At 41.0% G+C, this 70,115-nt stretch overlaps 6 protein-coding genes across 6 annotated transcripts in view; 3 read left to right on the forward strand and 3 right to left on the reverse strand.

The window, feature by feature from the left end:
• Window positions 1-6,411: 6,411 nt before the first annotated feature.
• sema7a (semaphorin 7A (JohnMiltonHagen blood group)) lies at window positions 6,412-20,035 on the reverse strand. The gene is made up of 14 exons (XM_084555482.1): window positions 19,893-20,035; window positions 19,418-19,557; window positions 18,777-18,818; window positions 18,597-18,692; window positions 17,244-17,346; window positions 16,995-17,105; window positions 16,425-16,567; window positions 14,884-15,062; window positions 14,639-14,747; window positions 13,899-14,094; window positions 13,599-13,711; window positions 12,447-12,589; window positions 8,398-8,456; window positions 6,412-8,287 (listed from the first exon to the last, which is right to left on the reverse strand). Exons 1-14 carry the CDS (start codon window positions 20,014-20,016, stop codon window positions 7,827-7,829), a joined length of 2,019 nt encoding a protein of 672 aa, XP_084411608.1. The 5' UTR covers window positions 20,017-20,035; the 3' UTR covers window positions 6,412-7,826.
• Window positions 20,036-26,956: 6,921 nt separating this feature from the next.
• commd4 (COMM domain containing 4) lies at window positions 26,957-30,399 on the forward strand. The gene is made up of 8 exons (XM_084554762.1): window positions 26,957-27,033; window positions 27,285-27,356; window positions 27,455-27,520; window positions 27,625-27,664; window positions 28,411-28,530; window positions 29,497-29,577; window positions 29,714-29,890; window positions 30,009-30,399. Exons 1-8 carry the CDS (start codon window positions 27,031-27,033, stop codon window positions 30,044-30,046), a joined length of 597 nt encoding a protein of 198 aa, XP_084410888.1. The 5' UTR covers window positions 26,957-27,030; the 3' UTR covers window positions 30,047-30,399.
• Window positions 30,400-30,561: 162 nt separating this feature from the next.
• Window positions 30,562-35,545, forward strand: neil1 (nei-like DNA glycosylase 1). Its single transcript, XM_084554395.1, has 10 exons — window positions 30,562-30,771; window positions 32,751-33,236; window positions 33,320-33,439; window positions 34,262-34,370; window positions 34,453-34,543; window positions 34,615-34,736; window positions 34,820-34,847; window positions 34,933-35,003; window positions 35,081-35,291; window positions 35,408-35,545. Exons 2-10 carry the CDS (start codon window positions 32,782-32,784, stop codon window positions 35,452-35,454), a joined length of 1,254 nt encoding a protein of 417 aa, XP_084410521.1. The 5' UTR covers window positions 30,562-30,771; window positions 32,751-32,781; the 3' UTR covers window positions 35,455-35,545.
• A 189-nt stretch (window positions 35,546-35,734) lies between these two features.
• Window positions 35,735-43,283, reverse strand: man2c1 (mannosidase, alpha, class 2C, member 1). Its single transcript, XM_084554394.1, has 26 exons — window positions 42,573-43,283; window positions 42,050-42,175; window positions 41,845-41,968; window positions 41,653-41,723; window positions 41,390-41,567; window positions 41,118-41,307; window positions 40,278-40,384; window positions 40,073-40,183; window positions 39,876-39,968; window positions 39,650-39,766; window positions 39,474-39,569; window positions 39,248-39,393; window positions 38,847-38,970; window positions 38,315-38,436; window positions 38,131-38,216; window positions 37,907-38,053; window positions 37,757-37,836; window positions 37,583-37,677; window positions 37,396-37,500; window positions 37,147-37,303; window positions 36,881-37,024; window positions 36,602-36,711; window positions 36,431-36,510; window positions 36,164-36,306; window positions 35,949-36,052; window positions 35,735-35,870 (listed from the first exon to the last, which is right to left on the reverse strand). Exons 1-26 carry the CDS (start codon window positions 42,671-42,673, stop codon window positions 35,759-35,761), a joined length of 3,069 nt encoding a protein of 1,022 aa, XP_084410520.1. The 5' UTR covers window positions 42,674-43,283; the 3' UTR covers window positions 35,735-35,758.
• A 6,025-nt stretch (window positions 43,284-49,308) lies between these two features.
• On the reverse strand, window positions 49,309-56,065 carry ca12 (carbonic anhydrase XII). Its single transcript, XM_084554478.1, has 7 exons — window positions 55,992-56,065; window positions 55,668-55,688; window positions 53,041-53,220; window positions 51,926-52,068; window positions 49,759-49,854; window positions 49,599-49,662; window positions 49,309-49,507 (listed from the first exon to the last, which is right to left on the reverse strand). Exons 1-7 carry the CDS (start codon window positions 56,053-56,055, stop codon window positions 49,341-49,343), a joined length of 735 nt encoding a protein of 244 aa, XP_084410604.1. The 5' UTR covers window positions 56,056-56,065; the 3' UTR covers window positions 49,309-49,340.
• Window positions 56,066-63,189: 7,124 nt separating this feature from the next.
• The window catches only part of usp3 (ubiquitin specific peptidase 3), an 8,472-nt gene continuing 1,546 nt past the window's right edge, over window positions 63,190-70,115 (forward strand). The window contains exons 1-14 of the mRNA XM_084554996.1: window positions 63,190-63,629; window positions 63,895-63,955; window positions 64,599-64,736; window positions 64,822-64,905; window positions 65,022-65,103; window positions 65,414-65,493; window positions 66,303-66,416; window positions 66,698-66,811; window positions 66,988-67,134; window positions 67,432-67,538; window positions 67,741-67,821; window positions 67,936-68,054; window positions 68,147-68,260; window positions 69,711-69,778. Of these exons, the coding sequence (XP_084411122.1) occupies window positions 63,539-63,629; window positions 63,895-63,955; window positions 64,599-64,736; window positions 64,822-64,905; window positions 65,022-65,103; window positions 65,414-65,493; window positions 66,303-66,416; window positions 66,698-66,811; window positions 66,988-67,134; window positions 67,432-67,538; window positions 67,741-67,821; window positions 67,936-68,054; window positions 68,147-68,260; window positions 69,711-69,778 (1,400 nt within the window). The 5' untranslated portion in view covers window positions 63,190-63,538. The remainder of the gene's footprint in view (window positions 63,630-63,894; window positions 63,956-64,598; window positions 64,737-64,821; window positions 64,906-65,021; window positions 65,104-65,413; window positions 65,494-66,302; window positions 66,417-66,697; window positions 66,812-66,987; window positions 67,135-67,431; window positions 67,539-67,740; window positions 67,822-67,935; window positions 68,055-68,146; window positions 68,261-69,710; window positions 69,779-70,115) is intronic.

Raw genomic sequence — 70,115 nt, forward strand, 5'->3', positions numbered from 1 at the left:
GCTGACGTTACAAATGATGCAACAGTGCCATCAAGTGATGGCATTTGAAAACTGCAAGATATTGAATCATTTAATCTTCGAATGAGAAACTAAAATTGATAGGGATTCAAAAAATACTATAAACATTATTTAGTGGGTACTGTTACACACTAATCAGTCTGTTAAATATTACAGTTTTTTTAATTGCATCTTACATGTCTGTAGCATTTCTTCAGAAAGTTGCCTCGCAGTTGTATGTGAAGCCAAACATGGCACTCACTGTGATATATATAAATCACTGTGTATACACGCAAGTTGCATTTTTCTAAAAGATCAAAAAAGTGCCCTGTAGTGGGTAAACTGATTGTTGATGTTGTAAGTGTGTCTCTTAAATGCAGGCTGCTGCATAGGTTCAACTGTTCAGCAGTTCTTCCTGTGTGGCCTGGAACTCTTTTGAACTTTTTTGATTGTGCTTTTAGAAATCGTTTTTGCATTTTCTTTTTATTCCAAGCAACGTTCTGTCTCTTCCCAGTTGTAATGCAACTCACATCATCTCTTGAGTAGAAAGATCTCATTCTACTTATTAAACTATCTGAAACCCTGTTGTTCTTCCTGTTGTTGTCCCTGTTGTTGGTGTAGTAAATTTTCACATTCTCGTCATTCTTCCATCTTTTCTTTTTTGAGCCAAGCGTTGCAGCCTGTGTTTTTCAGAACTTTTCCTGTTATTATTCGTGCAATTACTTGCCTTTCCCTCTCCCCCTGTGCTTTGTATTTATTTCGGATGTCCTGCGCCACAACCTCATGAAACAAAAGAGCCTTCTGAATGGCCGCACATGGAAGTTGTCTCATCTGTCTTCTCACTTTTGTGTGTGGAGACACATTACTCTGTTTCATGCGCTGGACTTGTTTCTTGTACTTGGGTTTGTTTTCCCGTGGTTCTTGAATTTGTTTCTGAAGCTTCCTTAGCTTTTTGTGGCTTCTTTTCTGCCCTTTTTTGTGTTGCCTAAAACACATGTGCATCACAAGAAATGACACATTGCACTTCTTAAAATGTACTCTTGCATTAATCTCTATGACCTGATAACTAAATTTCCAGTATAACCAAGTTTGTACTGTAATGCAATCATGTCTCTAATTATTAGCTACTTTATAAGTAAATTCTAATGCTATTACATCGTAAGAAACACACACACAATGAGCATATTTGTGTGTTTCTTATAATGTAATGTAATTGCATCCTTTGTACATTTTCTATGACACTTTCATGATATGATTGATTTCATAAACTAGACCTGGAAATGCTTGGTTGGGGATCTACAGCTTGCACTGGTGATAGCTGGGGGCTGTGTGGAGGGGTGATGAGGTGCTGTAGAGTTTCTTTCCTGTTCTTAATCCTACCCTCCTAACCGCGGCTGCGCCTTGCTTGGGTGGCTGCACCTGGCATTGCCTGCCCTGAATCTGAGGTTTGATTGTCTGTCAGACTCTACGTTCTAAAGTAAACTTACCCAGAGGAGCAAATAGTTGGAGCACACCCTTCGGTCCCCCTTTTCAAAAATGGGAACCACCACAAAGAATAGCCTCCTCCTGAAGAATCACCACCTTAACTTGGTGGAGGGGATTGTGTCTCCCTATGATCCTGGGAGCTATGTTGTCCGGGGCAGAAGTCCCAGGGTCTTCCAGTCTTCCTGGTAGTCAGAGACCACATAGGAAGCTGTTCCCTCTTTGGAGAGAAATATGCAGTGTAATAGTCGCACCTGTAATTATTAACAGACTAGGTGTTTACAGCAGTTGATAACAGACCACAACATGTTTAAGACACTCTGTCCAGACAGGCAGCATTTCGTGATTCACTACGGCCAAATGATTGTAATGTTTGGGCTGCTTGTCAACATATGGTGCATTAGGTTTGAAAGTACACCGCTCAGGTAGTCTGTAACTTTAAAAACATATCTAAAACACTGGCATACAAGCACCAAAAACAGTGTATGTACAAGTTGGGAACTTGGAATGTCACTTGAGCAAGAAAACATTTTTCTGTCTTTCTTTAGAAAGGAATGAATAGCTTGATATTTTAAGCACTATCCACAGTTTGTGTGTTTGGTCAAAACAGGAAGTGTGTAGTCCCTCCTTACTGTGATGCCAAAGGTAAACAGCTGTTTGGTGAAATAGTTCACATCCTTCCAAAAGGATGTATTGATGTTTTACCATACGTAACAAAAATACCTAAAATAATAAGACTACAAAGTCATCATACGTAACTGCAATCTTCAAGACATCCTCACAGACAAGTCTGTAGAGAAGGAGCAGCCTGTCTCCAACCAGTTAAGGGAGCAGCCTGCCATCCACAACAAAACGAGGTGTCTCAGCCAGTCTGTCCGATTAAAACTACATCAAACCTCCAGGAAATGGGTGCCATTTGACTCCAGCCTGCAGCTGAAGGAGGCAGGCTATCCAGCAGTACAGAGTGAGACTGAACAATGCACACTGCCTGGACAGGACAAGCTCACTAACCAGACCAATCCAAAAATGTGGAGATTTAATAGAACAGGAAGGAACACTGTGTACCCGAAAGTCTGATAAGAGGGGCAGTTTATACAAGTAATCAGTAAAAACATTAAAACAATCCTGAAGTCCACATGCAGCTATTGTCCAGAAGTGTTAATACGCATTAATAAGTAGGTCTCCTGACACATTTAAAGCCTGGTAATGGTTGCATACCACAGATACACGTAGGTAACGCGTACCTCCTTAATTTAACTTTAGTTTTAGTATTGAATTTAACTAAAGTTTGAAATCTTTGAAGGCCAATCAGAATGATTTTAGTATTTTTCTGTAACTTACTAATGAAGTTGGTTATTTGGTATTTGGTAAATAAATATACCACAGTGTATAGGAACAAAACAATTTACTGACTACACTTAAAGTAGCATTTTGCTTTCAGGGCAGAATTAGATGAATCGGAGACTGGATTTATGTAATTAGTTTTAAAGGCAAGGGGGATGGCTCCCAAAAACCTAGACCAGGGCTACTTGACTGACATTCACTGACATCTGACTAAATTATAAATACTTAAAGTGATTGGACTGTTGTTTTACGGTATTGTTGCTTTACATGAGTGGTTCTTGACACTACCTTTACCAACACTGTCTTGTCACAACATTATTGATGTCTGAAATGGATTGAGGAGGCACAAACTACCACTGACTAAATTCTGACAGGATAAAATTTAAATCAATCTCAAGTGACGACCTTGTGAAGCTGGTTAAGATATTACCACTAGTATGTATACATATAGCAAACATACTTTGCTTTGTTTTAATACGTCGATTGCTATCGACCAGTAGATGCGGTAGTGTGGGTAGTTCGCGTTCCACTGAAAAAAATATTTTAGATGTTAGTCTATCATTTATCTGTTGCACCTCCAGAACAAACAGCAAGACCAACGTTCATCTACTTTTTTATCATTATATGTATGTAGGTCACGTAGCTTGCAAACCGAAAAACTGTGGGCACCCCTGCACTGTAAAAAAATTTAAAAAATAAAGAAAAACTTGTGAATGAGTCTCCAAACTTCTGTACTTTCTCTTGTAAACAGGAATTAAAATAGACCACATATACCACATCTTAGAACCATAATCGTGTTTATTGCCTTGTCAGGGCCAGCAAAGCCTTTGATCCAATCATATTTCAGCCGTCATGTGTTGCCGGAGAATTGTGAGTTTCTTTGTATTAAGAGGTGTTTTGAATAAGGTTGGGGGTCATTGAAGGCCAAGGTGGAAATGGATGTGTGACAAAGTGGACTAATAAATGCCACTTGTCAAGTGGATACATGTTTATTTCTCTGCCATGTTTAGTTTAGTTCTTTGTCTGTAAGTTAGCCATGAATCTCATATGGTGCAATACACATAACTATCCCGGGTTTGTTTGTGTTTAGCATTATATTTTGTTGACATGGTTATCACCTTTAACACCTGGTTAAACAGTAATGACAAACAAGCATGGTTGATATTTCAGTTATTTTTTATTTATGTTTCTTCAAGCAGCTTTCCTGAGTTAGTCAGTTAAAACAATTTCCTTTTTCTGAGTTACTTACCTCCTTACCTGGGCAGGAAGATACCATGTTGGAAGGGGTGGAAGGTAATAAAGTATATTATAGGTAAGTCTCTGAACAGTAGATATATGGGAGATCTGGCATGAGGAGTGATATTAGAGCTAGTGAGATATGTGAGTTACAGGTGGTAATGATTTCTGTGTGTCTGTTATGCTGAAGTGCTGAACTGTTTAATTTGTTGACCCCTGTAGTGGAGGATGGTAATGTCCTTAGGTACCCTACTGAGAGACAGGTAGGGATATTGTCAGTGGTCTTTGGGAGGCCAGGGAGCGAGAAGGGAGTGAGCACAACAGCTACCAGGGCTTGTGCCGTTATCTGAGAGTTATTATGAGTTGATCCTCAGTTACTTATGTTGATACTTTGTTTAGTTTATTTATTTTTTTTTTTTGTGGTTTTTGCACATTCCTGGAAGCACTGTAAATACAATGCCCACCAACGGGACCTTCAACTAAGCCTTCTGAGTCTGCCTCCTACTTCCTTAAAGACCCTTGGTGACACTATCTTACAGGATGGCGCCACTATTATTTTGGCTTTTCCTTCCTTCATCACCAGTTTCCCCGTCTTATGCTACACTCACGTCTTCTTGCTCTATCTTTCACTTTCAGTTTTGGGATTATCTGTCATTGTATTTTTTTTTTTTAATTTGGACTAAGTATTGTGCTCTCCAGGCTGGATCTCTTTTGTAGAACTTCCTGCTTTCTCTGCAATGCTTTTGGTCATTATTATTTCATCCTGCCTGTGTCTTACATTTGGGTCCTTTCTCTTTCTGTGAATGTTTTGTCACAACACTGAGCTTATATAATTCTTGTAGCTACTTTAAGACCAACAAATATGAAAGTGAATTATACGCGAATGTAAATGTCAAGCATGTTGTTCATTCATTCATCTTCTGTAACCGCTTATTCCTGTTGAGGATCGCGGGGTCTGCTGGAGCCTATCCCAGCTGTCATCAGGCAAGAGGCGGGGTACAACCTGGACAGGTCACCAGTCTATCGCAGGGCTAAAACAGAGATACAGACAACCATTCACACTCACACCTACGGCCAATTTAGAATCACCAATTAACCTAATGAGCATGTCTTTGGATGGTGGGAGGAAGCCGGAGTACCCTGAGAGAACCCACGCAGACACAGGGAGAACATGCAGACATGATAAATTATATTCACTTTATTGGGATTTTTTTGTGTGTGTGTGTAGCTCCAGCCATGACTGTGGTTAAGATTAAATGAACTGTGAGTTTTTGTTTGCATTTCTTTCACTGCTTTGATATTTTTCACCCATATTACTTTCCTCCATTACAAAGCACAACAGGAAAACATGGATTTAAAAGATACAGGATCCAAGACGAAACAAAGTTTACTGTTTTTACCAGAAAACAGTTGAGATAAGAAGCTTCGTCGCCATACCCGTAAGTTATGATTGCGCTGTAGGGTGGGGACCACACGGTTTCACAGTGACTGTTAAGAGACGGTGTCATAAAGTAGTCATTCTTGGCCGCCTGTCAATTGTAGTAACTTCTCTGTAACAGTGGACTTCCTTGGGTTTAATTACACAGGGTGGCACCAGAAATGACTTCCAGACTAAACAGACTAAATCCTGGAACCATGTCAACAAACAAAAATCTTTACTTCTCCCTGAAGCTTAAGCACCGCGGATGATTACCGGCTAGGTCAGGTGTTGTGTCAGCTCCAGCTTAAGCCTCAGACTTAATGATCTGCATTAAGGTGACGCAAGGCGAAAGACACATGGACAGAAATTAAACAATCAAATGGCATGCAGGGCTGCCTCTTTCTCAGCTGGAAAATCTATGGTATCATGGTGTCAGAACTGTTGTGGTGTGTGGTGAACTATGTAACTTGAAACAATTCCCCATAACTTATATACTGACATTGTTGAGTGGAGAAAAAGGAAAATATTTTTGTCTGAAGGGACCTGACATAACAACCACAGGGTTTGGTCACAAACATGTGGAAAACATGCCTGGATTATAGTGTTCCATCGTTGTCTGCAGTTCGTCATGTTTTCCCTTTAATTAAAAAAAATATAAAATCCTAGCTAATCAAAGCAGAATTAACCAATCACAGAGAAATCTCACTCAAATACAGGTTTTTTAGCCTTTCTTTGGGTAAACAGGATGTACTCCCTTAAGGAAGGTTGTTGAGACGTCAGATCCAGGAAGAAGACAGCTCAGCTGAAGATTAAGCTAAAGATCCTCATAGAGCAGTCTGTACTCGGATCAGGCTGCATGTAGCTTACTGGTGGCCCACTAACACTAATGAATTACTTGAGAGAACCTAAGAGAGGCATGACTGCGACTACCATTGGATTTTCAGCTTTGTTTAATAAAAATAACTTCAATAAATACATTATAATAAATACATATGAATATGGTTGACTATTTTTTAGTAAAACTAACTTAAGCCGTACCAAAAGACAAAACTGAACTCATAACTGTTAAAGCAACACAAGGCACATCGGATCTTTTTAGTACATTCATTCTGTTTCTATAGTGTGGTTACTTTGTAATGCACATCATTTCTACTACTATTGCATTACTACTGAGTTGTAGCATTTACCATAATGTTATTACACGTGTGTAAATAGTCTTCAACCTAAGTTACACAGTCTTGATATCTTCAGTCTTCAAAATATAAAGTTTCTGTGAAAAATGTGCAAAGTCAAAATTATTACCACCAAAAAAAAAAAAAACATCACAAAAATGTTCCACTCTACCACCTCAAATGCAGTCTGAGAAAAACAGAGCCACTGTTCATGCTACACTACAGCTGCAGTGCGAACAGTGGCTCTGTTAGCTGAACACTGTCTGCTTTGAAGATTACATTAGCTGTGCACATAAGAGTTGAATAAAACAGGAAAGTTCAGGGAGGGTAGCGTGCTTCCTCCACCCTTCCTTTGTACATCTTGTTCAAATAAGCCATCATCAGTACACTGCAGTGGGGTCAAAGAGTGAAGTTTGGAAAAAGGTTTCCGCTTACATTTTCTAGCTTATAACGGACCAAAGATCTGGGAGCTGGTCTCAGAAAGGGCAGGGCGGCTAAACCGTGCCTTCTTCATGACTTCTCTGAGTACAGTGCTCACTCAGTTGAACATCACAGTTCTTACAAAAAAAACTGACAAACAAAAAACCACACTGTCTGTCAAGGTTGTGGCTCGCATGTCCCTCGTGTTTCTGCTATTTTATTGTTGGTCCCCTGTTTGTCCTCTCTCTCTCATGCATGTCTGTGTTTGGGTGTGGCTGTTGCCAATCATTGCTTCACTGAGACCGATTCACTCAGCCTCCGTAGTGTAACTCCCCTGGTTCTTCTTCATGCTCTGCCAGATGTTTCAGTTTGCCAAACCTTGCTCCAGTTTACCTTGTCTGCTACTCTTGTTTCTCAGCTTCTCTCTTCCTGGCAGTCATTCTTCAACCTACCACATTCCAGCTAATGCTAAACCTCCAGCTCCTGCTCACCACCACCACTACCTCCCACCGCCCCTTCCGATCATTCAATCTCTACTCTGCTGCTGACCGGTTCTTTTCAGTTCTTTCAGCGCTTTTCTCCCTCTTTCATCTCAACTTCCTCCTGTTGTGGCTTCTCTTTAAATAAACATGGCCATGTAGAATTTGAAAGCTAGCCTTTCTGGCGAACCGCAGTGTTATCAAAAGCACAGAAGTGCTTCACAGCAGGAGTGTTCCTGTTAGAATTACTCAGCTGCAAGTTTCGCTGATGTTGACTTAGTAGAAAGAAAGGGCCTGAAAAAGAATTTGCGAAAAAATGGTTGTGTGTGCACATGCAATCGCCCACATAGCTAAAGCTGTGATCCATACTCTCTGTGGAACAAGAGCCGATGCATCATTCTCTGTCATCCAACCGTCATTCCTTCTCCTAGTGACAACTGAGAACTTAAACTCATTAAGCTGATATTTTTTCACCACTTTGGTGTAGTCTTTCTCTTTGGAAACACACTCGTGGTCGCCGTAGTCCAGTTGTGTCATGGAAGGGATGAGGTGCAGACAGTCAGAAAGCATTTGCAGACAAGGGCTGCTTCTGCCTCCATGCCGCCATGTGTACTCAGCGTGGTAAGAGTCTATAGGACAGGACAGATAGAAAGGGACGCCCAAGGGGACATTTTGAACTGTTGATACTCTTGATACCGAAACTGCTGCGCGTCTGGCCCGGTTCACTGGCTTTTGTTCTAAAAAAAAATTAAAGAAAGGATAAGATAGGGATATGAGCAAAACCGTTTGTGTTGTGTGTGCAGTAGCAATGATAACCGTGTCATTAGAAACCGTAATCATTACTTACCTTTTACAGTCGAAGGACACACACTTATATTCCCATCAATTATATTTTGAATGCTGCCACTGTTAATAAAAAGGAAACATCAATGTCAAATTATGTGAAATTTCTCATGACATTTATTCCTGTTTTTTATAACAAGCATTGCGATAGCAGCTTTTTCTTTTCCGTTGCTTGTAATATAAAAAGCTTGATCCGGAGCTCACTAAAGAGCCTTGTTATGAATGATGGGAGTAGCAAACAAAGGTGCCAGTGCTTGCAGTTAGGTATGTAGTAGTTCTGTTAATGCACAATAGCAGGAAGAAACAAATCCCTTTTAGCTTCTGGCTTTCTTTGTTTCTTTGTGGCTGTGACCCCTTTAAAATCGCAGCCTGCAGAAAAAGAGAATGGAGAGGAGGAGGAGACAGCAGCAGGAGGACTGAGATAAAGTAAGTATACATTCAGGTATAAGTGGATAAGCCATGAAGACTGGGCAGGTTGGATCAGATCAGACACAAGCAGCTCCAAGCCGGGGGCATTAACAAGAAGATGGGGGAGGAGGGGAAGGGTGAAAAGGGGAGATGGAGAGAGGGACACACAGCTAATAACATGCTAAACAGTAGTAGCAAACAAATGCATGGCGTCATAAGAGAGAAGATATTGGACATTAAAGGATAGGTGCTCAGTGTAAGACAGAGGAAAGTAGAGGACAGGTGCTCAGTGCATCATGGGTCCCCCAGCAGCCTAGGACTATAGCAGCATAACTCAGGGATGGTTCAATGTCACCTGAGCCAGCCCTAACTACAAACTTTATCAAAAAGGAAAGTTTTAAGTGTTTTCGAAACTATAGGAACCACAAGTAAGCCTGCACTTTGAGATCGAAGTAATCTATTGGGATGATATGGTACTATGAGGTCTTTAAGATGGGATGGAGTTAGGTCTTTAGGGGGCTTGTATGTAGGAAGGAGGATTTTCAGTTTCATTCTGGATTTCACAGCCAATGAAGAGAAGCTAAAACTGGAGTAATATGAGCTTTCTTGCCAATTGACCTTTGGCTAAGCCCCCCCCCCCCCTTAGTTACTGTTGCTACGTCCGACATTCTCTTCTGGGCTGTGGTTTTCTGGTTATCTATAAGGCTCTGGGATCAATATCAAGGAGCAACACTGTTCATGCAAAGCTGGGTACGTCTCTATTCACTTCTATAATCGTTATTACGAAGCAAACGGACTAACGTTACGCACGTATAACGTTGTATTTCTTCAGCGTGTGCTAGCGTATCAACAACTATGCAACTTAAGCTGTAACGGTGATGTTTTGGTTAGCTCCACAGGGTTTTGCGCGCACATCATTGGGCTTATCCATACCCTGGATATATACCGACAGTATAGCCTGCCGAGACCGAAAATATGAGACGCCTGCGTTAAAGTCAATGGAGCGCTGTGGAAAAAGTGTCGGACCCCTGTGGGAGCTCTCTTGGCTGTGATTGGTCAATCTACATTCTAGGGCGGGGCTTAGCCAAAGGTCAATTCCCATCAGTGTCTCGCTGCGGCATTTTGAATCAATTGAAAGCTTTCTAGAGAGCTATGTAGACAACCTGACTATTAGATAGTGAATCTCTGAGGAGTTAAGGGCCAAATACATGGCATTGATTAAAACTCAGTTCAAACAAGTTGATTTACTATTTTACAAGACAAAAAAGGGACTTAAATATCAGGGCCTTTTGTTTTTTCTATAAATGCACAAAATGTTATTTATGTACATAGTATGCTTTCTCACTTTCTATGAAAATAATCCATAAGATGTGTTTACATACACTATGTACTGTACATCCTTATAAGTAAACACATCTTAAATACATTTTTAATTTGTTAACATGTACATCTGTTGGTCTTGGATGTATATGGTAATGGCAATAACAAAATACCGTATAATTTACGACCTAAAGGTGTATTTTTAAATTACTTTTCTCATTTGTCTTCTTCGTCTCATGACTTTTTCTATACAGTACGTGACCTGTTGAAATGGCATCCAGGCTTAAACTTATGCACGATTAAGAGTTGGGTCACTTGGACTGATTGGTGATGAGGACCGGAAAGAGAGCGCACGTTACACTCATTTTAAAGTCTCTGCATTGGCTTCCGGTTTGCTTCAGAATTGATTTTAAGATCCTTTTATTGATTTATAAATCTCTTAATGGTCTTAGTCCAAGCTATTTATCAGATTTGCTCTTATCATATGAACCTCTTAGAACCCTCAGGTCGTCTGGCAGCAGCCTTTTAATAGTACCCAGAGTCCCAAGACCCATGGTGAGGTGAGGCAGCCTTTTGTCACTACGGTCCCCGTCTGTGGAACAGACTGCCTGAAGACCTGAGGGCTGCAGAGAGTGTTGACGTTTTTAAAAGCAAACTAAAGACCTACCTTTTTAGACTGGCTTTTAACTGAATCTTAACTATTTATTTATTGACTGTTTAAAATTTTGATCTCTTTTACTCTTTTTAGTAGTTGCCATTTTTATTCTGTTACTGCCGTAATTTTATCACTCTCTTGTTTGCCTTTTAGCATTTCTATTTATTCATTTAATTTGTGCTCTTATGTTTTATCCTGTTTCCACGACTTTAGAGTTTATATTTACTGACTGATTTTACCGTGCAATTATTGGTTTTATCCGGCCTCTGGTGTTACCTCACCTACGATATACCTATTACTATTTTTGTATATACTCACTGTACAATAACCCCAGTTTGGTGTATATATTATCCTGTTTTTATGTGTACAATTTGAAGATTTATTTTATTTTTATCTTATTTATCTTATTTTTTATTTTTTTTTATTTTTATCTTATTTATGATGCTTGAGTACTAGAGAGGAAGGTGCCGGAGTCAAATTCCTTGTATGTGTCATACTTGGCCAATAAAGCTGATTCTGATTCTGATTCTGATTCTGATTCTGATAGCGCGTCCACAGTTCTAGCTCCAGTTCTTGCTTATGTTTTAATGAATGCTGTTCTCATTTATTTATTTTTAGTGTCATTATCATTAAGTTGGGTGTGTGTCTGTGTGGGTGCGTGTCTGTGCTGGGGAAGGGGTGGGGGGATTATTGTATAAAGCACTTTGTGCTACATTTTCTTTGTATGAAAAGTGCTATACAAATAAAGTCTGATTGATTGATTGACTGACTGACTGATCAGTGTCCTTACAGGTTCCTAGCTGTCTGTATAGGCTTCATTCATCCGCCTCAGCTCAACTGAAATTAGTCAGGAGGAGTTAGGAGGAGTTAGGCGCTGCCAAGATGGCGATGGCTGAAGTCGCACTGAGCTTCAAAACCTGAATTGCATAGGAATCACTTTGGCGACACCAGTGAGGGTTTGTTTTAGAGTTGATCGGTTCCTGAATCACCCAGGTTAATCATACTGAATCAGTAATCACAAGTCTGTGGTCTCCATTCACCCAAATCCTATGAGTCCTTGTGGCTGGCTGCTGCTAAGTACATAAGGCGAGTTAGCCGGCTCACGCAAAGACAGCTGACAGTTGACTCAGATGACTTGGCTGAATTGGTTCACCGACTCGAGTTAGCGGACTCACCAGAAACACAGCTGACTCACATGATTTGGTAATTTTACCCTAGTCAGTGAATCTGAGTACTAAGTTACATATTGCAATAAACAAGTGGTTAAACACACAAATGTTCATTATTCTGCATTTTTGTTCAGTTTGGTTGTTTTGTTTATATCTATCGAAAATATTTAAATCTTAGTCTATGTTCTAATTTGCACACTTCGCATTTTTGTTGCATTTTTTTTTGCCACAACAGTGACTCAAGTGACTCACGTGAACCAGTCTCAGAATAACCCGAGTCCATAAAAGGAAGTTTACCCCTAGTTTCTTCAAACAGTCAATGGGTTACACTCAAATCCATCCAAGAAAATAAGAAAGCCCAAATGAGACTCTTTTCTTCTTGCTGCATCAACAAGTTAAATGTGTGATACACCCAGCTGCAAATGCTGAAAACATTTTTCGGAGACATCGTGCTAGAACTAGATAAGACTCTTGTTTGGTTGGACGGCCGCTCAAACTCACGGGACAGTTGGGGAGCATCCACACTTGGTCCATGCACAGTACGGGTCTCGGGCCAGGACGCATTCTGCGCAAGAGTTGTACACCTGACACCTCTGGAGGTCCACTGTAGAGATTTTCTCACGAAAACCCACGATTAACTTTTTCTGTGGGAAAGGGGGACAAAAACTTTATTTTACCCAGGAACTGCGCAAATAGATGTTTTGGGGACAAGCTGTAAACACGACACTAACACTGTAATTTCAAAATGGTGCTTTGGGGAATATTTAAGCAAACAGTCACCCACAGTGTTTACACATTCATCAGATAAGGAGGTTCTCACGTTGATGCGTGCGATATCGGTGTTCCTTCTCCTTCTAGTTATGTTCTTCTCCAAATGCTGAGGGATATATCTGAATTTATAACTAAACGCCCCATCACATCTACCAGCTACTTTGCCAGTGCTACCCAATAAACACATGGTGGGTTTATTACCGAAAACAGCTGCCTGGTGATGGTTGCAGTGGGACTAAACAACATCATGGACCTTCAAACTAAGGCAATGAAGCACGCTATGATGCTCGACATAGCTGAGTCAATCATTCTCTTGGGGGTTCCTCCCTACGAGCCACACCTCTCAGATTACTCATGTCATTTTAACTAAAAGTGACCCTTCTACATCATCATTTATGACATACGACAAGTGGATGGTGTATTTATTAGCAGAGACCCTGCTCTGTCTTCGGGCTGTAACCTTTAAGCATGTGGGTAGACTGTGTCCATCGACTGTATGTCTCACCATCTTTGCCCCTCTCTTTTTGCAGTTCTGTCAGACTGTTTGACTAAGGGAGTGCCAGTGTTGCACAAAAGTGTACGATAGGAATGTGCCCTTTGCCTGCACTTGCACAAAATCTGGCATCTCAGCACCTTCCTGCAGGCAGGGTTGCGCAGTGTGTTGTTTATTTATGTTTCGAGGCGAAACCATCTAAAACATTTCCTCTAACTCAGCTGACCACTACTGCTCTCACTGGCTCGTTCCCTCTTGGATATCGAGCCTGAGAGCCTTTAATATATGTTATTGTTCTGAAGTGAAAATAAACCTGTAACCCTAAGTGCCGACAAGAATTGCAGCGCACACTGTGTCACATTTAGAAACAATCTTTATAGGAACCGAACCTTTTTAGAGTCGAGCTTCAATGCTTGTATCGTTGAATTGTGGGAGAGTTGTGTTTCGGAGATGATTAGAGGCTCTGACCCAGCCTCTAATACTTTATGGATCTTCCCTGTATCTGTTGGCACAGCGATTTGAAATTTAGTTATCTGGTTAGTAACAGTGCAGGTTACATATCTCACAACAGAGATTGAAGTCAGTGCATGGGTACAAGTCAAGTAAACAGCAAAACACACAAGACACTACTAGCAAAACCAACTACTGACTGTCTATATACAGTATGCTGGGGGAAAAAAACAACTTACCAGTGCTAAGGAGAAGAACATTATACATATTCTGGTCTGCAGCCTGCACTCGGTCCACAACTATCTTGGTGTAGTTGTTGCTGCTTGTGTAAAATGGAGCTGTGTAATGCAGGGAGTGAACCCAATCGTTCATTTCTGGATGTTCCTTCACTATACTAATCGTGTCCCGGGGCAGATTTTTGCTGTTCTTCGTACACTGAAAAACACATGAACACAAAGTTTGCCTTACTTAACGGTGGCCTGTATACTGGAGAGAGTGTATGTAAACAGGATCTGAATGCTTAACATCTGTAGGTTGACTCAGGTTAAGGGAAACAAAGCTTAATACAGCAAATGTTACATAAGAATAAATCCAATTAGAACATTTCCTCAATATATTCAGTAGAGTAGATGGAGAATGGGGGTTTTCAGTGGGTCGTGAAATTGTTTACTACAATAATAGGAAATTCTACATCACATTCAAGGGTCCTTTTATCGCTACAGCAACAGGAACAAACCCAATCAGACTTCAGTCTAGAGATGGAAACAATGATCATGATGGAGTGATCCGGGCTCACATTTTCCGTGTTCCCGCCCATTTATGTAATACCACTTTGGTTTCTTTACAACATTCTACTCATGCATGTGGTATAAAATAGACTCTGGACACTGAATGTGAGTGAACCCAAATAGGAACACAAAAATAAACCCTTAGGGGGAAGTTCTTGACATCCAAACATAGCAACATAACAAATCCTTACCGTCCCTGGCCTTGGTTCCGGAATCTCTCCGTCGTAGCCCTTGAAAGTTGAATTCTCAAATATTCCTTCAATCATTTCTATCGTATAGATGCAAACTGCTGTAGAGTTCCTGCAGGAAGAAATAGGAGAGCTAAGGTTTGAGATGCAGATTTTCACCCATACGGTGTACTGAACGTGAGATTGGGCTACTACACGAGGAACTTGTTGCTAAGTGTATGACAAATAATGAAGGGAAAGTGCCTAACCAGCTGCTTGTGAAAAGACCATACACTCTGGTGTCACGCCAGTCCTCAGCCTCTAACACAAAAATGTCATGAAGACGGTTGAAATACAGCGACTCCTCAGGAAACCCGCAAGTGAGCCGAGCCTTGAGAAAAGAGGTCCAAATGTTCTGGAAAAATCGTTTCGATCCCCCTTCATCGACCTGCAAAATGATACGGACAGATTACATCAGTAAGGCGAGGACGAGGATTGCATCAGTAAGGCAAGGGCGGGGAATACATCAGTAAGGCGTGGTTACTTGATTCAGCTGGCATTACCATCTCAGATGAAGTCAGATGGGTGGTGTGAATGAGATCCCTCTGCAGCAGGTGACTACACTTAAACATTTTTAATGAACTTGAATTGTGCATCTTTGCCACAAACCTCACCACAACCCTGTGCATTATCCACATTTTTTTAAATCCCAGTTTAATTACATAATTTAAATTTTCCATGGCAGCAGCCTTCAGAATGAGTCACACTGTATGTGGTATTCTACTGGTTATACTGCTGATTAGTGGCCAACATTAGATTGTTCCTATGAGACACGCTGACTATTGTCAACATTGTCGAGGCTGATTCAACAGATGGTGTCTCCTTTGTCCAGCAGATTCAGGAGGGGTTATTATAGGACAAAGAGCAGATACCCCGCAGAAAATCCACACAATTCAGTTTCTGTTTTATCCAGTAGAAAAAATAAAGATTCTTTGTTTGTGTCCAATGTCCAAAGAAAGAACAGGAAAAAAGGCAAAGATAAGATGGAGATTAAAGACAAAAAAGACACCAAAAAAGCAGAATGAGACACAGAGTGAAGAGACAAATGACTTTGATAAAAGAGAAAAAAAAAGAGAAGAAGAGGAAAACAGACGCCCAGACTTCCAGCAGATTATCCTTCCTTTTGAACCTCCCCTCCACCCATCCTCTGACAGACCTGCATACGTAAATTATGGAATGACTTTCTAGAAGAGCTAAGCAAGAGTTCATCTATTAAATCACATAAAACAGGTTGGTTTTGTCTATGTTAAATAAATGAAAATAACACAAATTCAATCAATTATTTACTTATTTTGGCCAGACAAACATAATGTTTGGGAGGTGAAGGCTTTTCATCTTTATCACAGGAAACGCTACTAGTCTCAATAAACGGAAAAAGAACACCCGCACTGTTTTGTCCACAGGCTGCACCTGGCACCGACTGTGCACACTACAAGGCCTTCAGCAGTTTCCAGCTGCAATAACATGGCTAGTACTGTTTGTTTCACACCTCGTGTTGGGGTGCATGTGTAATTTATAAAGCATGAACTTGTCTGAGTTTTCAAATATCACCTCATTTTGATGTTTAACATGAGCAATGTAGCTTCAAAGCTAACTCCATATTCATAAGCCATACTGCGTGGAGTCTACCTTCCACGTAACCTGAACAAGATTTCGCTTGTTTAGTGAAGCCGAGCTGAAGGGGTTAATGTGACTTCAGCAGTCTACGAAGTTTATTTTTTATTGATGTAGAATGAACCATCCACCGTACCTTGCACACTCTGGCAACCCTTGATATCCAGGGGTCAGCATCTGGGTTGTTGTCCGAGTTCTTTTCACGAAAAAAGATGTATATTTTCTCATTGTCCGGGTCGTCCTTTTGCTTTACCCAGGACGCAGAGATAAACGTGGGCTCTGTGGGCGAGAGATTAGCAAATTACACCCCTGCTTAAACCGATGTGTGGTGTCAGCAGACAACACTAAAATGCCGTCGTCAGCGTTGGGTGTCTGGTGTTTTGCTATTTTTACATCACTGTTGTGCAGTGGAAACATCACACATCAACTTCTGTTTTTCTCCGCAGTGTGCTTCAGGGAGCAATCAGTCTCCCTGATTGCATAGCATAGCAGAATCAAGTATAGTTCTGCTGCAGTGTTGGCTTAAGTATAGCTAACTGCAGTTTTAGGACAGAACGGTTTCAGATTATATGTCACTGATGTATCATTTGCATCAGAACTATAAAAAGTAATTCATCATGATGCACATTTGTAATTTCTTCTATATGTTTATTCTAATTTTGGTATGGAAGCAAATCACTATACTAATGAATTCACTTGTAGTCACCTGAGACCCAGTTGTCATACATCCAGACATTAGTTCTGCTCCCAGCTTTTCTTCTGAACTGCAGTGAACTTCCATCCTCCTCCAAAGGTGCTGCTGCATATAGATCCCCATCTAAACAACACGTCATACAAAAAGGAGCAAATAAATTTAATTATCCAGTAGATTCCTGTGACATGTGACTTGATACGGTTATATAAGTCTGCGTGCAGCCCCACCATTACAAAAAACAGGAGGCTGCTTTTAACATACCTGCTGTGAGGGAGAGGGAGTTCTGTGTGTAGACAAACGGGGAGATACCCATCCCCTCATAACTCTCCACAATTTCAAAAGACTGATTGCTCACCGAAGGAAACTGCAGAGAAAAACTTAAGTTTAGAGTGGTGTTACCACCGCACAGCAGTGATGGGAAAATATTATAACAAAACACCAGACACCCAATGCCCACGTTAAACAATAAAGCAGCGCAGTCAATTAAAGTTTAATCAGGGAACAGCAGCTCACTTGCTTTAATGAGCTTGGCCCTACCGTTGCCAGTAAAACAAACCAGTCACACTGCAGTATTCCAGACAAATTAAACATTAATCATGTTAATGTCTCACAGTGACAGTGCATCTGTGGCCACACTTATAGATCTGGTTCTGTACTGACACTGAGAACAGACAGTACTTCCATGGCCATATTCATGCCTTTGCAGTGCACTTGTTGCATAATGAAGGCAAGATTGCAGTCGTTGCCATTAGCTGCTTTAGGCTTTTCCTTGCCCTGGATACCATTGTTTTGGAATATGCTGAAGTGCTGTTACTTGTTGTTGAGTGCGAGTGTTGTATCGACCCAATGCAAAGCTGGTAGGTTATGTTAATGTACACTATTGCACCTTACTGTCATTCCTATGTATGCAGTATGTATTCTTCCGTCTCGATTTCTTGTACATTTGTTCATATGCTAATTCTGTACATGTCTGCTTTATACTATATTTTATTTTCATTCATTCATTCATCTTCTGTAACCGCTTGTCCTGTGAAGGGTCGCAGGGGGGCTTGAGACTATCCCAGCTGTCACCCGGCGAGAGGCGGGGCACACCCTGGACAGGTCTCCAGTCTATCTCAGGGCTAACACAGAGAGACAGACAACCATTCACACTCACACGCACACCTACGGACAATTTAGAATCACCAATTAACATAACGAGCTTGTCAGTTAACCTAAGAGTGTTTTTTTTTTTAATGTGCAACTAAGCTACTGTGACCAACTTTATTGAATCATAAAAGTTTATCTAATTCCAAAGTCTAAATGGGGAAGCGTACGTCTTTGTTTGTGATATTGCTCACAATAACAAACTGATAATTTGTTTGAATCTGCAATGTCATTCAAACTGTAAAATGAAGGTGTAATTGTAATCATTTCTTTCTTGTTTCCGCAAATAAAAATGCATCCTTAAACGCGTTTGAACGTGTCTTTCATGTGCCGAAATAACACGCGTGTTTGTGTCAAATCATCAAGTGTGTGGTTCCCTGACCTGATGCAGCACGTGTATTAACATTTTAACACACTATGTATGGTTTTTAAGACATCTGTGCTGAGTGTGTGAGTGATTGCACTTACGAGCTTCCAGCACTGTGGTTTCTGTCCATTTGTTCCACAGACAAAAAGGCTATCCTGAAACTTCTCCATGACCGTGATAACATTTTCGCAGGAGCCCTGCAACACAGAGGCCAATTTTATTTTGGAAATCTACTATTTAACAATATTTATTATAATATATATCCACTTATAGCAACTAACCTCACTGCAGTGCTGCTGCCCTGTTGTTTCCAGAGAAAATTCCTGTCAGAGACAAATTAACAAGGATTTCAAATGAGGAAAGGTTAAAATTAGATGTTTTAAAGAGAAAATGAACAGTCGTTATCACTTAGCCTGCTAACTAAAGATACAGCTCTTTCACAAAATGACATAATGATTGCATTATATCTGAAATAGCTGGATGATAGATAAGAATGGAAATTATGTCTAATACTTTAATCGCATCCTGGCAAAGACAAATGTCCAGTGAGTGAACTGAAGAGCCAGCTCTGTCTATGCCATCATTAACTCCTTTATCATTAAAAATGTAAGGTTGGGAGTAATGGAAGCGGTTCAGGTTGGATAGTCTGGATCATTATATTACTGAAACGTAAGCTTCTCTTCAGGATCTGTCCCCTCCAGCAGCTGTGAGTGGGCTCGCTCCTTTTGCAAACAATGGGTCTGTAATAACCATCTGTTACAGTAGCCTTTAATTATTGCCTCCACACAAACTCCACTACCGCACAAGCAGAAATCAACCCACGAGTAAATCGTGATTTAAGGTAGGGCCTAGGCTACTGCAGGTGATGAAATCAATATCAGGTATAAAAGCCGCAGTTCAAAAGCAATCCAGAAACGCCCACCTTGACTTCTCCGTAGTGTTCAGCAGTCACCGACAGCCTTATCACAAAATCTGTGCCTCCGACGTACAATTCCCCGGAGTCGTCCAGGTACATGACGCTGTGGTTCTGATGCACTAGATATTGAAACCCGATGCTTTCATCTGAGAGGGGAACAAAACATAAAAAAATAAAAAAATAAAATAACAATGGTCAGATTTTCATATTTCACTCGTGTCACACTGAACCAAGTCGTCGAATAGTCGAATAATAAAAATAATCAAAAAAGCTACCACGCAGTATTGTCACAGTGATCTGGTCAGTCGCATTCATAAGCCAAAGCCGAACCAGATCATAATGATCTTAGGGATTTGAATACAAGGCTACTGTACGCTATTATACACTGATATTAAAAGAAATATATATATATATATATATATAGCCTATATAATGTAACCGAGTCATTATAATACAGTGAATAATTGACAAATGTAATTACCTTTGTTCAAAAGTCTGGGAATATTTTTGGATCCGAGAATCGGCGTGTCCCACAAATACACACCATGCTGGAAATCCGCAGCAAACCAGATATAAACTAAAACAAATCGTCTCATCTCGTACATGGCTAGTGAACTGCTCCGTTGCTGCTGCGGCGTTAGGTGTAGCCGTTAACTATCACGGAGAGCTATTAAGCCAACACCAGTGTCTCCTCCCCCTGTACGTAGGTCAGTAACGGTTTTAGGCACGGGCGAACCGGGCAGCCTCCCGGGGCGGCATTTTTTCATGACACAAGGGGGGTGGCACGAGCACTTGGAAAAAAACAAATAAATAAATCTGCACTGCTACATGGTTTTCTGTTGTCTGTCATATCTGTGCGGTCAATTGAACGGACGGGGGGGGGGGGATCTACTGTAGAAGGGCTAAAGTCAGTCACACCTTGACTTTCTTCCATATAACGCACATTTCATTCATAATAACATAAATACAGGCCTATAATTCCTGCACGTTTTTTTTATGAATTGTGTGAAATGACCAAATAAAAATAGGTAATACAAAACCATTATGTGGTCATCACTAAAGGTTCACTGAAGGTTCCCAATTTAGGGGAAAAAAGAAAAGGAGAGGAGAAACGAGCAAAAGATAAAGGTCTCTCTGTATGATTACAGTATCCATGTCATGAATGAAGGGCTAATGTTAACTGGTGGTATACTTTGTTAGCCTTTTTGCTATGATGCTTGCAATGCTTAAACAACAGTAATTCGTCTTAACAAACACCAGATCTAGTTTCACCGTAAGATTGTGCAGTTATATGAAGTTCAGTTATTATTTATTTCCAACACGTTGGGTCCTTTAATTGGCCAACGGAATTTTCATATCTGTGGGTAGTTTCAAAGATGAACATTTGCCATTTGCTACAACTCTATTTCATGTCAAACATAGTTTAACCAGTCATAACTAAAAGTGTGCCAAGCATAGAATTCGAGGCAGTAACCAAGGAGCTAATTGTTCCTCCCTGAAAGATAGATTAATATAGCGTACTAAGGACAGACATTTAGCATGTAAGGGCATGTTTATTTAAATTTGCAATTCATGGATGTTTTGTATAAGAGTTATATTGTAGTCTACGGTCTTTTGATGTCAGTTTCAATTGCAATTTCAGGAGCATCCTCTGCCACTGGTCAGGATGAGCCACCCACCTCCCCTGCTAGACCTGCCATCTACCTACCTATGTTGGAGGTGGAGAGTCCAGTGCGTCTCCAAATTTGATATGGCGCTCTGCGTAAATAGAGCCAGACATCATCTGGGGCGCAGGAGAATATTATAACAATATTATATCGATCTCTGCTGAAGTTTCAGAACCCAGAACAGCACCGTTTAATGCGTGCGCGTCACGACTTAGGCGCACACGTTATTTACAGATTAGTCCAACCCTGGAAGTTTCCCAAAACACTGTCACCTCCGGTAATAAAGGTAAATGAATACACTGGCGCTTTATTTGAAAATATGATCTGTGACCAATGAGCTGACAGCGGGAATCCCGCTCATGTCATTAGTCGAGGTGCTGTCGCTTGCTTAGAAGATGCCGGAAGACAACAAAGCAACAACTTCTCCTCACTCTTTATGTTTGCACTTTTTTTTATTGCACTATAACAAAGGGAATGATCTGCTCTACTGTTTTATATTAATTTATACAGTTTTAAATTAAGCAGGCCAGATTTCTGTTTAAGAAAGATATTTATTTTATTCTGTTAATGTTGTTATTTTGTATTAAAAATAAATTGTTGAATAATAATTTGTTTTCCATGTGTTCATGTCACTCAAAAATTGTGCATCTAATTCAATTCAGGTTTGAGTCAAATAGTTAAAAAATCGTTTCACGCAATCGGGGCTGACGGCCCTGCCAGTAGAGTGTCCCTTATTTATTTTTCAGGGAGTTGCAACCCTAGACAAGCAGTTACGGGAGATGAATGAGTTTGTAAATTCTACCCCGGTCTGGTACCTCAGAAGAGAAAACAGATCAATATTATGGCTTCAAGTCCCTGTCCGGAAAGGCTATGATGATCTACTAAATATTGAATCCACGTAACTTCATATTGATGGTTTTAAGTGGCTCTTGTTTTAGCTGGCTAGAATACTGGCATTGTGCTGGTATTGTCTGGCATCTGTCTGCTTTTCCAAATGTCCCTTTGAACTGCAAATGGCACACAAGCATTGCATGAGAAGATGGCGACAGACAGTATTAAAAAAAAGTGCGTGATACACAAATGACATTTGTCAGAAAGATGAAACTCAGTGTGTGCTATGAGATACGACTGATCCTCTGACATAAAGAGGAGGCTCAGTTTAAGATTGAGCAACCCTGTTTGAAATCTGGCAAAGAGGAAAAGGCAATCAGGAAAGCAGGGCTCTGTCTGACACGCTGCGTCCAAAAAGGAAACATGATACCATCACTGCAACTTAAGGATGTTTATTTTGATCCTTTTGATAACATACACTTTTTGTTATGCAGATGGATGGACCTATAAGACTCAAGCAGTCAACAGAAATATCGGCACCCTACCTCACCCTCACTCTGTATCAAACAAACAAATTCACAGGCAGGTCCAGGTGATATTCATCATGCAATCATTCAAACCTAGTCACACCCACACACACACACACACACACACACACATCCGGTCACACCCACACACACATCCGGTCACACCCACACACACATCCAGTCAGACCCACACACACATCCAGACACACCCACTACCCAGTGAGAAATACATCCCTGCCTCTACAATTACTTCCCCATTTCCCCTTAAATATAAACATGAGCATCTACAACGTGGGATGGTGCAAGGTTTTTACATTTTCAATTCTTTCATTCTGAAACAAACTCACGAGTCTCTGCATGTTGCAAATGATCTTATCTAACTTCTCGAAAAAATGTGCCTGCATTTGCCAAGCAGATACTTGATTGTAAATGTGACAAGAATAAAATAATGAAATGTATCTCTGATTCATAAATCACAAGATTTATGAATCAGAATGAATAGCTCATGCTTTCTATATCATGTGGCACTGGAATAGACTGGAATATTTAATTCATCCATCTCCATCCTGGTCGTCTGCTCTTAATGTTACTGTTAAAATGAATTTGTTCAGATGAATTTAACAGGTGGACTTATTAGTGTGCAATATGCAATACAAATCAGTCCAAAACTACCATAAATTCTATACTTTATATTATGAAATCTGTGAAAGTGAGATTTATTACAAGGATGCAATAACTTTAGAAGTACTACACAGTTCACGATCTCGAAGGACAACAGATAAATCAGACAAAATTGTGGCTGACTGAGTTGAGCAGACATGTTTGCGTTTGGCTGTGTAAGACATTACCAGCAGCTTGGAGGAGATTTTGGTCATTGTAAAATCTGATCATCAGGTCTGGGCAGGTAGAATAAACTCTCAGGGGGAAAGAGGAGTTGGTAGAAGAATTGCATTCTGTCAGAAAAAAAAAAAAAACATAATAAAAGAATCAGAATCAGTATTTGATTTATTCGTAAACATAGCCAAAAAAATAAGAACGATATAAAATATACAAAGAATATGTAAAATCTGTTTTTAAGCAGAACTTGGAACTGTAAAGATGTGTGCAAAAAGGAGCCAACGGTCCAGATAAAGTGCATTAATGTGACTTATTAATGTCACATAGGATGATATGCATGATACACTCATCACTTCCCATAGCTCTTGAAGGGTGGGAATCTGTTGGGAATCTGAGAGACCAAATTTATCTCAGAGACTGTGAGCACAAGCTAGAATGGTTATAGAAGTAGCAAAGAGGAGTAGTCTGTAAGTCTTTTAGAGAATAATAGGTCCGCAGATAAAGTCAGGTATTTCATCGCATACCGGAGCATTTAAGCAGAAAGTTAGGCCAGTGCTCCAGCACAACTGTAGCTGAGAGGCACAAAGATAAAACAAATATGTCATTTTAGCAAGTACATGTGAGAGACCTCAGAGAGTGTAGGTGCAGAAAAAAGTACAAGGACAAGAGAGACAATCGATAAGGAGCAAGAGCAAGTTTAGGCTGCTATATACCGTGATATCTTAGGAACATGCTAACTGAGTGGACAATTTCCTGTTGCTGTTCCAGTGCCAGGTTATGGAGAGTACGATTACTGACCATTTAGTCCACCCATTAGAGAACAAAGCATACCACTATCAGAGTGGTTTCAGACAGAGCAGATCATCATAGGAGATGTGGGAGGAAAGATTAATGAAAAAGCCGCATGATGTGTGGGTACAAAGATGATTGTTCAACTGTGTAAATAATTTTCGATGCCATCAATCCTGGTTTCATAATGTCCTGGTCAATGATATGTTTAGAAGGAATGAGGAAGCGTGTGGACTATTTAAAGATGATGGGGTCATTGAGGTAGGAGTGTGCTAAACTAAACACGGAATGAAACCAAAGTAAATTATAAATAAGCATGAAAAGTGTGTAAAAGTCATGAATGTTGTGCAATAGCAGGTTTTAACAATTGACTCAGAAGAACAACTACGGTGATGGTATATAGGGATATGGTAACTGCAGACTAGTGCCTGAGGGTGATGCAGCACCATCGGAAGTGATTAAACTAAATATTTTGCTAAACTGCTCCCCAGGGCCTTGTATGGTTGTTGTCTCCAAGTGCCTTCACTAGGATGGGTTAAATGCAGAGAACAAATTCCTTGTATGTGTGTACATACAGTATATACATGACAAATAAACTGTTTGACTTTGACCACCTGGTGGGAGACAAAAATGTGCTCACAAGGACAGAGGGGGAAGGAGAAGCAATCCAGACATTTCTGACACACAACGAAAACTTGTTGTGACCTCAAACTGGGTATTGGTCAGCACGAAAACGGACAAAGAGGACAAGAGGTCATTATGAGATGGGGGTGCCTGAAAACTCAAGAGGATCTTCTCTGAGAAGCTCTCTGTCAAACTGAAACAAGCATCACCAAACAGCAGAAGTGGTCACCACTAGACAAACACTTAAAATGCAGTCTTGAGATCTCAAACAACCTAACATCCATTCACCCATGACTCTGTTGACCCTTATGACTCAAGTGGTGGGAAAGGCAGTCAACGACTCACTTGCTGACATCACAAACCCCCTTACAACTAGAGAGGAAACATGAGTCAGCACGTCCAATTGCCTTTGCCTTTATACAATAATTTATCAAGACATTATACAATAATTTATCTTGAACCATCTTTGTCAGACGGTTCAAGAGGTAAAATGACTGATAACGTTGCATTACTTACTTCTTAAATCTTGAATTAGAGAAAAGGTGTAGGCTTCCAGCTCAAACTCATATTTCATACAGTTACGCCCAGATGAATCCTACTTTAAGCCGCCCTGAAGGAAAACATTGAAATACCGCTTACTTACTGTATTTTTTCAATATTTAAAATTTTCACAGAGTGTAATCGCCACCTCACTCGCAGGTCAGGGCAGGGAGGCTCACCAGTGTGTGATAAAAATTGCACAACTGATTTCTGTAGCCTTCCCATCACTACAGGATGTTCACAGAGTTATCAGGAGAGCCCACAACATCGTCAAGGACAACACATCCACAATACAACCTCTTCACACTCATTGGGAAGATGCTACAGGAGTGGGAAATCAAAGACAACAAGACTCGCAAATAGTTCCTACTCTCGAGGCATCACACTCCTGAACAATAACACTGCTTCACATTCCCATCACTCCCACTGAGTGTTTTTCTAGCATAAAACACAATGTCTCGAATCTGTTCACTTGGAATGCAATCTCAAGAAATATGCCAAAGGAGAGATGAAAAGGAGAACAATTAAATTTATTAGTAGGGTTTGGTCTTTGTGGGCTTAAGTGTGATCTGGCCCTGATGGGAAAGTCTCTTGAGAGGAAGTGCAATGCGGCCAGACTGACACTATAATACATGTTCATATTCTGTGCTTTATTTACTTTACCCAAAGGGATAAATTACACAGGAGCTAAAGGAGCAAGTCTACCTTTCGTTATTTTCTTGTTCATAGTAGAAGACCCAGGCAAAACCACAAAACTGCTGAAATTCCTCCATATGCACAATGGTACCAATACTTTATGTCTGTGAAGGTTCTCAGTCATCCAGGTCATGGTATACCCAAAAAGGTTCAATAAAAGGCAACTGGACTTGTAGAGTTTTTTGAGAAGACGTTTCACCACTCATCTGAGTAGCTTCTTCAGTTCTAGGGGACTGGTGGGAAGTCTGAGGTTTAAATAGGAACTCCTACTGAAACTTGCTTGTTGTGTTAACAACCAGAAACCTGTGCAGCTAACCATTAACGGTTGGGTACGTACCTGTCATTGAGGGGGGGGGGCTGTTTTTTGTCCCCGACCACTTCCCTATGAATGGTGCTCTAATGGCTCCAGTGTCAAGGTGTGAATGAGGTTGACACTTTTTGGGGACAGAAGTTAAAACTGTATTGTAAATAGATGGCAGATTAAATCTCAGTCCACCTCCCCTGTTCAGAGAAGGTTTTTCCAGTCTGACATAGATGACTTCCTTTACTACCCTTTCAAACCATCCCTCTTCTCTGGCTAAGATTTGGACGTTGTTATCTTCAAAGGAGTGCCCTTTGTCCTTCAGGTGTAGGTGAATCATTTCCTGATGAGCTGGCTCTCCTGTGTTGGTACATGCGTTTATGGATGGGTTGTTTGGTTTCCCCAATGTCCAAGTCTGTACACTCCTCACTGCACTGAACAGCGTACACCACATTACTCTGTTTCTGCCTGGGTGTTTTGTCTTTGGGGTTTCTGTTCCTTCTCCTTACCATCCAGTCTTGTGGGTACAGACTGCGCTGAAGTGTTCTGATGACCCCTAGTTTGTGTTCCAGGGGGTGGTGGGAATCAAATAATAAGTGCTGATCAGTGTGAGTGGGTTTCCTGTATACTTCATTGTTGAGGCTTCTGTCTTCTTCCACATGCACCAGACAGTCCAGGAAAGCCAAACTACTTGGCTGCCATAATAAATCCAGACTGAAGGGGCAGTATTACGGTGGAGCCACTTATCACTGCCTGACCGAAGAAGAAGTAGGACAACAGTCTTCCTTGTTTCTTTTACCGACAACTATGGTAAATACTTCATTATTAATCATGTCATTTCATGCTAGGTCGCTGTTAAATTAGTAGACAATGTACTCGTAGTATTTATAAATGCACTGAGCGATATTCCATCTCTGTGGTGTCGTTGTTTACTGTTTCTTCCGTGTAGCTAGCATGCTAAGCTAGCAGCCTTTCACGACCGTGGCTAAAAGTGATATTTTTTTTCATGCACTAAACAAGCAGCATAAAAACTAAACTATGAAATGTCCCGTTTGCTTTAGCGGTTCCGTTTCTGTGGAGACTTGGACTGCCCTGATTGGGTACTTGCCGAAATCAGCACATTAGCAAAACTTGTGAGTGCACACTTCATACAGATAAACAATGAAGCAGTGTTATGTTTTCCACTTACTCTTTTACAATGATTATGTCTTCTGCCTCGCCACTGCAACAGTCTAGCGTCAAGGTGAAACTCCTCTGTGCACAAGTGCTGAAGGATTTGCTTGGGGAGGGCATTGATGTGAGTTGTTTTAACATATGTCCACACATTGATTGTACAGTATATAGGCTTCACGTTTCACAGATCAGTGCTGTCTTCTCTATGCCTTTTTTTTTTTTTTTTAGTATGACAAAGTTACAAAGCTCACTGCAGATGCAAAGTTTGGTAAGTGTCCACCACCATTTTCCAAATACCAAAGCACATTTATAGACAGGAAATGTTGACCAGAGTGCTGTGCAAACACTTGCAAAAACATACAGAAATAGCATACAAAAAATAAATAAGCGCAGTCAACACAGAGACAAGAAGAGGAAGAAATAAAAAAATATCAGTTTAAAATATGCAATAAAAAAGCAACTCTGAACCTGACTTAGAGACATGTTAATCAGTATATTTTTAACTAATGTAAAGTCTGGATTTAAAATCTTCTTTCTGTGAAGGTTCTTCAGTAAAAGTTGTGTAATCGTTAATAATGAACGTGTACTTAAATTATCAATTATCAAGTATCCATACGCACATTATCCAAACAAACACTCATTTGTGTGTTTTAGAGTTATCGGATTGATATTAATAATGCATTAGCATGCATGCACTAGCTGAAGTGGTGTTGTGCCCAAAGTATATACACGGTTAAAGAGGTGTGTACAGGGTTGATGGGATGTTTACAGGATATTTTACAGGATGTCTGGGAGGTCAGTGAACCAGTGGTCCAGCTGAAAAGTATGCACCAAAGAGCAGTATGTGTGTTATTGTCACTGGAGAGTAGCATTTAAATTCATTATATATATGTATATACCGGCTGACACAGTGGCGTAGTGGTTAACACGGACGCCTCACAGATACAGAGTTTTGCAGAGTCAGTGCCGCAGGAAGAGTCACGTAATCTGCTGTGTCACCGATCCATCTTGCAGAGAGCGGAGACGTCAAAGCGAGTGTGGCAGTGCTCAGCTTCATTCTCTCCAGTGCAGCAAAGCATGATGTTGACAGTGAGTCTCTGTCCAGCGAGCTGCAGCAGCTTGGTCTACCAAAAGGTCAGTCCTAGTGATTGTTTCCCGTGTTTTGGAAGAGAAAAACTTGCAGACACCTGTTTCCATGCTTTCCCAAGAGCAAGGGCAGAACCAGTGTGGGAAAACACATGACACATAAACCATGTCCCTGTTTTATCAAAAACAGGGACACAGGAGGCCACACTGTGTCCATGCATGACCTGTATCTGTATATACCTGAATACAGTTATATATTTGCAGGACTTTAACATTTTGACCAACAATGTGAGCCCAGAGCAGTAATAAATCAATAAAATACTGCACGTCTTGTCTTCATTTCTTAAAGAAAAAAAACTAAAAACATACAGGTCCCAAATTGGTTGCAGCCTATTGTGATATCTTTGGAACTTTCAGTAATTGTCTGTGGATGATAAGAGGGACAGTATGCCCTGTACTCACCTGACACTTTGAGGACAAACAGCACGAGCATGATGTACAATGTTTAGAGGACAAGGCTGATTAATAGGGTGGGTGTTGTGGTACATGGTGACTTTGGGGCATTAACATTCTGCCAGACTGAGACTGTATTGTTTGTTGATTGTCACTGATGATGAATGATAGATGTTAGTAGGCGTGTCCCGATTTTCTTGCCTCCCCCCAATCCATTATTGAGTGACTGAGTGATCCAAGTCCCAGTCCAATCTCAGACAAGCACAAAATTTCCTCCCCTGACGATTCATAAATACCTTCCTAACTTAGTTGTATTCTCCTAGGTAACATGTGCACCGTGCAACCATATCAAATCCAGTAAATACAGCTGTCAAAGTTAGCTCGTAGGTAGCTCGCACATTAGCTTCAGAAGCTCCAAAGGATGGCTTGACTGAAGCCTGATCCATTCAGTAACTAAAATGTAATTAAAGATTTCTCTCATTAATTTGTGAAAGCTGTTTTATTGCAAGGGTAACTCTTTTAAGGGATTATCTATTCATTAAGAAACACTTGTTTCTTCAGAACACACCACGGGGCTGTGCAAATCATACGAAGACAAACTCTCTGCACTGCAAGACAAACAAAGAGAGACCAGCCTGAGATGTAAGTATTTCTGTCCATCTTCCCCATTTCAAAGGGGGAGAAAGACATTCTTGCTGACTAGGGCTGTCTTCTTGGAGGTTGTTGACTGAGCATTGCCTGAGGGTTTAAATCTATTCTGCTTTTTAATGAATTTCAGTGGGTCGACTAGACAGTGTATCCTGGCGTGTCGACTATGTTCTAAGCTCCAGTGAGCTGCAGGAGGTCAATGAACCCGTTGTTCAGCTTAAATTGCAGACGCGAGACGCAGAGTCAGACTCGCCTAAGACAACTGTCTTCAATGTCTCTGCTGACAAGTTCAGAGTCTTGCTTGCCGGTCAGTGCTGCACATCACAATTATACTCCCTTTATTTATCTGTTTTTTAACCTTTTGTAAATCTATTTTAGTAGCCAGCATTATGTTGTTCTAATTGTTTTTATGTCTGTGTCTGCAGAGCTCAAACAAGCCCAGGCTATGATGGATGCACTATAATGAAGAATGGACAATCTCTGATCAAGAGCTGGGAACAAAAGTGCCATACGCCCATGATTCACAGTGAAAAGTTATAATTGAATTTATTTCATGTCAGAATGAAATGAAATGCTCATTTCTTTCTTGGACTGATTGATATTTGTTTGCACTTTTATTCCACATTATTGATGATTGGTTGATATGTGTCCAGACCGTGTGATTTTTCACTTAAGTAATCTGTGTTTTTCTATAATACTGTATTTATAGTTCTTAAGATGTTGATTGTATTACTTTATCAACACATTTTGAATTATATAAAAATATAAACGTTTAGAAACTTAACCTTGATATTCTCATAAATAAAGAAAACGTTGACCACATATATATGTACTGTTTGTCTCCTCTCTTCGCCTACATATCCCATCATGCATCTGCGTGTGGTTTCCATTTGTTACGTTGCTAATACAGCCGTGTCCAGACACTGCGTCTTATTTTATATTTTTACTTTTTTCAACGAAGACGTGGAAAACGGAACAAAACATCCACTCGAATCAGAAACATGAAAACAATAACGATTCTAAGTAACGCTCACGGTATAAGTCTCGCGATAGTTTCTAATGTTTTGTAACACACGTTGTGAAAGCTGTTTGATAAGTGCCATCCTTGCTCATTGTAGCGACCCTGCAAACTGAAGTCTGTACAGGTTATGAAAGTACATTGTCGCCGTGTTCAGTCTCCTGGTTTGGGTAAGTTTTGCACTTAAAACAAAAACGAGGCGGAACATTGCGCGTATTGATGCCTCCCCCTTTTCACTTTCTTTTGCAGCAAACCGAAACACTGATTTGCACAGATCGGTTTAAAGGGTTCATATACACCCAGAAGAACACGCTCCACGTGTGTTAAAGTTTAAATGTCATATTGTTGCGTCTGTGGTGAAGTTAAATCATTGACGTTACACATGTCGGGTATTCTGTCTTGAGGAATATAGTTCTGGGACTCATTATATGTTATGTCATTGCTTTATTTTACTAACTAACTGGCTGCTAAGGTGTTTGATGCGTTCAGGCCCAGGCCAGGATTTTAGAGACACGCCCCATCACAAATGATCATAAACCAAAATACTTAATTATTAGTGCTATTTCAATATTTATATTAATTTTTATATTTTTGTCGTTCACTTATAAGTTCAGTTACACTCAAATTTGTATTTCCCAACACTGACACAATTAACACTCTGAAGTTACAATTATACAATGAATACAGCCTTAACATGCTGATTCTCTACTTTAATTTGAGGGCGTTCTCGTCCGCATTGGAGGAAAGGTGTAGGGCTTAAAAGCCATTTGTATACACAGTCATCTATTCTCAGGAGCACCACACTTGTTCTACAAAGTCACATGATTAGAATTCTTGAAAGTCTGGGAACCAAGGACATTTCCTCCCTTATGATGCTTGCCAGGCCTTTTCTGCAACTTTATTCAGTTGCTGCCGGTTCCTATGTCATTGTGCCTTCTATTGTGTCTTCAGCAAGTAAAATGCCTGCTGGCTACACTCCTTGTGAACTGGATACAGACCAGCCTGCTGCAGAACAATTATCTTTGTTTGCAGAACAATTATCTTTGTTTCATTTGTTTGAATCTGAGCACATGGTGATCTCAGGATCCTTTCTGTGGTGAAGAAAAACACCTTCGCAACATCCACAAGAGTGACACGCTCTTCCTTCAGAATGAATCAGTTTGTTTCTAAAGTTGAATCACATCATATAGACACAAGTGACCAAATGCATTAATGCATGGCTGCTCATGCACCTCCATCGTGTTTTGCAGTTGACCTCATGTGCTTCGGATCATGACCGGTTCCAAGACTTACCCAGACATTTTTCTTCCTGTCTAGTACAATTTAATCTTGGTTGGATTTTTTAGGGTTTCTTACAGCATTTAATGTGGTCTTTTTATTCTTGTGGTTGCTGAATAGTTGGCAACTTCTAGTGAACCCTCTGTATTTGCTCTACTCAAGTCTTTATAATAGACTTGGATTCTGAAACGCCTACGTCTTCTTCATAGTGTTCTTTATTCGTCTGGATCCTGTGAAGACGTTTTATGAAACAGAACCTGGGACCATACAGTGCCTGTTATCTTTCGTGAGTGTCCAGGTGTTTTTATGTTGCAGAGCTCACCGGCGTATTGTTTTCATGCCCTTCAGAATATGCTGGTCAGCCTCTCCCAATGCTTCTGCTGTCTCTGATAGATTTGTTCTGTTTTTTTTGCCTGTTTCTCTGGAACACATGACGTGTCTCTGCAGCTGCAGTTTCCAGATACGACTGGAACATATGGAAACAACTGAAGACCTTTCAGCTTCCTAGTTGAGGAGGAAATAATGTCAATAATGTCATCCCACACATGTTCATGAAACAGCTTTTGAATCAAGCGTGCAATCACTTTTGAGCCCCTGCAAAGAGGGGACTGTTTACAAAAATGGTTGTAATTCCCTAAACCCTCTAATTTGGGTGTGAATACCTTAAAATTAAAGATGAAAGTCTGCACTTTAAGCCCATATTCATCATAGCTGTGACTTAAAGGGAAAAAAAAGCTGAAATAACAAAAAGAAATTGGCCTCCAAACACATATGGGCCTAACTGTACTTGGTGTAGTAAAATTCAGAACTGGCTTCTAATGCACTCACTATGTAATGGGATATTTAGTGATGTTTGCTTTATTCTCTGCAGGTGCAACGCAGCTTAGATAGTTCCAGCTAAAATGCCTGAGGGTCCAGAACTCCACCTAGCCAGTCTGTTTGTGAACAAAATGTGCGAGGGAGTGGTGTTCACCGGACCGGTCATTAAATCCGAGGTCAGCAAGAATCCCGATGTGCCCTTCACATCCGACGCGTATCGTATCACTGCCACTTCCAGAGGGAAGGAAGTGAAGCTCACGCTGACGCCTATGAAAAGTGATGATCCGAATCCGAGAGTGAAAGCGGGACAAGCAGTAGAACCCATGGATATAGTCTTTCGCTTCGGGATGTCAGGCTTTTTCCGCTTCACCGGAGAGGATGACGTACCCAAGCACGCCCATCTGCGCTTCTATTCCAAAGAGAAGCCTTGCAGAGTGCTGAGCTTTGTGGATGCACGCAGGTTTGGCAGCTGGCACCCCAATGGGACCTGGCAAGCTGACAGAGGGCCCTGCATCATGTTTGAGTACAAAAGCTTCAGGTTAGTTGTGCTGAAAGTGTCCTATGGGTTATCCGCTTAACTGAAGAATCATTGTCACACTGATGAGTTAAAAACATTTGCAGGGAGAACGTCGTGTCACACATGTCTGACCGGGCCTTTGACAGACCCATCTGTGAAGTCCTGCTCAATCAAAAGTACTTCAACGGCATCGGAAACTACCTGAGGGCTGAAATCCTATTCAGGTGATGCACTAAGACATATTGAGATCCATATTAGGAATGCACACATACCGACTCTATTAAGAGGATCAGGTACCAGCCACGCCCATGCCGTGATTAACTTTCGTAGACTACATTTCCAACTGATTGTTTCTGGTTAAACTATCTACAGTTAGTGACAGCAGACTCCAGCGAGTTCAACAAACACCAGGATTTGATTGATTCTCCCTAATCAGCAGATGGCTTAAGTTCAAGTATTTTACTCAGATACTCGATCGCTGCATCCTTTATCTGCAAAAATTTAATTTACAGAGAGACAACAAATATTCCTGTTTATGTGTTCTTTGGCTACTGTGCGCCTGTGTTATCTTGCTAGATTAGTCGTGGCTACGGAAAACAGAAAGCAAAACAAACAAAGGCACGTACACAGAACAGAAGGCCAAACAGACCTTGATTAACAGTCATCAGACAGTCATCGCCGTTTCAAAAAGAAACAAAAGGAGAAACAAAAGGAGAAGCACAGGACAAGAGGAGGCTTGTTGCTTAATTCTAATCCCTCTTGAATTAAGGTCAGACTAGAGAGTCAGTATAAACGTATCCTCTTTCTGTAAAGTTCTCTTCCCGGGAGGTCAAGCTTTGACATAAGACTTGTGCCAGGTTTCATATTGCTGGAAAGTACCAGCTTCAGCTCTTATGATTTTCAAGGTTTCTTGCGGTATGAATGGCTTACTATAAGCCTTGCGAAGGAAGACATAATGATTCAGATACCTCGAAAACAAAAGATCCTTTCTGTTTTGTAAAAGCATAGGCCTTGAGGTACTTTTTTTTTTCTTTTTTTTTTTAAAGATTAAACATCCCACCCTTCGTGCCTGCCAGAGCTGTACTGGAAGGCCTTGACTCCGAAGATTTATGCGACAGTGCGAAGCCTGTGAAAAATGAGATTGCGGACAAGAAGGTGATAGAAAAACAATTTTTTTTTTTCACCAAAGCCCGACTACTTTGCATTTTCTAACAATTTACTCTTTCATTCCCCTCAGACACACCGAACTAAAGAGAAAGTGGTGAAACAGGAGCCTGGTGACCTGCTCAGGCTCTGTCATACAGTACCACTGGAGGTTGTGAAAATGGGTGCGTCATCAAAGATCAGGTTAGCTTTCATGTTAAGGCATCCTGTTTTCTGACACATTCTGTGGTCTTAGGTGGGAAAGGCTACGATCCAGAGAAGGCGGACTACTCTGCCTTTAAAGCATGGCTGCAGTGTTACTACGTGGATGGGATGAAGTCTCTTCGGGACCACAATGGTAGAACTATGTGGTTCAAAGTGAGTCGAAGGAAAATACGTTTTTATTTATTTATTTCGGATTTATATGTCACTGATACTAATATCAAATGTTCTGATTCCAGGGAGACCCAGGCCCCATGGCTCCAAAAAGTAAGAAATACCCTAGCGTGCATGGAAGTGAACGCTTCAGTCAAAATATACCTCAGAATCTGACTCATTTATTTTCTCTTTGAAGATTCAAAGTCACCTAAAGCAAAAAAGAGAGTAAAGAAGGAAGACGACCATGATTACACGGACAAAAAAAAGGTGAATATCATCACTTCTTGCATGACCAGTAGTGAACTCTGCAGCGGTAACTCTAACTCCAGCTTCATCCGCATCAGGTGGCCAGAAGCCGCTCTGAGAACGCTGTGAAGAAAAAGCTGATCAAAGAGGAAGGTGTGACCAAAACGCCAAAGAAAGAAAAGAACGCAAGTCAGAAGGAAACTGGAAAGAGAAGAAAGGCCGAAAAGGCCCGAGACATAAAAACACCGCAGCGGGAAACGAGATCTAAAACATGTAGGAGGAAGAGCAGCAGTGGCGAGCCAACAGCAGGTGAACTTGTGACATGTTCTTGAAAAAAAAGTTATTTTTTTTTATTTCTCTACTGAGGGGAGAAATTAAAAAACATGGAAACAGAATTTTTCATCTTCTGGTTGTTCTCGTTGCAGGTCCACAGAAGCGAAACGGGAGGGTGACCAGAAAAGACGGCAAATAAAAACAAAACAAAAAAGAGGAGGCACCTTTTTTTTACACAAGCTTTTTAAAATTTTATACGATGAAATCTTTTTTAATAAACTTATTTCTACTGAAGCTGTTGTACAAATGTGTTTATTGATCTAATGCAAAGTAGTCACAGTATTTTTCACATGGCCTCCATTTGAAGCGTCCTAAAAAAGTGTCCAGAGAACATTACAAGATAGTGTTCAACATCGTGTTTAAACTGTAACATTGGACCAGAGCGTTGATGAACATCCCAACTGCCACTTCCCTGAGACGTGATAAACCACTGCTGCATGTGATCACAAGACGAGCAGAAGTGACACAATTTGAAAGGGACTGAAGGTTAGCGTGATTCCCTCTGCCGTAAGGTGCGCTGGTCGGGCGGCGTCTCGTCTCTCCAAGAGATCACAGCTGAAAGCAAATAAATAAATTTTGTTCTTGGAAAACAGTGTCAAACAATAGCGCTACAAAATTAGAAGCGTTACTCACTGCCAAGCCTCTTTGACTGGAAGGGAGGTGCTCAGAGTCGCAGTCACGCTGCTCCCATGGGACTCGTAGAGACGCACGACGAACGTGCCTTTTGCATCCTCTGCCTGTTACAGTAAATACAACCCATTAAATAACCACCCAGCCAGCATCAGTTTCTGACTGTTTTCACACCGGCGCTGCCATAAAAGGTAAAGTCTTGTGTTGTAGTTTGACACCTGTTTGACTGTCTCGAGTATGACGGAGTGAGCGCTGACAGAGAAGGCGCTCCAGGGCTTGGTGTCTGGACTGCACTGGATTAACCTCAGAGGGAAGTTGAGGTTGTATGCGCACTGAATGACAGACGCATCTTGGAAAGATCCTATAAAAAGAAATTATCACATTATTATCACATGCCACGGCGTGTGTTCAGCCACTGGTTTGTAACAAATATAAATATATATATATATATGTATTTTTTAAAACACACCAGAGAGACAACTCACCTGTGTGTGGCATGATTGCGTATGTGAAGCGATGAGTCCCCATGTCAGCAGTGGCATCTGGGGCCTTGGGTGCTCTCAGTCTGTGGCAAAGGCAAAGTTATTGTTAGATGTGATTTAAATTTGGAAGTGTGATATTTTGGTGTTTTGGCGTAAAACTGTGGGAAATCTTACAGGGACAGAGTCATTGTGTTCTTGTGAATGGAATAACCGTATTTGCAGTCATTCAGCAGTGCAACTCCGAAGTTGTGCTCTGACAAGTCAGCCCACTTGTGACCCCAAACCTAAGAATAAACAATGTAAAACAGAACAATACAAAGCATTTTATTAATAGTTACCCACAGGAACACTGACATTTGTTTTGGTAAAGTGTAACCGCGCAGAAACAAAAGGGGACATAAGTGGTTGTGGTTGAAATTCCTGTGAAGACTGGGCGCATTAACCTCATCATACCTCAAATCTGGCCCAGTCCCATGAAGTGTTCATGTGCGTGGGTCTCTGGAGGTGGCCAAACTGGATCTCGTATGTAGCGTTCGGGCTCCGTACTCGCACAGGAAATTCAACTTTCAGAAATTTGTGGGACTCTTCCCACTGCACCTGAAATCAGAAGAGTTCACACCTTTTGCTTTTGGTTCCAGAATTTGGGACAAATGCGCTTTCTTCAAAATAATTTTATCAAATAAGTGTCAATTTCACATTTCACAAACACCACAGTGTACCTCTGTGCTGAACTTGATGTAAGGACACATGGCATCCATGACAATCTCCTGCGTGACAGTGCTTTTATCACTGACCCTGAGGGTGAAGCTGACTCCGCCCCGGAGCCCACCGGAGGACACCACATGGGCAGGCTGCAGCACCTCCACCACTGGCTTCCTAATGGTTATTTTAATCATATACAATATCATAAATACTTGTAAATATTGTGATGTTTTTTTAAGGCAAGATCTAGATTAAAGAGTAAAAACCTTGTCTGAAGATGATAGTCCATCACGTCCCAAGCATCCCAGTACAGAGGGACATCATCAAACATGACAAATTGGTTCCCGCAACAGCCGTCAGAGATGGATTCTCTGGAAACAACAGCGCGCCAACACCAATATTAGTTCATTGTTTCAAATGTAAACATGTTTTTCGCGTGCGGCCTTACAGTACCTGTTGGCACCGATCAAATGCAGCGATGCCAGAGTGCCATCTTTGTTTATGACGGTCTGTAAAATCCCATTCTCCATGAGGACAGTGCCATCCTCCTAGTGTTACATAAAACTCAGTTAAATTGAAGGACAGCAGAGACACATTAATTAAATCATCTCTATTTATAGAACGCACCTGCACCGTGACAGAGACAGGAGTCACAGGCTGTGCGTCACTGGCGGGAGACACACCGATGCTGGGGACTCTCACCAGAGCTGCCACAGATACCACAGAGCGTTAGATGTACTTTAAAGGCCGTGAATATTCTAACTGTATCAAACATACCTAGATGAGGTTTCTCGGCGCCGTCTTGAATCTGCACGACTTCGTGGCGCTCCCATGGCAGAGAGTTGAACACGCCGGTGGAGCTGCCTCTTGACCCCAAAACCTCACACGCATCACGAAGGAGTGCAGCACCGCCACTACGGATATCTAAGGCAGTGGGTGTGAAAACTCTAAATAAACATGCTTCTGACTTCCATGGACAGCTGTTGCAATGAATACTTTACCTTCATAATATTTAAGCGCATCCTTCACAACCATTTCTATGCAGCTGCCAGGAATCACATCATGGAACTGGTTTAGCAGAAGTAGCCTATACAGGGGGAAAAAAACCCAATAAAACCATTTCAAAACTGTAAGAAAACAGATATCATTTTTATGTAAATATTACTGTCATCAAAGCGTGTGAACCTCCAGAGCTCCTGCAGTTTTTCCACAGGATACACAAACGTCCTGTCCCGGCACAGCGCCAAGCTGCTGGCTATCTCGATATCATGAAGAAGCGCCTCACACTGGCGGTTCCCTTGTTTAATCTGGAGACAAAAAAAGCAAGCGTGCATATATTAGCTCCGCATTACAACAGCAGACATTTTCATTTATTTCACTAATTATCAGCTCATTGCATATACACACAGTTGCCCATGAAGTTGGTATAAAATCTCTTCTCATGAAAGGATGGATAAAGTGTTTATCTTCCAAACATATAACTGATATGTATAAATAGGAATAAAAAAGGGGAATATGTCTGATAACAAAATTATTCCAACTTTATGGGCAACAGTGTTTATCATGTCTTCATTTATTTAGGGCAGGGTCAATAGTTTAAAGCACGCACGTTTCATGTGAATTTCCTGTATGACCTTGAATGAATCATAACCCTTTTCCTGTGGTGTTGTAGTACCATTTCATTTGAAACAGGACTGTGAACATATTTATAGTCTACCTCTGCCTGTGTGGTGTAGGTACCGTTGTGCAGCTCCAGGAAAAGCTCTCCGGTCCACGTGCACAGCAGAGCTGAGTCAGCGTGAAGATGAGAGAAAAGCTTGTCTGGGCTGGACATCTGGACCCTGACAAAAAATAAACTTGTCTTATTCATTCTGACTTATACGTGATTGTACATACCTGGTATTGTACAATTACCACAATGACATCACTAGACATGTCTCATATCCCTGTCTACACGCAGACACACCCCTATGAAACACCACCACAGACATCCCACTGGGCAATAGAGCTGAATTTACCACCAATGACAACATTATACGGAGGAAGTGTTTCCGGCTCGACATGGGTTTGGTTATTGTTAATGACGAGCGCTGACTTAAATTGGGATAGGCAACTGACTTGGGAAGCCCGTCTGTATCCTGGACGAGGTGTAGCCTATCTAGCATCAGCTCGGTGGGCCCGCCGCCACCGTCTCCGAATCCGAATAAGGCTGCACTGTGGTTGGCTCTGCCTTTGTCTTTGTTATTCTTCACAGTTTTCAGCAGCTGCAGGAAAAAGACGAATGTTATGACTTCTCTCTCCACAGAGCTCGTGTTTCAACACGCTCACTATAATATAAACTCACCTCCTCAATCCTCCCTTTCATTTCGTAGGAATTTCCAGGTGGGAAGTGAGTTAAAACCTTGGAGCCGTCCAGACCTTCCCAGAAAAACGTGTTGTGCTTTGGGAAAAGAAAAAAAATTGAAACCGAAAAGAAAAACATTTCAAGTATTTTTTGGAGCGTGCATGTTATATACTTACAGGAAAGGTGTTGACTAAGTTCCAACTTAGCTTCTGTGTCAGAAAGTTCGAAATACCACAGCCCTGCATTATTTGAGGAAGCTGTGCAGAGTAGCCAAACGTATCTGGAAGCCAGAACTGAAGAATGAAACAGAAATGTATATACTTAGCATTCATAACGCCACATAGCTGACATTTCACACATGGATGAACACAGGTTATGTATCCCCGTTTTACTAATTCCCACCTCTTTGCAGAGCATCCCAAACTCTTGGTTAAAGAAGCGCTGGCCCTCCAGGAACTGCCGGACCATGGACTCACCCGAAGGTAGGTTGCCATCCTAACAGGTGAATATATCGTTAGTCCACCTTAAGTTCAAGCCAGTTAGTGCAGTTACATGTACAAGATACATGGTTTTTATTTGATTTATTAGACTGGGCTCACCATTTCCACCCATGCCCCTCCAACTGGAATGAACCGGCCTTCCTTCACATAATGCTGAATCTTAGAGAAGAGTCCCGGGTACCAGCTCTTTACCCACTGGAACTGCTGGGCCTGGACCAAAAAGAGAAACAGTCAGAAATCATGAAAAAAGGTGAACGTTCAGATTATGGCTCATATATATATATATATATAAGCATGGAATTACCTGAGAGCAAGTAAAGACAAACTCTGGGTCCTTCTCCATTAAACCGATCACCGTCACCCAACTTCGGCCACATTTGCGAATGGTCTCTTCATAGGGCCACAGCCAGGCTATGGATGTAAACAAATGTAAACTAATATCAGAAAGATTTTCACTAAAATAAGAGCGGACATACCTTTGTTTTGATAATACACGTACCACACATACACTAGCAACGTTATGCAAAAGTTGCTTAAATGTGGCAACAAATCTGAAGTTACATTCAGTGCCAGATTTTGCAAGTGATAGACACAGAGAACCATATCAGCACTGCATATTAAAGGGGAATTACCGTTTTTTTTACAACCTGGACCTTATTTCTGGCATAAAATACGATCATTTACTCGCCTATATAACTTTGGTGTCAGTTTGAGTCGTTCAGAAGATACTTAGACGAAGCGGAGCGCCACATATATATATATATCCATAAAGTGGGAGTGACTGGGGCACCGTAACACAGCCTCTAAATAACACATTATCTGCCACATTTAATTCATCATTTCGTTCATTTCACCAATATTGTGTTATGATACGCCAGTGCTATTCCCCTATGAGTCCAGAGTTACCTGTTATCATCATCCGGGGTCTGTAGATTGACCTACTAACCCCTGACCTGGATGATGTTTATCTCTGAGCTTGTTTACCTGTAGTGAGTTTTGCGGAAGTTATATGGGTGACTAAACGATCGGATTTTATGCCAGAAATAAAGTCCAGGTTGTAAAAAACGGTAATTCCCCTTTAACAATAAGGTCTACTTACTACCACTACTACTACTACTACTAAATTAGAAATCAATATTGAGACCTGAGTCTATGTGGCAGTGACCCATTGCATGGACAGTGTGCTGGCTTTCTCCGTTGCGCTGGCTGAAAAATTTGTGAGCCAGACTGTGTGCTCTTGGGAAAGAGCTCGGATCGGAGGCGTCGCACAGGTTCACCATCTCATTGACGGTGAAGAGCGCCTGGTAGCCTCGCTGCTCTCCCTCTCCGAGTTCCTGTAAAGGAAGAGTGTGGTTATTCATGTTTGTCTTTCCCCAGTAAAGTGACATGATACCTCCCCGATTCGTGTGACAGTACCTTTACAATGTCAACGAGCATCTCAAAATCCGTCAGCAGCCGCCTCACGTCCCTGTTAAATATCACCAGCTCGGCTCTCTGTACAGAAAACTTCCTGTTTGGGTCCGGAGCTGCAATCATGGACCCTTGACCAGCTCCAAAAAGACCATTACAGGCCACCTCCACATACAGGGTGATACTAAAGAGTGAGAGATATACAATGTATGAAAATACATCATATTTTGTTGAGAAGAAGAAGGAAATTCACGTTTTAGTCTGCTGACCTGTGAGGCTCCTCATCCTTCAGACATTCTGACAGGATGTAACTCGTCTTTTCTCCTTCTTTGGTCAGGCCCTGCAGGTCAAAACAGTGCATTACACAATGCTGTTCAAACCATATCTGGGTTAAGCACATCATTTCTGCACTTTATTGTAGTTTAAGTAGTGTGGCGTTAATAAATCTGCTGCTACACTACCTGAACTGGCTGTCCATCTCTCCACACCATTCCTTCCCCGTCACTTTCCCACAGAAGATGAACCTCTTTCCCTCTCCAGGCCGCAGGGATTTTCAGGGTCACTTTAAACCAGCTAGTCCACCACCTTCAGAAAAGCATCAAGCTTGGGTTAGCGCCAAAGAAATAAAAAACCCAAGGGTGATAAAATCTAAAAGCTATTGCTTACGTCGGTCCAAAGGTTTCACCAACTCTGTAAGGTGCAAAGTTCTGCTTGGAAGCTTCTGTGAAGGTGATCCGTGTAGGGGAAAGGAAGGAGGCGAGGGATTCCAGTGGACAAGAGTCTCCATAAAGCCTGCAGAGACCAAGCACACAACTCACTGTTTTAATTTGCACCACAGAGGCTTTACACTGATTCTATTAGATTCTAAAGTCAGGAAGACTCAAACACCACAAAGCCAATTACACTGTATATGAGGCTCTGATAAATATACAGTTTGCAGAAACATATAGATTAACTATAGAAGTTTTATGGACGTTTTTATATATTTATTTTTTGCATAACAATATGCCTGCCAATATTGCAGACTTTCCAACTAGTCATTAACATTATGAGAGTTGTGCAGGCATGTGACGCTTAGTTGCATGATCAGAATTAATGAATATTCATGGTACGATCTGCTGTCATCTGCCACGTCATGGCTCAGGTGGTTAAATTCAACATTAGCTCAGTTGCATGAAACAATCCTCACCGTCCTCTCAGGTTGCAGTCAGTGAAATAAATCTCAGAGATAAATTTCTCCGCTCTCTCGAGCAGCGTGCGCCTGTTCTTCAGCACAGGCTGGTGATACATCACGAAACGAACACGAAATCAACACCTGCGGATTTACAGGTGCAGCAAGAACAACAATGTGCACAACTTGCAGCGGAATATAAAAAGAGTGGAACAGAAACTACTTACCCAAGACCCGGAAGTAAAACATCTTGTTGCATTTACAGTAACTTGCCGCTAGATGGTGGTATTGTTCAACAGCTGGCAACAACGTTAACCCGTTTCCAGTCTTTTAGAGGTCAGACAGTGAATGGCAGGTGGACCGTGTGTGCGCAAGTGCTACCATTGAGGTCTTTTGTGTGTGTGCTGTACAGCAGATTGAATATACTGGACCTTAACACTGGGGTTTTTACTAATAAGGAATGAATGATGTAACTGAATTATGTCTGTGAAGATTTCGAGCGGTCCAGGTCATGATATACAGTAGCCTATATATAAATACTCTCTAAAAAGTTAAAACAAAGGCACCTGGACCTTTTTTTTTAACCATTCACTCAAGTGGCTTCTTTATTTCTTCGTTAATGACGTTTCTAGTCATTAACGGGTCTTTAAGGTACCACTAATTCTGAAAATAAACTACAGGACACTCATCCTGGTTGTGAAAACATTCCCTCTAATCACAGGCGAGTATCTAGCTGTCTCTAGTCGTGTGAGTTTAAAGTGTGCACCACCCACACCAGCCATTCAGATCCGAAGAAGCCACTTGGGTGAAAAGTCGTCAAGGGAACGGAACAAATCCTGTTTTAGTTTGCCTTTGTTTTAGTTTTGTTTTTAGATGTAATTAAAATGTACTTCTTTGTGTGGGTGGTTTCATCCTAAAAATGGACCCGCACCCATTTTTGGGGGAACAAAATGCAATGAAGATACAAAGTGAATTTGAAAACACATTTTAATTGTCTATTCTGCATTTATTTACACATATTGTACACCAACAAACAACTTTAGACCACTGTCACGCAAATAATACAATTTACAAAGCAAATACATCTTCAAATGAGATGAGATGTGAACAATAAAGCGGCAGTGAGCAGGCAAAAACATCTTCTGTCGGAGGAACCTCGGTCCCCTCGTGTTTGTTTTACCATGACATTTCCTCATTTTACCAGACTGCCTGTTTAATCAGTCTCTAAACTTTCGGTTTACAGGAAATGTGTTACATTTTACGAGGAGGTAAATGCACGCACATTAACCAAAGCATATCTAAAATGAAATGCATGCATACAGCAAATTTGGGAATTTCATAATGAAATGGCTAAGGGAAACGTTGTGAAATTGACATGTTGACGTGATATTTCTCCAGTAGTCTAGTCTTGTGGTTAACTGTGCAGAGTGCTGGGGAGGTTAGTCTCGTGATCTAACGGGCGGACTGGGGTTAGGGGTCAGCCCACGTGCAGCCTGAAAACACAAAAGCCTTCTTTTCTCCAAATTATTCACAGGGAAGGAGCTATGTTTCTATGGAGCCAAGCACCCTTTTATTATAAAATCCATAGAGCAACTCTAACTACAGGGTTTGTGGAAATGTGGTGCAGCCCATCCCTCTCAGGCCATCCAGCCATCAGGGATGTCTGTCGGCTCTTATCCTCCTATTGTTTGGACTGTGGCTGGGCTTTCCACCATGTCCGGGACGGCCCGAGGGAACGGGTGCCATGATCTGATTTGACCTGAGATTCTCACCAGTTCAGCTCCCACTGCCCTTGCCTGCAAGCTTCCGCTGGAGTTCTCCTTAAGAAACTCAGCACATCATGTCAGATAAATAAAGGGGGATTAGAGAGGACAGTTGCTCCTCTTGCCTTTAGTCATTCAGTGTAAAACATCCAGCATGGAGAACTACCATGTTCTGCCTGCCACAACACAGCAAAGGAAATCAACACTGCGGCTTGAGGGAAAAGAAATGCTTCCCAGAGCGGCATGCAAACTTAAACTGAAACCTTGCATGCCTCGATACATGCTGAAACTGACCCCCGCAGGGGCAATATCACAAAAACACAATGCGAAGTGACAATGTTCTCATGGTCAGAATTGAAGTTTCACTGAGGTCAGCTGAAGTGAAGCCCAGAACGATGTGCTATACTCTTGAGCCGTACTCATCTCTGTCTCCGATGCTGTATCCATCATGTCTGCTTTTGTCCTGTTCAGCAGCACATCTAAAAAAGAATAAAAAAAAAAAAAGAATTGGGCATTCATGCAAATACACTCAGAGTGCTCTGCCTTCAGCTGTAGGGTTATTTCCATGATTTATGAGAAAGACGTTTACGTGATATAGCATATTAAAACTAAGGATTTCTTTTTTCCTCTGGGGATGTTGTTAGATTTCACTTCTACTCCTGTTGCCTATTGTTGTTGCTAAAGAGATTAGAGATAGACATTAGATTTGTTGATACAGATATACATTAAGTGGGGAGGAAGAGATGATAGGAGAAACATCTGATATTAGGAGTTTGATGTTTAATGCAGAAAGCCTACCTACTACTACTCCCTACTGGCTGTCTCATACCTTCAAAAAGCGGATTGTGTATAATTAGAATAAAGAAATCCACACTGTGTCAACTGATAAGGAGAGCTATATCATTAAAAGCAGAACAGATTTAGTGGTATTTGCTCATGAGAACTTTTACAAACCCTAAATCAATGACCAAAATCACTGTAACGTTTTTGAATACAACCCCTTTTTTTTAAAAAAAAAAATAGTTCAGAAGTTGTCAACCCAGGGTTGTGCATAAACACAACAAGTGATAAGTTACAGCTAGTGTTTTTCTCCAAAGGTCGTTTTCCCAAATTAAAAAGTTAATTGTTCTTAACTACGCAACACAACAAACCTCCAAGTCACACAGTAACGCAAACCTAAGATATATTCTCCGGGGCGCTCTTAGTTGTTTATAGAAAACCACAATTACACAAAATGGGTTCATGATTTATGTGGCGTCACTCTGTCAAGAGTGACTAAGAGGGGCAAAATTTAGCGTATTCATTTCCAAAAAAATCCCCATCTAATGAGGACACAACCCCATATAAAACTGTCTCCTAAACCCCAGATGTACGGGTCAATTAAGGGTAACCGTACTCTAGAAATAGTCTAACTCGAAGTACAAACACACAGACATCTTCAAAAAAGGATGATTTGAGAGCATCGACATGACTTTTTGTTCATGATTGAAATCATTGAGTTGACTAACTGTGGTCTTGTTGAAACTAGAATTACTGCCTCGCAGCTGTACGCCACAGTCAAGTCGCAGTTTACATTCATGTCTGTCCAGACTCATATAATATAAAGACTTGGAAGGAATTCAGCGCATAAAAAACTACAGTAGCTGTTACGTGCACTGTAACTTTACGTACAGTTAGTCTTGTTTGATTATTATTTTTGCCCTCTACCTACCTTTTTCGTCTTAATAGACAGTAAGTTAAAGAGACAACGACAATAAATCCCAGTGCAGCGATCACCAGTATTGGAACCAGTAAACCTGCAAAGAATGAAGCAAGAGAGGCACAGAGGTTTATGTAGTATTTTCCATTGTGTTTTTAAATGGAAAGTTTTATATGTGGATATATGAGTGTGTAAAAGTACGAAAATAGAAATTGAGGCAAATCTGAATGAATGACAAAAATCAACAAAGCTATTAGAACGTTCACTTTTGAAACCTGCTTTTTTTTTTCTGATATGATAAATATTCACACATTATTATCAAAGATACATTATTAGTACACTTATGGTTTAGTTTGGTAACTGATTAACATTAATTCATGATTTGATTATCTCTATTTAGTTAACAGAGTCAGAACCAGACTAAGGAAATCTTTAACTCATGCACCCACATGAAATAAGGCGTTAGAAAATTGGGATCCCTCAGTGCTGCATTAGGAGTGAGATAAAGTAAAGAATGACAATATATGCAAAAGCCACATACCGGTGTTTATCCAAGATACGTCGTCTGAGTGTCAGAGAGAAAGACAGAAAATAAAACAGACAAAAGTGAAATGTGCATCACGGCAGAAAAAGAAGACACTGAAATTATGATGCCGAAGTCAAAGCTTCTGAGTCTGGACAAGAAGCAAAGCTTCAAGTGACACGAGCAGATATTATGACCTAGTTGTTGCAGAAAGGTCATCTCAAAGTCCCTCTGCTAGGCAGTCTGCTCAGACTGCTCACTTAACACGATATCCGTTATATAACCAGCGCCATGGCATCCCTGGTTATATTTTACATGACACACAGATATCTGTGATATAGTTTACCCACATCCTTTTCATTTAAATACTGGTTTTACATGCGTTGATAAGAGAAACAATCCTAAAAAAAAGACTGGATAAAAAAAGACTGAAAATCATCGCAGTAGTTCCATGCTTTACATACACTTCTGTATAAATATAGAAGTTCAATGTTCTTTTTGCCCCAGTATACCAGGATAGGCACAAGCCTCTCGTGATCCTGCAAAGAACCAACAAAGACACCAGTCATATAAACTGAGTTAAATGGACAGAGAAGTAATCTGCCGCGTATGATTCAAGCATGATGCTTGACTGAAAACAGTTCCCTATGTATAGTAGCGGTTCCTTATTGTAAATGGAAATATGAAAAGAAGTACAAATTGGACTGCTCTTGCAAATTCTTTTGGTTCAGCCACATCTCTGCATTGTGTAAGACAATAATTACTAGTACAGCTCCACAATTACCATACTATAGAAGTGAACTTGGCATCCCGAATAATACTATAAATGTTCTCTGTCAGACATTTTGTGTACTTCGTGAAGCTCGATGCGTATGGATTTGCACTCATGAAATTTGTGATTTATTGCAGTTTATTTAACAAGAAGACAAAAAAAAAAGTATGCAAAGCCGTGATGTAAACTTTTCTCAGATATTCATGACAAAAATGTACATACAGTTTGATTAACAGTACTGAGCGCAGTCACTGGTGATGACTGGTTATGCATGTGAGGGAGATTGTAAAACTATAACTGGTATTTTTATTACTGAAGCCTTTTTATGATCAAAATGATTATATTATGTGCACAAACTGGAAAGAATAATTTAATATTAAATACGTTACGCACAGACCGGTTACAAGAATTCAGGGCAAGGGTTGAAAATTAGTCTTTCAATGAAGGACGCACATCTGATGTCTGCTACACAAAATGATAATATGTCTGGAATCTCTCTAGTCTTCCCACTCCATTGGCAGAAGCCAAGGATGTGGATAACCCTGGCTGTGTGGTTTCCTAGAAACAGTAGCAGGGGAAAGACCGCCGTAGTCCGTCTTTGGCACGGTTTTCTTAATCGGTGTGGACGTCTTCCTTTCATTCATCAAGGCTTTTGTCAGAGAGCGATCCAGCTCGGCGGCCTCATCAGTCGGCCGTCCGCGGAGAATGTGCCTGATAGTGGGGAGAGCTAAATCTGATTTACAGCTCAGGTAGCTCTTGAGGTTGAGCTCGGGGAAGACCGTATCTCGGAGAGCCTGAACCAGCTGACTCTCAGCGTGGGACTGTTTCAACTGATGGAAAACCCTCTGCTCCAGAGAGACGTAGCACAGCGTGTCTTCAGCCAGCCCAGACTTTCCCACATGACGGCGGTTGGTCTGGCTCTTCTTCCAAGGGGACGGATTCAACGTTTGTTGTTTGGACTTGGCCAGAGACTCTGTCAGCTCGTTCTTCTTGCCAGCGTGGAGTTTCTTTGAGCCACTTGGGAGGAGCTGATACAGGCCTTCGTCAGCCAGGTCTGCTAGGTCGCCAACCAGCAGCTGCTGAATGACACGCTTCCTCATGAACGGAGGGGTGACTGTAAGAGTGCCTTGCAGTCCTCTGCCTGCATCAGACACAGAGCCAGTGTTGTTAAACATCCCAGCACATGGGATACTTGGAGTGACGTCGGGCCTTCACGGCCAGCATGCAACAGCGGTGAACACAGTGATACACTGAAAGCGCAAGCCATCACCTGCTAAATGCCACTCCAGAAAGCTAACAGCATAGGATTCCGCGCTGCCATGTCAGCACATGTGCCATAAGAAAAGCATAGCTCAAAGAGGGAAGCTCTGAAAACGAGGAAAGCATGCACATTCATACCACACCATACAGACCTAAATACCACAGAGTGCGGTAAACCAGGCGACCACATAAAAGTGAGGCTTTAAAGACAAATTTAAGGGCTGCAGACGTTCTCAGTGTGTCAGAGTGGTGGTTAATTTGATGGCTCTTAAAACATGGCCTACTTTCAAACAAGCTCATCAAGGACAATCGACCTTAAACACGATCAACAAAAAAGCTCAGCCACAAGCAGGTGATACCGTACGAGACGAAGCCAGAGTGACAGCCTTGTGCTTTGCAGAAGAGCGAATGCGTACGAATGACCCAAACCTGTCTTTTAAAGCAGCACAGTGGCTACGTCCGTCTATGTGTCCGTGTCATTCATGCTCCAACAATAAAGCAAGCCCATTTTCAAGACCATACTTACCTTCCTTAAACGACACCAGCACAACTCGGCTGTCTGCAAGCTGTGGTTTCCTGTAGTTACTGTTCAGTGGAACAGGGGCTGAGTCTTGGGCATAGGAGGAGTAGAGGGTTGTTGCTAAGGCCAGAAACTGAAAAAAACGCAACAAAACAAAAGCAAGTAATGCACACAGATCCACACCAGTTAAGTTTAAATGTGAACAACAAACTATTAACCTAAAACCTCCTTTAAATGTGATTTAAACTGTTAAAGCACCTGTTTCTGAGATATCGTTACGTGATTCCTGAACACCGTCCACAGCACGCTGGGATAGCAGGGAGGAGTCGTCAGCGAGCCGTCGTAGCGATAATACTCATCCAAACGTGCAGGCAGCAGCTCTCTGATGTTGAAACCAGGCACCTGCACTCTCTGATCTGAGAGTTGAGACAACAAGACAGAAATCAGCTGTTCAACAACTACGTAAGTGTAAAAGCCAAGCTTCCGAAATAATTATTTTAGACTCACCTCTGTACTTGATACCACTGATGAACTTTAGAAACTGTTCGAAGGCTGGATTGAACTCCCCAATCTGTACAGGAATAAAAAAAACAAAAAAAAAAACAGGTTGCTGGTTCAACTCCACAAAAACAGATTCACAGACTCAACAAAGAACCAAAAAGCTCACGTCAATCAGGACACCCAGCACAGCCAGGCCGTCAGATTTATCCACAGCTGTCGACATGTCGGGGTACTTGTCTGAATTGTAATGAACTACGTGCATCTGTGAAGGGAAAGAGGAATATGTAAAGATCATGTAGAAAAGCAAAATGATCCAAAACAGAAGTGTTTCTTACAGCAGCCAAGGTCACACTGCCATGACAGGCAAACCAAGGTATTGTTTGGGGCCCTGTGAACCTGAAGGCAGCACAGTGCCAACAATACTCCATGGTTTATTGCAGAACTTAAATGAGACTGTCGGTTTGCTTAGGTCGTGACATTTTGTATCCGCCGAAACATCCATTCCCGCCAAACATGATGCAATCGTATTTACAGGCTTTGTTCTCTCATGGGAATCAAGGTACACGTTTGAACTATTTCTAGGAAACGTTCAACTTCCCATCATTCCATCCCTCCAAAACAACATGTCATCAAGGCACTGTGGTTCTGGAGTCTGGAGAGACTTGAAAAGATGCACGTTCTTGACATGTCCACTCTGAAACTCAGGTCAAACCACAGCACCTTACATGTGGCTGTGCTGCTGCAGCTGGGTCACGTAAAAAAAAAGGGCACACAGGTTGCAGCCATTTCAGTGTCACCGTAAATCAAAGTCTCCTGTTTTCAATCACTTTTAAAGTTTGCTGTCACGTCTTCTGCTTCTTTACTTCAAGTACTACAGTAAGTAGAGCAAATGATGGTGTGAAAACTGCTTACAGCGCTTGACACATTAAATAGCGCAGACAGCCACTCCTTTCAAGAAGTGGTTGAGAACCTAAGCATATAATGGTCTGGTACTCTAATCCTTTAAACCATGCAGAACTGACACGCTGACATACTGCACAGCAATGTAAACACTGAGACTGACTTATGTCCCTTTTCTTCCTTTTATTACGTGCAAGATTTGTTTTGAGCTTCCAAATGTGACTGTCCCGTCTTTATATTAATTGTGATTTACAGCTGATTACACAATAAAGAGGAAGACGCACAATAAGCGCTGTCTGCCACGGCGTCGAGGAACTGCAGCAACAACACGCAGATGCGAAGCTATTCTGAGTCTCATCATCTTGAGCGACGCCAGCTTTGAAGGGTGTCTGTCTCTCTGATTCCTCTGCCAGTCAAATGTCACACGTTTAGGGCATAATTTACTAAATCGTTTGTCTGGAGGCAGAGATGCCGCAGACGACTGAAAGACTTTTTTTTTTTTTTTTTTATCATATTCATTACCCATACAACCTCTGCAATAGCATGTAAATATATAAGTCCTGTTTACATTTGCACTTTATTCACGTTACTCTTATAGCCATGTTTACATCCTCCATGGACAGTTTGGATAGTTAATACATTTATGAATCTGAATCTGAATCTGATTGTAAAATCTACAAACCAGCTGTTAACTTTAATGGGGAACTGCTTTTTTTTACAACCTGGACCTTATTTCTGGCATAAAATATGATCGTTTACTCACCCATATAACTTTGGTGTTATTTGTAGTCGTTGAGGAAATAATTAGATCAGCGTATATCCATATAGTGGGAGTAACTGGGGCACCGAAACGCAGCCTCTAAATAACGCATTATCCGAAACTCATTCATTTCACCCGCAACGGTCAGCTTGTTTACCTGTAATTTCCTACTGCTGGTTTTTTGCAGCATGGCTGAATATTTCCGATTCTGAGGTTGTGGACAAACCATAGCAGTAGCACATTAGCGCGCAGCGCTCAGAGGTGACATCATCCATGTCAGAAGACATCATCCAGGGTCTGTAGACTGACCTACAGATCTTGGATGATACCTGATAACTCAACGGGGAATAGCACTAGCGTACGATAACAAAATATTGGTGAAATGAACGAGTTTCACAGCAGATAATGTGTTACTTAGAGGCTGCGTTTCGGTGCCCCAGTCACTCCCACTATATGGATATACGCAGATCTAAACATCTCCCGAAGGAATACAAATTACACAAATACGTATTTTATCCCAGAAATAAGGTCCAGGTTGTAAAAAACAGTAGTTCCCCTTTATTTATACATGTAGTGGAGTAAGAAGTAAATTATTATAGTCTAAATATGTTTAGCTACTGTCCACCACCATCCTTTAAATCAGGTAGTAGTAAGTGTTGTTTGCTTCATTTACCTCTGCTGTGTACTGCTTGCTGTTCACCAAGTGTTCGGAGCCTGCAGGCCGACTGGAGGAGCCCCAGTGGAAATGGAGCTGAGCTGCAGTGTAACGCTGAGGCAGGCCGGTGATGTGCATCTTGGAGGGCAATGATATTTGCACTGTGGATAAAAAGAAATAAAAAAAAATAATGAAAAATCCCATCACACATCAGGGGGGAAGAGCTGCCTCAGGTAACACGTGGACATCAAGAAACACTTCATTAAAACCGAGGCGCTCAGCGTGAGGCACGCTGCGCTGTCAAAGCGGTGCGGTCGGATTTAAGATATTTTACGGAGGAGTGACACGGGGTGCAACATGTTCGTCAGTGTTGATGAATGCTTACACACAAGAATACCTCTGTCAGCTCGTTTCAAACACGCGTCACACTTGATGATGCCACTCGCCCTGTGGTGATGAGGCCCGTCGGGTATGCACACATAAGCATTCGTGTGCTCTTTGTCATTGGCAAACGGATTTCGCAGCAATGATCGTCACCAGCACTCAGCAGACATTATGTGCATGTTCAGCAGTAGTTCCTACATCATGCTAACATGTCAAGATGACATATTAGAGATGTTGTCAACAAACTGTAGTTTAGTGGAATAACCATTATCATCTTTTGCTCGCGAGCCTGGCTGTCTACATTCTGAGTGCTTTATTTAGCACATTTAATACTTTGTTACAAATAAAGTGGTCATGGCACATTTGACTGAAGCTGGTTTTCTTTGTTGTTGCGGAGACATAATGGATGAATAGTCTTTGCTCATATTTTCCCAGACTAAACATGGAGCTCTTTCTCTGGGAGAAAGAACAGCTCAGATAATAAGAGTGTGATTATAGAAAATTGCTGTGGCAGATGTAGAAAGATGATCCTCCTATCATTTTCTTGAAGCTGACCCAGAAATTAGGCTTCCAAGTTTATGTGGGGCCGTTTCTAATGAATACATTGACTAGTGCATCGCTTTGATTCGAGGAGCTGTATTCTAAGCGCAGCGTTGTTAGATCTTTGGTGGCTCTGACACAGAGTGGTGTTACCTGGAATAAAAAAGGTTGTGTCGCACATTATATTTTGTGGTTAGAAACACACTCACCAGAGTGTCCATTATTTCCAAGAGTGAGCTGCTCATTCGGGGACAGGTTGTAGTTTTGAACCTCAATCGGGCCTAGCGTTGGATCGAACCTCAGCAGATCTGAGGTGATGTCTATTGGAGACTGGTAAGTGCCCCCACAGTACGGATAATGCTTGGACCAGTGGTGCTCTCCTTCTGCCCCTGCAACAACGTCAGTGTACATGATGAGCAATAATATACCATGCAGTGGCACTGCATGAAGTATACTCGTATCCAAAACTACAGAAATGTTCAAATGCACTGTGTTAAAACGTAAATGAGCAAAATGTGTCCCAGTGTGAGCCTAGAATAGAGGATATCTCCCAAAGAAGCCAGGACTTGCTTGTTCTAGCCAGCTAAACATTTATCTATAATCAAAGTGAAGTATGATTATCATTGTGCAGGGCGGCATGGGAGAGGCCTGTGGCTCGGCTCTTGGCCCTTTGTAAAACAGCGAGAGTGACAACAAGGCTGTTGTTTGCAGGGAGAGCCAATGAGAACGTTGTCTCTCTCCAAATGAGAGGTTTCTGTAAAGCACAGGACACCAAAAATGCCCACATTCGCAGATCGTGTCATGAGGTTTACAAAGTGACCTCAGCTGCACGGGGACGTTTCTCAATAATCTGCAAAGGCAACTAGGCAACAGTTGGCTTTAAAACAATGTAATGAGAGAGTAATAAGAAACTGAGTGAAAAGAAAATCAGGAAGCTGTCAAGCTCTGATGTTTTCACTCAAAGTGTGTCGATCAAAGTGTAAGCACCCACGCTGAGCTACCAAACACGACGGCCAGTAGGCCAGCAGTTTGCAATGAATGGACTCTATCAAATCTGAAATGGCAAAATTGTGAATAAAACAGAAAATGCAATGAAAGCCCCTGAATGGACCAACAGTCTGTCTTTAGCCACATTCATCTAAAAACTTACCATTCACCATGTGCCAGCTGACCATGGTTAAATATGAATGATGCAGCACGAAGCCCGCCCCCAACCTGACTGTCAGACAAATGTGGATTGATTGTATAAGACGTCTCAAAAGGCATCAAGTGAAGCCACCAAATCACTGAATGCTTGTTTGGTGCAAAGCTCAAAGTCCAAACTTGGCTTCTATAATAAGAAAGACAGTTACTCTTATGGCTATAATTATTCACTGTCCACTTCATTTGTGTTTTAATTTGACGCAGGCCGCCCTTTAATAACGGACCTTTAATGGCCCTCAGTGGACCCTTGGCAATCCTTGGTAGAACATCAATGGCTGTGGGTGATTCCTTAAATGCGGGATTGTTTCCACGCAAAAAGAATCTGGAATTAGAAGAAGTGTGCAAGGCGCTCTGTGCATAATGTATTCACCATCACGTAGCGGACGGTGAGGAAACCACAGTCATCGTTTATTTTCTTGCCATGTTAAGGTTCTCGGTTTGCTCTCAGCCAGAGGGTGGAGTGTTGAGGTGAAGATAAACTATGACTCAGCCGTGGCCCCGTCAATAGAAAGTGCTACCCGACGTGCAGACTACTCACTATTATGACAGGGCCTCTCAGGGGTCCGTCTGTGAGTGAGGATGAGGAATAAGAGGAGGCCAGAGGGCTTTTCTTTGTGACATCTACTCTTTACTCAGAAATGTCCTCAGCCGTCCCAGTTATATGCACGTAATCATGTTTACTAGTGTTAAGAGGATTTGTGATTATTATTTCATTGCTTATGTTCATTATTTAGTAATTAATGAACGTGGGTCACGCTCATTTTTTGAAAAATCAAATGTTCTTTTACTTTATACAGAACGGGATGCATCACCAAGATATGCTGCCACTGTACTCAAACATAAATTAGACATTTTCCATTGTTCCTTTCAGTGTTGCATCAGTTTTCTACAAAGTATGAGATGAACAATTGTGAACAAAACCCACAAAGGCCCAGATGCTCCTATTAATGCCAAGCCACTGCTATAATAAAAACACTTCAGGTCTCAATTTTGGTCTCAATTAAGCACAAGTACAATTTCATCTAACTATAATTATTTGACCATAAATTGCTGTGCAGAGGTCCTGAACAATGTGCCAGAGAAGAAGCACTACCACACCATGTAGTTATCTTTGAAAGAGGTCCAGAGATTCTCCAAACAAGATCCTAATTTTCATGCAGACTTCACTGCTTCGCCGGCCTGCAGTCGCTTTTAACATTAAGTCCCTGAGTGCCACGGATATTTGAGAGGCAGTGACACGATGTCAAGGGGTCCTGCTGTGAGCGCAGTTTATGTAAGAGAGGGCCGCGGTTCAGGGCGTCCCTGTCCACAGACCTTAAGGCGCAAGACGAACGACGTCAGCCACTTATGAAATGTTGCTACTGCGGAGTCAGTGATGAACTTCACGATCACATGAGGTGACGAGGTACTAGTTGACTTAGGGAGTCAAAGAAAGGTCACCAAGTTGTTGTTTTTCTGATCACCAGGAAGAGCAGCTTTTATTTTTGTCCTTTTTTTCGCATGAAATTTAATTCCCTCAGTTAAATCAGCTTGATTCATCAAAACTAAGTTAGTAAAGCTACACAGTAATATAGATATACGACTCAATGTATGTGCAACTGATAAATTGGGAGGAAAACATTATCAGACTTACCAGTGTACGTCCATTTGGCACCTAAAACGGAAAGAGAACACTTTATCTCAGTGTAGATTTATACTAAACTTTAAAGTAAAATACATTTGATAAGCAACAAACTAAACAAAACAAACTATTAGTCACAGAGCCCAGCGGCCAAAATTGAAGTCACCCTCATCCCTCATGTGCAGGTGGATGGAGGCACCTGCCTTAAAGAATCCTTTCTGCTCAAGACCTTGCAAACGCTGAAGGGGCCAAATATCTAACACAAATTTTTAAGTGCATCAAAATTTACATCCCAAAATATATATTATTATTATTTTAACTTCTCAAATGTCTTACCATGCAGTACGCCGAATAAAGTCAGTTGTAGTAGAAGGATGGGGGTGTAGGTGAGAAAGTGCATCTTGATCCCCCGTGCCCTCCCTGCTGTGGTGTCCTGGTGTGAGCCCGGTGCAGAGCAGGATCTTGGAGCGCCGGAGCGCCAGCCTCCAACCCGGCTTTTATACGCATGTTGCCGGCTTCACCGTTGCTCGCCCTGACGTCAGAGCAACAACAAAACCAGCCTCCGCAGTCAACTGGCCACCGGAGAGCGACGGCGAAACGGCGGCGACCGCATCCAAGCGAAGGGCTTCCCGCGCACGCGTTACCGTCCAGGCGAAGTCACTCATTTAGGTTTTCCACCTCAGATCAGACGGCGGGCGAAGAGATCGGGAAGTGATGAGTTGGAGCGCATGTGCCGGTGTTAGAAGTGTGCCACCCTGAAGAATAACAGAGACTCTGGGGACAATTTATACAGTACTTATATTCTCTATTTTTTTTTGTCTTTACTTATTTTTTTTTTCTTACCTCTGCCTTTACCTGTGCCACGCCCTTCAACAGGTTGGCATGTTTAATCGCACTGGCCCCCACCGTCCAGATATTATGATCACCTAATGCACTTCAGTCATTACATCAGCCTACAGAGATTCGATAAAAACAAATAATGCAATCAACCTATAATTGCCTTATTCGTATAAACGTAAATGTGTTTTACTTATTTGTTAATTCACTTGGATCATAAATCCTCACTTGCACAATGATGTGTGTTCAAACTTAGACATCATAAGGTTGTCCCCCCCCCCATTTTTTCATGCACATCTACAAAAAAGATGTGCATGAACATCTGCTGATGATCCCTACTGAAGTGTCTCTGCTCACCATAAGTTTTGAGCTGAAGACGTGTCTGCGCAAGCAAGATTTTGCACCATAACGTGTAGTTTGTGATGTGGAAATCTGAATCAGTAACCTATTGTTTTTGCACGTAGACAGAGAACATACAAACAGAGGAGGCATGTGCATGTGGTCTTTTTGGGAGAGCAGAGAGAAACAGGTCGCACAAACGGGTCTCACTGCACCAAAACTATTGTGATGCTTTGAGCAGCACCGCTCTTCATAAGATCCACAGACCCTGGATTTTTACTGTGAAGGATGTTTAATTGAACTTTTGGGGGGGGGATATATAAAAGACCCCTTATTATTCAATGCATACAGTATACTTATATGTCTCTGTGTAGAAAATAGAGCTAACCTCTCTACAGTGTAACGGCTGATCTGCGTAGGTTGCTTCTACGTTGACAGTGACATAACTGTGGCAGTAAAGCGATGAATCGTGTGTCACCGCCATTAACGTTTGTTTCGATTGAAGGTGTCACCGTTAGGGAAATGGCGGTCCAAAGGTCGGTAAAGAGCACCCACTCCCACTGTAGTTAACAATCCTCACTCACTCCAGGACAGAGCGCACAGAGACAAGCAGCAAAATGAAGCACATTCTGGTTTTGGGGATTGTTTTTTCTGCGTTCCACGCGAGCCACTCCAATACTCCAGGTACACCAAACTGTTTTCTTACCAACTTCCTACCAGTTAATTAAAAACTAGCACACGCTCATAGTGTGTAGGTTTCGTTTTCATAAAAGCCATTCTACAAGCTCGTGGTTCATCTTTAGCGAGAAAGTGTGAGGATTGGTGCATTACTGCTCATTGCAAATAATTGATTGTCTTTTGTTTATTTCTTATCCCTTTGTTTGAATGAAACCAAATGGAGAAGATAAAGATTCACCTTTAGTGATCACAGAACAGCATGGCGGCTATATTATCTTCCCTGTTTTTCTGAAAGATGGGCACAAACTGGGCACTAAATAAAATTCAGACTCAATCAGACACAGGTCTAACAGGACATAATTGTATTCTACCTGTTTCCTGACTTCATGCTTACGCTGTGACCTGCTGCTACCGAAACCAATAATGATTGTTTTTTAGCTCTGACTAAAAAGGAAATGATGGTTTTTACTTTAAGTTTACCCTCCTGGAAATGTTATTTACTAAGGATTGCACTAAGCTGGTCGGACAATTTCTTCCTTAGTAATTCCAAACTTTTTAACACTGCGATCATTTCTGTCTGAGTCTGACTGTTGAAAGTACTTCATCTCACCTCTCAACAAAACACTTTGGGAGACACAGATTTTCAGCACCCTTGTGAGGATAGCCAGCTATTTAGTTATTTATTTAGTCATAGTTGCTTAGTTTCCCTCCAAAATCAAATGTATTCTGGATAAAAGAGCCGTTTGACCCATTTCCTTTCTGTGAAACCTATGAAGGGCGGGAGGACTGAAATGTACCATAAATTACACTTTTTATTGCATCGTAAAAAGAGGGAGTGGGTCTCTGGTGGTGAGGCTAGTTAAACATTATTCACATTTCTACTGATGATCCCTACTGAAACATATATCATTACAGTATCTGTATATTGGTCATCTTACCAGCGAAATCTGTAGCATTGCTTCTAATCATACAATGTGATAATAACATGAAAACCAAACCTTCTTGTTCATGTCTGTCACCCAACAGAGTTTTGTAAGTTGCCCCACGTTGATGGTCAAGGCACAAGCTTCAAATTCTCATTTTATTATGATCCCGACAACAACTGGTGCACCCCTTTCGTTTACAACGGTGAAGGAGGCAATGGTAACCGTTTCGATAATGAAAGAGAGTGCATTAGAAACTGTTCAACCGATCCAAATAGCGTCTACCCACTTGACGGTAAGAGGAATTTTTGTGTATTAGGAGCGCTACTGTAAATATGCATCATGTCTCATATAATGTGAAATGTTACCTAAAAGTAGACTAAAGGAAAGTCTTCCTTCCTGACCTCTCTGAGGACTTTGGAGCATGAATTGGCTGATGAGGTAGAGGTTTATGGTCTTTTAATCATAAAGCCTCCTGCATTGCAACGGCTTCTTCAGTTATCTGCCTCGACCTGACATTGGACAGCGATGACTGTGTTACGTCTGAAAAAGGAGAATGTTAATTAGCACCATTAAACATGTCAGTGCTGATTTGTGTGTCAGTTCAATAGACTCAACTATTTTTCAAGTTTACTTCTTTATAATTACTTAATGCCCTTACAGGAAAAAAATATGTCAGTATTGAGTATTAGTGATACGCCACCAAGTGGTGAAAGAGAAGTACTGGAACGCTCAAAAACTTGATAAAGACTTAATACTCTACTAGGCCTTCCACTCATAATCAGTCTCTTTTGAGATTCTTGTTTAGAAATAAAAGTTTTACCAAACTTAACTGATAGCCACTGCTCTGACTGCTTTTGAGTGGTGTTGATAACATGGACGATGTTTTCTCTGCGCAGCAAGAGAAGCTTGCCGCTTCAAAAGGGAACCCGGGAAATGCAACAGCAACCTTTTGAGGTACTACTATGATCCGTTTCATCACAAGTGCAAAAAATTCTTTTGGACTGGATGCTATGGAAACGGAAACAGATTTACTGACCAAAGCATCTGCAACACCACCTGCTATGGCATACACGGTGAGCGCACCCCTCTCCAGTATACCAGTATGTCATTGCATGTTTTAAAACTAACAGTGATGATGCTGTAAAAACACTCAGCAATAAGATTTATTTTTTTCCACTGACAACCGGATGTTTTTGTTTTGTAGAAGACCATAGCGACCCAGAAGAGGACGAGCCAGACACACCCTTCGGTCCGTTGACACACAATACACTCTTTGTAATACTGAACTGAAAACCTGGACCAGATTTTACAGTATACTTTGAGGACTTACTTTAAATGTGACAGTTCAACCTGGTTGTTAAAGCACATTGTACCCAACTATGGCTTTTAAATATCCTGCATCAGGTTCTTACTAAGCACAGCAATCTGCGTAAAAGTGTTGTCTAATCCATTTACACAAATCTGTTACTCTTCTACAGCTATCATCTTTGGAGTTTTGCTTTCAATCATTATCGCCTCCGTGCTCATAACTGTGATTATCCTAGTCGTTAAGTCAAAGTAAGTTGTTGTTTTTTTGTTTTTTTCTAGAAAGCAGCTACAGTGCATTATGACTAACCATTAATGTTGCTGCAATTAATTTAATATTTGTTTTACTTTCCAGGAAACAGAAATCAAAGAAGAAGTCCCCGGGGAAAAGGAATGATCCCCAGTCTGATGCACCTCTTCAGGACAGAGAGATTGAAATGTCATAGAAAATCACATCACTTACACACGTGTAGAGTTTTAGACACGTGTAGAGGTTTTAACCAGCTTGGTTTTTCTGAATATTTCTAGTCTTGATACCAAACATATCATGTTTGCTACTGGTAAGATTCAAGTTCAACACTGATTTTATTATGGTAGACGCATTACATTACGGTTTTGCTGTTTTCTATTTTGTTTAATCTCCATTACATGTGCAAAGAAATGTTTCTTAAGTTGTATCATTTTCTTAAATAAATCAAAGTGTAATCAAAAGAAAATAGAGGTTAAGTGGTAGCAGTCAATTACTCAGTTAACTGGAAATGAAAATCAATCATATAAGTTATGATTTCTGTGTTGAATTGATCATTGAAGTAATTTGTTTCCTGAAAAAAATATCATATTTTCTTTCAACATCTCAACTTTTTTCCTGCATATTTGTCTTACGTGATTGTAAATTGAATGGTTTGGTAAGACAGAACAAGTAATTTAACAATTATGATTAATGTTCCTCACAAATTCTGAACATTCAAAGACCACTTCATTCAATTTTGGAGAAAATACTTGATTGTCAGTGTCAACCAAACACACCAACCGCCAAGAAGACCAAGTCAGACAAACGCTCAAGTATAAACAGGAGCGGAACTACATAATTTCTGGTTCACATAATCATTGTCCTGTGCATGACCACCTGAAATGTTTTCAACAATGTGATCTCGTGTTCATTTCAGTGTTTCCAAAATATCACATTGTCATCATTGCCTGTTGAAAACTGTCTGAAGTCTTCTGAACACACGAGCCAATTCCAAACCAACACGTATATTTAGAACTGTTTTTGTACAGCGATGTCTTGTGCCCTCTCTGTTATTACGTTCTCCTGCTCAGCATTTGTGATTTTTAGAAAGCAAACTTTCACATTTTCCGATGTTTACCTCAGAATGTGTAATTTCTATCTTCTTCAGTAATTGTATTTGGGATATAATATTATGCTCAATATTAATGCCTTGTTAGATGGGGAATATGCAGATGGACCTCATTTTTTTATTATTCAGTGTAAGAGTTATAAATATTCACAAAGCATTAAGTTTCAGTGCTAAAGATATTCTCAGTGTTGTTTAACAAAATACATTGCAGGTGCTTTTATACAGTTTGAATTGCTGCAGGGGTGAAAGTTTCACAATAAACTTGTTCAATTTGTTCAATAAAATGAAATAAAACAATTTAAAAAAAGCTGTTATTTTGTATGATTCAACTGGTTTAGATCATTGTGATGGAAGTTATATCACCATTCAGGTATAAAGCTGCAATTTGACCCCATAGCATGTAATCAGTGTGGCCTTTGTCGAAATCTACTTTTAAAAACCTTATTGTTTTAGTTTTTATTGTACACATGTGGAGCATGTTCTCTGCTAAAGGTGCATTTGATTGTATTACTAGAAAGTAAGACATATATACAGTAGTATTGTTGCAGCACAAGAGGTATGCTTCTAGGCAGGAGGCCATCATCAAGGAAGAAACTCAAAAACTGAGGCAGTTCACCCCCAGATGGTTCAGTTTTGTTATGCAGTATATTGCAGTGACAACTATAAACCCCTTCAAACATGATGCCTACAAATACTCCATAGCCCTCCTTCTGTCTACTGACAAATTCTGATTGTAACGTATATAGGCACTGTTTAGACCTTGCATTAACAGCCATACTAGGGAATCCGATTGCAAGTGACCCGCATAAAGTACAGGTATGTTTTTTTTATTGTAGCTCATTCTATTTTTATTTTATTTTTATTTTTATTTTTATTTTATTCTATTTTTAGGTATGTACGCGTGTAGTATATATGTGTATATGGGTGTGTATATGTATGTATATATAGATACATAGATATATATATATCTTATATTTTTACATTTCATATTTGTACATTTTATTTTTAAGTTGCTGCACCGTAGGAACTTTGAGGAAAGAAATTTCAATCCTGTTATGTGTTGCACATAACTTTGACTTGACTTTGAGGTGCGAACACACCCACGACAGACTGAGGTCGCATCTAAGAGATCCAATTTCTGGCCACATTTGGATGTTCTAATCATCGCCAGGGAGGCCCTCAGAAACAAGGATTGCCACTGGTCTTAGGGTTTAATTGGTTGGGAGGGTCAATGGGCAGCCACATCAAAGGATTGCACAGCCCTAAACAGGTTAATGTAGCCATATGAATGACCCCCTGATTCTTATCGAGCCTATTAGGCTAAAGCAGTCAAGAAAGGTCCTGGATTATTTTCAGTGTGCATAGGGTCTCTGCAACACATCACTTGGGGGAGTTGTGGAGTAGTGGCTAGAGGTGCAGCTTGGGACCGGGGGGTCCCAGGTTTGACTCCCACCATGTCCATGGCTGAGGTGCCCTGAGCAAGCATCTAACCCCCCGCGGTCCTGAGAGGCTGCATCCCACTGCTCCGACTGTTCACTACTGTGAACGACTGGATGGGTCAAAATGCAGAGAGATAATTTCCCCTTGTGGGATCAATACAGTATCACATCACATCATAACACGGTGCAGTTTGACAAGGTTTAATCCTACTTTTAAACACGTTATACATTATGTCGTGCAAAGATGTGCATATTATCTTAATTGGATCTTGATGGAAACGTATTTTGAGACTAACCCAATTCTGGCGAGAAAGACTGCACTTTTATTTACGGGTAGTTCAGCAGTCGATGTAATCGTAATGTAGATGTTATGAGGAAAGTATGGTCATGTTATAGTCACCTTGTCATACGTAACTACGCATGAGTGTGGGCGACCAATTTCCAAAAAGGGATTCATAGCTTAATTTAGCCAAATACTGAGCTTCCCGCGGTCAACAAGTGTGAATAAAAGAGTAGAATACGTTAAACTAAAACAAGAAGTGCGTATAGTATCTCTGAAAGACCAGAGCACTATAAGCGAAACAGGAAGTAGTCAACGGTTACTCCCCGAAGTGTTTTCATCTTTGTTTTGGCAAACGGCCGAGCCGGCAGACACGACGTCACTTCCTCAAGTTATTTCCATTTGTTTGTGGCAAGCGCCAGCAGTTACACCTTGAAGACCAAAGATAACGTTACTATTCTACCTTGCAGTGTGTCCGGTGGAAACAGCAGTCTTTGAATTTAATGTAAAGTGGTTTTGCGCTGTAATGATGCAAGCTATATAGCAGCTACCATACGTCTTTGGCGTTAGCAAAGACAGGAAAACGTGCGTTCGAAATCAGAAGTAGTTGGTTGGCTAAGGTTAGCTAGCTAGTTTAGGTTAATTTGCTAACTATTGTTAGCTGTCGGGTCCTGGTGCTGTTGGTGTTGTGGTGTTGGCTAACAACGACAATTGTGAGCTGATGGAGTGCCCTCATCTCAACTCAAATGTTAGCTGTACCATCGATTCCTCCAGGTTCCCCAACGGCACCCCGTCCTCCTGGTGTTGCAACGGTAAGAGAAGTGTTCCTCGCCCTTTCTCTTAACGTTATTCAGATTATTGTCAACAAAGCTGAATGTGCAGTGTTTCTGGTTCCCAGTCTCTGGTCATACAACTCCGGGTGCTGTCATATTTGTGTCAGCTAGATAGATTTCTGTAGCTGCAAGTCAACACTAGCAGCTATCACAAGGGCAAATCACAATTCATGATATTACGTAAAAATAATGGCCCATTCAAATGCAATTCACAGCAACACGGTGCTTTGTCTTTTGTGTTCAGTTTGCAGGTCTAATAAAAGTCCCTGGATTTGCCTTACCTGTCTGATGGTCCATTGTGGACGGTAAGTCAGTGTCTCAGTCATTTTGCTGTTTATGACCATTTTGACTTTGGGAGCAGCAGGTCTAATTATACAGCCATGTTGTGATTGAATTTGATTTCAAGAAAACTCCAAGTAACATCAATACGGAAAGATTCTACTGATGAGTATAATAGAGTAATGTTTGGAAATCCTGGCCTAACTTGATTACAAAACGGATGCATAAATCTGCACGGCACACTCAAGGTGTTCAGCATTTATTTTAAATAACTGAGGGAGCTGTGCCTTCCACTGTGTTTTCATTTTGGAGGCTGTGGTTTGTGGCACTATTGAATTGTATCTTACCAACACATGTTTCTATTATTTTGTCAACACCAGTTTATTCAGTGAGTTGTTAATCAATACAGTCAACAGGATGTATTTGTTTGCACTAGTGTTTCTAATGTTCTGGCATGCGAGTGTATGTCAAGAATAATCTTGTATATCCTGTACTTAAAAGTTTTGAAATAAAAAAAAAAATATATATATATATATGATAGAAAAAATAAACACAACAGTCGCAAATTATTAGGAGTTTTTTTTGTACATCTTGATCTGGACGATTTGTAAGAATTGTAATCATACCCAAGTCCGACGCCTCTGCAAATACCTATCTGTTTATGCACAGATATGTCAATGGCCATGCAAAGAAACACTTTGAAGATAGCCAAGTCATGGGCAATAATCAAAGGAAGAGTGAGAAACAGGAAAAAGAGAAAACCCATCATTCTGTCTGCATGGACTGCAGCAACTACAGTCTGTTTTGGTGAGTGTCCAGTCTTGACACATTATGTTTTTTGTTTTTGTTAGTATTAAATATGTATATGACTGGACTAATGTGGACTTTATAGTTACAGATGCGATGACTTTGTTGTCAATGACACCAAACTTGGGCAGGTGCAGAAGGTGAGGGAACATCTTCAGAGTTTGGAAAAGTAAGTCCTAACATCAACGAATCTTATCAAAATCTTGATATTTGAAAAAGATAGAAGTTGAAAATGTTTCACAATGAAAGATTAGTGTCCAAGTAAAATATGTTATCTTCTTACAGTTCAGCGTTAATGAGTGAGAGGCAGAGGAAAAGAAAACTTCAGGAAAACCCATCTCCAGACAGCAAGTTGTTAAAAGACAATGTAAGTAGTGCTTTAAAAGTAACATTGCTGCTTCTTCTGTAAGGAAATAAAGTAACGGCAACTCCAAATTGTGACCTGGCACAGAAGACTGTACTGCGTGGTCAAATTTCCTTTTTTACGAGTCTGTATTCACACTGTAGCACACAGCCCCAATTAAATGAGTCACAGCCTCCCTTTACAGAGCTGCACACCAAACGACTGTCACAATAACTTTAAGTTTAAAACGTACTGTTTAGATATACTTTTTCCCATAAGGTGTTAAACTAAATATACCAACACGTGTCTTTATGTAACCATTTGTGTCTGTCAGGACGGGGCAGCGGTAGGTGCTACAGGCCTGCGGAACTTGGGCAACACGTGCTTCATGAATGCCATTCTGCAGTCCCTCAGGTAAGGCTCTGCGCTGAGGAGAAGGTATGTGGGTGATAAACTGGGTATGCAGCAAATTTCAGTAGCTCTGCCCCTGTAGACCCGGGGCCCCACGACCAGTCATCCTTTATTAATATAGTCTGGGGCACAGTCAGGGGGATTACACAGGCTGCTTGGAAACAAGACTCAATGAAAGGACTGATTTCCCAGCCAGACCACAATTTGCCTCATTAAGCTGGTGTGATTTCACATTTACCATTATGAACAGCTGCCAAAGAATACTGTAGTATTTTATTTATTTATTTATTTATTTTTATGGCATATTTCATTCAGTTTTCCTATTTCGCAGGCTCCATTGTTTTCACTAATTTCAGTATGTTATTAGAATGAATTTACAGATTGTAGCAAAATGGGCTGATTGGATGAATTCAGTTACATTAAATTGTCTTTACAGGGAAATAGTGCCTTGCCCCTTGGTAGTCAGTAAGCAAATAAAATCTTTTTAGAGTAGTTATAATCAAAGGCAGCTTAAAACGCTATGGTGAGTTTTGTAAGTTTTTCACCCCTGCTCTTGTCTGAAAAGTTCGGATCTACTTGGAATTTCCAAACACAAAAAAAACATTTAACTAATGAAATAATGTGATTTACAAAGAACTGTATTTCATGTGACAAATTGGTTAAATTGAGCTGTATTACCGATTTCCTACTCACAACTTTTGGCTGCCTTCTCGGCTACAAACCATAAAACATGAGGGTGTTTCTGTCTGATAGTTACCTAGTGATTTTTTTACAATTCAGACATACTATAACAAAATGTGTTTCTTTGACAGCAACATCGAGCAGTTCAGCTGCTATTTCAAGGAGTTGCCTGCAGTTGCTCTCCGCAGTGGTAAGACGGCAGGAAGAAGGATGTACCACACCCGCAGCCAAGGGGACAGCAGTGTGTAAGGTCCTCTTCTGGAGGAGGGAGGATTTGTGGGCATGATTCTGACAGTAATTGCAGCAAGTTTAAGATTGGCGAGATTGCCTCACACAAGAGAACGTACTGATACGGCGCTCTTAACAGCAGTAATTATCTTAAATCTGCAGCAGGATAATAGTAATGCTATACTGCAGTCTGACACAAGTCTTCATTTTTCTTAACACACAAGAGTATAAGTTAGGCTTTTGATGTTGACTGTGTGTACTATGCAGACTGGTAACAGGGTTTCCTTGTGTTGAACAGATCTTTGGTGGAGGAGTTCAGGAAAACTCTTTGCTCGTTGTGGCAAGGGAGCCAAACCGCCTTCAGTCCAGACTCCTTATTTTATGCCATCTGGAAGATCATGCCAAGCTTCAGGTACATCAACACGGTGCAGAGAGTTTACCACAATGAAGCTGCTTATTCTGAGCAGTAAATGGTTTCCTTTTCTGTTCTCTAGAAGCAGCACTTTGTGGACAATGTTTAATATGCATCAAAGACTCGAAGAACATATTATAATTTATTACAATAATGAGCCATGTTTTTGTGTACAGGGGCTACCAGCAGCAGGATGCCCATGAATTCATGCGTTACCTGTTAGACCACCTCCACAGGGAGCTGCAGTACAGTCGCAACGGGGCGTCTCATGCAGTCTCGCCACAGGATGGAGTCAGACTGTCCATGGAGGGCAAATGCTGCATGTGAGTCCATCTAAGCTGACAATGATTTTAATTCTGCTGTTTTCCGGTTGCTTTTATATCGACAGTAATATAGCAGTCATTCTGTCAGTATCCATGATGTGGCTCATATAAGTCTCTGTTTTCTCTTCTTGGTTTCTCTGTTTGAGTTGCCCGTTTTACTTTTGTCACATCGTTATACTTGACTTTTTTTTTCATACTGTACAGCTGTTAAATTGGCCCCAGAGAAGAATCTGATGAGTTTTTGATGTATGCAGTTTAATTGATTAAAACTGCTTTGTGCCTTTTGATCTATTCTAGAAACGGGACTGCCAGTGTTGTTACGTCTATTTTTGGTGGTATACTTCAGAATGAAGTGAACTGCCTGATATGTGGGACAGAATCTCGGAAGTTTGATCCATTTCTTGGTAAGACAACAACAAGTACTGAACCTTTGTCCAACTTGTTGAGTATTTTCCTAATTTTCAGTAATTCTGTGAACTAACCAAAACATTTCTACTGTAAACGTTAATGCAAACTAGCACACATGTAAATGTGGGTTTTCAGTAGCACAACAAAGAAAGCATTGTGATTGTTGCTCCATATCATTAAGTGATCTTTTTCTCGTAGATCTGTCATTGGACATTCCCAGTCAGTTCAGACAAAAGAGAAGTAAGGACCAGGAGCCAGGGCCAACATGCACCTTACGTGGTAATGCTTCCTCTGAATTAAGGTTTTCTAGATACTTTTTGGCAGTGTTGGTTTTGAAGTGTGTCATGCTTGAACCCATGAGGACATGTTACATTTGTGTGACATTTCTTTTAGACTGCTTACGAAGCTTTACTGACCTGGAAGAACTTGACGAAACAGAGCTGTACTATTGCCACAAGTGTAAAAAGCGACAGAAATCAACTAAGAAGTTCTGGATCCAGAAGCTGCCAAAAGTATGAAACTAAAAAAAAAAAAAAAACTAAGTGGTGTCGAAAACACTGTGACTTTGATATAAATGTTTTTTGTTTTGTTTTTTCAATTGTAGGTTTTGTGTCTGCACCTTAAGCGGTTCCACTGGACTGCCTTTCTGAGAAACAAGGTGGATACTTACGTGGAATTCCCACTGAAAGGCTTGGACATGAGGGGCTACTTACTTGAGGTGAGCTTCAAAAACAAAATCATGAAATCTCACAATATAGTTTTTGAGCTGGTACATTACATGTGAGACAAATCTGTTGTAATTGACTAACTCTTGCACAGAAACATAAAATGTAGAAATACTACATTAATAAGAACAGAAGTACTGCAGTTTAGTGTGCGAAAGTTGAGAAGCACTTACAAATTGTAGGCATTACGAGAACCACAGTAAGAACTGATACAGGTCATAGACCGAATGTAATGTTTTCAGTTCAGCCTCTGTGAAAATTGTAATTTCTGGCCTCAAGAAGCACTGGCTGTAAAAGGGTCTGTAAACAGTGTTGACTGTTTTAAAAAAATAAATAAATAAAATAAAAAATTCGCTCTATTCCTCCTTTTCCCTGCATCCATGAAAGATTCCAAGAGAAAAGATGTTTTGGTGATGTGCTAATTTTGGAAAAGAGACACGATAATGAGCCACGAGAACCATGTGTTCTTGTGCCAGGTTTAAACCTTTTGTTATAAACGGTTATGGCTTGCTAACCTTAAAAATGCAGTGATGACGGTAGTCACAACATGGATGGATTTCAAGCGATGATACACAGCTGGCTGGATATTGCATGCGAACTATGAAAGTGAACCGTAATGACTGCATTGTAAGTCGGGCACAAACAGAGCAGCCGCAGACAGCATGAAGAATAGTCTATTTGAAATAATGATATTATAGGAGTTCTGTTTATATTCCAAAATTACAATAGCTCTTTTGCCAAACGGGTGATTTGTTCAAACAGTATTTTATATCTGGACGTTCTGCTGCTGATGGACTTAGAACCACACACGGGGAAAAACATGTTTTTCTACTGGGCAGCCTGACAGATCACTGTTGGCCTCTGCCTGACTACATCAGGAAAATGATTATCCTGAAATTGCGTTGTGTAAACAGTAATGTGTCATGTATTATTCATTATTTGGATCTGGGTGGCATCTGCATTTGTGGCTTATTGATGGTTCTCCACTCAGCAGTGTAGACTTTTTTCCACAGTGCTGCAAAACACTGTTGCCGAAGCGCATGTCTTAGAGCATCTGTTTGACATTCAGGGTAGGAGCAGGCTTGTACTCTGCAATAGCTGCTTTGGACCTTTATGTAAAAGCCTGGATCTTTCTGTTTCTAATGGGTCAGACCTCCTATAAGCTCCAGGGGGCGCTATTCTACCGTAGATCTCTTGTCTATGACGCTCATGAACACTGGAGGAAATAGGAAATTAACATGTCTTGCCTCAAATTATGGTTCAGATGCCATTGTTCTTTAAAGATCCCCATCAATTTGGTTTTAATATGTGTAGAAATCCTTTTTTTTTAAATTTCATTTTATTCTTTCCCCACAAAAAAAAATAAAAAATCTTGGGGCATGATGAACTGAAAGCACAGATTTTCCTCGTCAGATGTCTCATCTGGCTCTTTCTTGTTTGCAGCCAGAGAACTCATTACCAGGAACTTGTCTATTTGACCTTGCTGCTGTCGTGGTGCATCACGGATCTGGGTGAGTAGCTGTTTTGTATCTTTCAGGCTTGAATTTGTGTTTTTATTTAAGTGCTTACATAGATTCAGGAATTAAAATCTCCCACCCTAAGAAGTATCTTAGTTTAAGCATTATGAATAGAATAGGTTTAAGTTTACTGTCTCTTATTAAGACCTTCAGATTTAAGTACTTGGCACGTGGCAGCATCTTGAAATATCTTTTGTCAGTAGTCAGTGGTTTTCAGATGGTAGCAAAATTAAGAGTAAACCACCGGTCGATATGTTGTCATCAGCCAGCCAGCCCTCCTAGCTGTAGCTGTCTGTCAGTCAGTGCATAAAGAATTTAGATCCAATTTAGT

This window comes from Chelon labrosus, assembly GCF_963514085.1.
Source record: "Chelon labrosus genome assembly, chromosome: 11".
NCBI lineage: Eukaryota > Metazoa > Chordata > Actinopteri > Mugiliformes > Mugilidae > Chelon > Chelon labrosus.

Bases quoted from the DNA above. Each gene is read 5' to 3' on its own strand.
- sema7a (XM_084555482.1), bottom strand. From the start codon at position 20,016: ATGTACGAGATGAGACGATTTGTTTTAGTTTATATCTGGTTTGCTGCG. The intron at 18,693-18,776 runs GTTAGTTGCTAT...TCTGTGTTGCAG, and splicing joins GGCAGCAGCACTGCAGTGAG to GGCTCCTGCGAAAATGTTAT. The intron at 13,712-13,898 runs GTAAGTTGTTTT...CTGTGCCAACAG, and splicing joins TGTTCTTCTCCTTAGCACTG to ATACAGGGAAGATCCATAAA.
- neil1 (XM_084554395.1), top strand. From the start codon at position 32,782: ATGCCTGAGGGTCCAGAACTCCACCTAGCCAGTCTGTTTGTGAACAAA. The intron at 34,544-34,614 runs GTGCGTCATCAA...CTGTGGTCTTAG, and splicing joins ACTGGAGGTTGTGAAAATGG to GTGGGAAAGGCTACGATCCA. The intron at 35,004-35,080 runs GTGAATATCATC...CATCCGCATCAG, and splicing joins ATTACACGGACAAAAAAAAG to GTGGCCAGAAGCCGCTCTGA.
- commd4 (XM_084554762.1), top strand. The intron at 27,357-27,454 runs GTGAGTGCACAC...CCACTGCAACAG, and splicing joins TCAGCACATTAGCAAAACTT to TCTAGCGTCAAGGTGAAACT. The intron at 29,578-29,713 runs GTAAGTATTTCT...AATGAATTTCAG, and splicing joins AAGAGAGACCAGCCTGAGAT to TGGGTCGACTAGACAGTGTA.
- man2c1 (XM_084554394.1), bottom strand. From the start codon at position 42,673: ATGTATCACCAGCCTGTGCTGAAGAACAGGCGCACGCTGCTCGAGAGA. The intron at 39,969-40,072 runs GTGAGCCCAGTC...TTCACCTGTTAG, and splicing joins GAGGGGCATGGGTGGAAATG to GATGGCAACCTACCTTCGGG. The intron at 38,217-38,314 runs GTTCACACGCTT...CCCCCTGTATAG, and splicing joins AAACTGCAGGAGCTCTGGAG to GCTACTTCTGCTAAACCAGT.
- ca12 (XM_084554478.1), bottom strand. From the start codon at position 56,055: ATGCACTTTCTCACCTACACCCCCATCCTTCTACTACAACTGACTTTA. The intron at 49,663-49,758 runs GTGAGCTTTTTG...ATTCCTGTACAG, and splicing joins TGCTGGGTGTCCTGATTGAC to ATTGGGGAGTTCAATCCAGC. The intron at 49,508-49,598 runs GTGAGTCTAAAA...CTCAACTCTCAG, and splicing joins CAGTGGTATCAAGTACAGAG to ATCAGAGAGTGCAGGTGCCT.